Source organism: Triturus cristatus, chromosome 6 (assembly GCF_964204655.1).
Source record: "Triturus cristatus chromosome 6, aTriCri1.1, whole genome shotgun sequence".
In the NCBI taxonomy this organism is placed as follows: domain Eukaryota; kingdom Metazoa; phylum Chordata; class Amphibia; order Caudata; family Salamandridae; genus Triturus; species Triturus cristatus.
This window is the reverse complement of record NC_140589.1, coordinates 977,675,908-977,747,996: the sequence shown is the minus strand read 5'-3', so window position 1 is coordinate 977,747,996 and position 72,089 is coordinate 977,675,908.

The window sequence follows — 72,089 nt, the reverse complement described above, 5'->3', positions numbered from 1 at the left end:
CCATAAGAACTGTACGGATCCACCGATGAGACCAATAGTGAGCAGTATTGGATCTCTCTTGGAGCCCATCAGCAAATATGTTGATCATTTTTTGCGCCCCATTGTTTGCGGGTTGCGTTCTTATGTGAGGGACTCCGCTCACATGATTTCTCTCGTCGAAGGGAAGCCGTTCTGTGTGGAGACACAATGTCTAGTCACCCTGGACATTGAGTCTCTTTACACTAATATCCCACAGCATGATACAGTAAATGTAATTCGTGAGATTTTGGTTGACCGAGACCTAGGTGGAGCCAATGCCGACTTTATTGTCAGCTGTGTCAACCTGATTCTGAAAAACAACATCTTCCTGTTCAAAGACGAGTACTTCAAACAGCTTAAGGGGACCAGCATGGGGGCTACCTGTGCTCCCAGTCTGGCCTGCCTGTATGTTGGCCAATTTGAAATCAAGCATATATACAATGAGATGGCCCCATTTTTCGAAAATGTAGCGGGCTGGTACCGCTACATTGACGATATTTTCTTTATATGGGAAGGCTCTACTGAGGATCTGGAAACATTTCTCGAATGGTTAAATTTGGGAGATCCCAACTTAAGATTCACGTTCCACTTCAGCAGGACTAAAATCGATTTCCTGGACATCACAATCAAAGATGTTAATGGAGTCTTGGGAGTCGAGCTGTTCACTAAACCTATGGCCAAGAACACTCTTCTTCATTTCTCGAGTTTTCACCCCAAATCCCAGAGGGATAGTATCCCTTTTAGCCAGTTTCTCCGTCTTCGGAGGAACTGTTCGGATTTACAAGACTATTACAAACATGCCAATGACCTTAAGCGCAAATTTAGAGATAGAGGATACCCAAAAAAACTCTTGACCCATTCCCTAAAACGTGCTAGGTTCTATGATCGAGATGCCCTGGTGAATAAACCTGCAGTACGTAAAGAATTACCTAGCAAAGTGGTTTTTGTAAGTAAATTCTGTAACATGAGCAACCAAATCAAGAATATTGTCAACAGAAATTGGCATATTTTAAACTATGAGGAGGAGGTCAAATTAGACAAACCATTGTATGCGTTTAAGAAAAACAACAACTTGCGAGACATTTTAGTGCATACTTATCGTGAAGACAGATCCGATAGTCAGCAAACCATTGCAAATGATCGAGCATTTGGCAATTACAGATGTGGTGCTTGCAATATCTGTCCCCAGTGCCTGCAATCCAAAGAGATGAAGTATAATGGATACACAATTAGAGCTAATACTCTTAATAACTGTAGGAGCAGAAATGTGGTCTACTTCCTCCAGTGCCCTTGTGGGCTTGGATATGTGGGAGAGACAGGCAGAGAACTACGGGTTAGGCTACAAGAGCACAGATCAGCAATCAAAACGAGAAAAGTAACTGCGCCCTTGGTGCCACATTTCCTTGAGTATGGACATGGAGAAAACAACTTCATGTGGTTCATCCTGGAAAAAATCAAAATTGATAGGAGAGGTGGCAACATTACTAATAAGCGAAAAGCATGTGAACAATGGTACATGTCCCATTTAAATACTGCACATAAAGGATTGAACTCTAGAGAAGAATGGGAACATTTGCTGGCGGTAAGATAAGGCAATGCTAGCATATTGTATGCGTAGTTTTGTTGTAAGACTCCCGGCTCTGTTTCCCCTATCGGTTAGGCATACAGGAGTAAGATATATTGATGATCTTTCAATTGGTGTTTGCACCATTATCTATATATAGGACACATGGATAATATAGGTGTTAACATTACCACAGAGCTAATACTATAGGTAAAATGGCACACTTTCATGATTAGGATCTTGGGGTACCGACTGCCCTCTGGTGGTAACCTAGAAGTCTTGAATTGATTGATAAGGATGGAGGATTAGCTTATATTTTTCAAAAAAAAATTTTTTTAATTCTCGCCCATCTGTTGGTTCATTGAATGACACCACAGCAGACAACACGTTCGTGTATATGTCTAATTTTTTAAGTCGACTATAGCTTTTGGGGCGAATTTTCCCATTATGAAATGACGGCGACTGCAGGTCTATATTGGTCTCCGTTTCTTTTTGGTTAAACACACCATCTGCATTTTAAACAGGGTACTGACTATCTTTTGATACTTCCAAGATGGCGGTGACATTTACGGAGGTTTAAACAGAGATGGTATCATGCCTTTGATGCCCCGGAAGTGGTGTTTTCACTTCCCTATGGTCTCGTTAAGAGTTACCCCGTATATATAACACCTTGAGTTCGAGTCGAGGTTAGCTGTATCGACACAGAAGGCTGCATTGTACGCACCGCAACAGGCAAAACGGAGGTAGGTTTTGACAAGAGGTAGCCTTAGCTGTAATTACTAGCAAGGGTGGGAGCTTGATTCGTTTGATAAAGGTTTGTTCTAATTCAAACTAAAACGTTTTTTTCTCCGCAGTGCTTTATTGGCACCGAACCCTGGTTCGAATATATTTTATACCTACATTTGATGGTGAAGCAGGGATTCTATAGATGAAAGTTGCCCAAGGTAAACAAGTAACTTTTAACTATTCCCGCGGGTTCTGTTGTTTGTATCTGAGGGTCTTAACGTAGCGAGAGACACACAAGTCTCGACAAAATTGTGGGTGTTAGACATAGTTGTGACAATAACAGAATCGCTTGGTAAAGAACCGTATAAGAATGCCTAAAGCTCCGAATAGTTTAGAAGCATTCTGCTTCTCCAGGTTTACGTACTTGGGAATGTGTAAAAAGAACTCTTCATGAGAATCATGTGAGACCTAAACAGGGTGTTTAATGACTACTTAGGAAATGTACGATTAGGTACTAATATAACATGGCACTCATTTTTGTTTATAGGTGCCTAAACGTTTGCGTGGGAGATACAAGAATAATACCTAAATAGAGAAATACGTGTGTCGTGAAGTCTTTTTAGACTCAATGCGGACATAATTAAGGTATTTTAAAGTGGTATTAGTTTTTCCTTATAGTCTGACTGTTATCTAAAACATAATATTTGAGGTTGTCGTGTTTCTACCTAACTAGGTGCCCATAAACCCACCGTGAATGACTTATCTGGGCCGCGGATAAAGATAAAAAGAATTTGTGGCGGTACCTGTATGAATACAGCTTCGTAAATAAATGAGGTAGTTGGTCCTTTACGAATGTGAATAAATTCTATCTTGTTACGCAATATAAGTAGTAGTGCTGATTCTATAGTCAATTGCACAGATATAGAACTAATAATAGGCTTATGTAAGGATTTTTCTTTTTTTCGTTATCATAGACATCAAAGACCAATAAGAGAGCATGTCTAGAGCAATGTTAAGTTGGGTCTCCACTAACATATGAAATATATCTAAGACATTGCGCGAATTCTTTTTACCTTGTAGCGCTTACATGAGCACTATGTGCTAACAAAAAAGGCCCTGTATAGCACTACGAAGTGGAGTTTCCACTATTAAAATAAACATGTCTGAGATGAGTGTTAATTTGAATGCTGAATGTTGTTCGGCTGTTTGCCTGTTTGATGTATATGCTTTTAATTTTCGGGGATGAGTTGTTGGACAGTCATACATGTGTCTAAGTATTGAGAGAATAAATAGATTTTGTAAGTAACTAAAAATATGTCATGTTATGTTTTTTTCAGATCATTGGTTTTAATGTAACTGATATTGGGACTCTATTTTAATCTTTCCTGATGAAGGTGTTGGCCGAGAATTAATGCCCACCGAAACGCGTCGATGCTCTTAAATGAGGAAACCACACAAAATCTTTGATTACAGCTCTTTGTGACATATTTAATAGAAAGCAATATCAATTGGGGTCGCAATTAATGAGTCTTTGGTTTGGTGATTTTCCTCTGCTAATAGGACTACTTTGTCCTTTTTTACTGTGTCCCGAAACCTCATATTTTATGGTGTTGATTGAATTGTTATTGTTGATGATGTTTTTTATTATGTATTGATGTGTCTAAATTGTTATCGCTTCTTAATTAGCCATATGACAATATACAGTACAGTATTGTATTTATAGATCTCTTCAATGAAATTGTTAATAAATTTTCATGACGTATTTTTTCTCTCAGTTATTGTGATCACATTTGTGCTGTCCATCCTCACCCTTGCAGTGTGAAAGGTATTTTGATTGTGATGTATTGATTGCCATGTATTGATGACAAGGAGGCCCTGTTTTTTGACTAAGGTCTTGGATGGAACGTAATGATATTGCACCCTCCAGAGGAGTGGCGTCTGGAGCTCATACGATATGGCACCTCAGAGACACCGCAGACTTTGCAATAAACACAGTCCACATTATCCCACCAAAGAACAGGTGGAAAGAGAGAGGGCTCAGGTGGTGAGGAAAACTGAGACATGCTGCGTTTTGATCCCCTGTGCCCTCTGGATTGAAAGAGGAATACTCAAATGAAGATATCCCATCACTGACTGACTCACAGCTTGTGTTGGGATCAAGTGGGGGCCTCTCCGTTACCCCACAAACATCCAAAGAAGTGAAATGCAGGCTACCGCAAAGGTTTGATGGGGAACTGTGTGTCTACTCCTAGATGGAACTGGATAGAGGGATTGTTAATGTTGCTATATGTTATGCTTTACTAGGCAGGCCTTCCGAGACTTTGACCATTGCCTCGGCCCCCACCTAAAACAATGTTTAGATTGTTCACTGTCATAGACACTGTTTATACTTAGTTGGTTTGACCCACAAATAAGTGCTGATGGCTGGACGCCCATTGGCGCACTGGCCAGTGACTGGGAGTTTGGATGTGTTATTGAGAGTTACTTGTCTTCTCTAAAAGGGAATGTGCCCTTTTGTAGGGAGGGATATTTTGCACACTAGGGGGGAGGATTGGTCCCGGTTGGGGAGGTAGGAATAATGCTGTATTTGGGGCAGGCCCTACTTACATTGGTATGACTATAACAACTGGCTTACAAGGTGCATCCATCTTGTTAATGACATGGAATGTTCATGGCCTTGCAGGGTACCCTAAACACTATGAAGTCTGCGAATACCTGCGGAGGTGCAAGGTTACAATCTCAGTCCTTCAAGAAACTCATCTGACTAATTAGATGCTTCACTCAATGCGCAAGCGATGGAGCGGCACGCTGGTGGGGACCACATACCCAGGGTGTGCCTGAGGTGCCCTGATCTGGGTAGCATCAGAATAAGAAGTGTGGCTAGGTTAGAGTCTGCACATAACCATAAAAACAAATAAATCATTTAGATTCCTCTGGATGCTCACAAGGATAAAGGAGAAACTGCCACCCAGGTTCCCAAATATTTATGTGGACTAAGAAGTCCCAAAAATCATAAATAACAGTCAGTCTTTACCCTGAGCAAATATCAATAATGTCCAAGAGTTCGAAGAGTATAATGGTCGAAAATCTTCTTTTTTTTCAAATGTTCACTCCATATATCTTGACAGTCAAATCCAACAGTACAGTCATTTCACTTTCGTTAGTACAATGGTTGTTACAGTCACAACCTGGTGATAGACGTAACCGTAGCCAACTTATGTTTTGTCCTCATCCTTCAACTTCCTCAGGGCTACAACAATGACAAAAATATATATAATCCCCATAAATTTTTATGATTTCATAATTTTCAAGGGTTAGTCAAGTTAGGGTATCAGGTAGACCCCTCGGAGGGAAAAGCCCGTTAATAGCAAGTTATTTAAAAAAAAAAGGAAAAAGAGTGGGCGGGAAATGAGGAATAATATGGCAGAAAAACGTGATTACCTTGTGCCACGAGAGTACAATAGGCCAAGTGCAGAAGGATTGAGGAGACCCTCACCGGAGTGGCAAGAGGTGAAACGTGTGAAAGAAAAAGAAAAATATCCTTAGTGCCTGTTGGAGACATCAGAGTCCACCAACATAGTGGTGCCATATATGCCATATATGCCAAAGACTCACCAGTAATATCTAAGAATGACTTTTAGTGATAATTTCAAGAGCAGAATATTCAGTGTTCTAATATCCAAACTAATCATAAAGAATAATTCATAAGTATATAATGTATGGGGCATTAGACTAAATATTTAGAAAGAGCAAAGTGATACGTTAGAGCATACCTATATCCTTTATTAGTCCTCAGTAAAGGGTATGAATTAAATCTGAAAATCAAGAAAAAGGACAGTTTCAACATTTGACCAGTATCTCAGTGAATATATCAATAGTTCTTAACGGTGCTCACTATTCTTGAGTAAATAAAACCAATCAAAAGGAGCAAAAATACCTTTATTGTGCAATTAGTGTTGCATATTCTTAAAAGTGGGAGGATATTTCAGCCAAGAACGTCCATAATCCATACAACCAAGAAATAAATAGTAATTGTGCCGTCAAGTTCAATATTTATGGCATATGTGAGTGATATAAACATTAAGGTGCCGATTCCGATCCTGTAAAACCCGGGTACGAACCGTCGTACGGAGCGTTTTCTCCGTCCGACTCATACCCGGGAAACCCGCCTTACAAAACCGCAAGTACGATTCGTACAGAAATACCATTTCCGTACGATTCATACAAAACACCGACCGGCTAAATTATACCCACAATTCCGATCCGGGATACTGCGTACGTGACGTCCGGACGGACTTAGGCAGCGTTTTACGAACCAGCAAGTACGATTCGTGCCTACGTCACTCCGCACGTAGCATTTTTTACGGGAGCCAAAAACTGCCGGGAAATTGAGGAGGATGAGAGGAAGGAGCACCTGTACGCGACGGACAGCCATGGACCCCATCCTACGTGTCATCCCGGCCCTCATAGCCTACGACCTGGTGCACAGGAACCGACGCAGACACCGCAGAAGGTCAGAACAACACCGAGGGGCAAAGGTGGGGGGCAGGGGCAGGAAACATAACCCCCACCCAAGGCAAAATGTATACATGCCCTGTACATACCGTAACTCCAGGGACTGGTCACTCCGGGGGGGGGGCGTGTCCACCAAGGCCTACGTCCCGCCACAACGGAAGTGGACGTGGATGCGTCCTGTCACCACAACAATTGTGGTATGCACCGTACCCACGCCTTAAGAGCGTGGGTACGGGTCGTACCACGCCTACCCCTACGTCGCCCCAACATTGGGGGTATGGCCCGTACCCAGACCTGGGTACGGGTCATACCACGCCTACCCCTACATCACCCCAACAATGGTGGTACGGCCCATACCCACGTTCTGTAGGCCTGGGTACGGGCCGTACCCCTACGGAACCCCAACAATGGTGGTACGGCCCATACCCAGGCCTGAAGAGCCTGGGTACGGGTCGCACCACGCATACCCCTATGTCACCCCAAGAATGGTGGTATGCCCGTACCCAGGCCTGAAGAGCATGGGTATGGGCGTGTACCACCATTGTTGGGGTGACGTAGGGGTACGCGTGGTACGACCCGTACCCACGCTCTTAAGGCCTGATTACGGGCCGTACCCCTACGTCACCCCAACAATGGTGGTACGGTCCGTACCCACATTCTGTAGGCCTGGGTACGGGCCGTACCCCTACGTCACCCCAAGAATGGTGGTACGGCTCGTACCCAGGCCTTAAGAGCGTGGGTACGGGTCGTACCACGCCTACCCCTACGTCACCCCAACAATGGTGGTACGGTCCGTACCCACGCTCTTAAGGCCTGGGTACGGGTCGTACCCCCAATGTTGGGGTGACGTAGGGGTAGGCGTGGTACGACCCATACCCATGCTCTGAAGGCCTGGGTACGGGCCGTACCCCTACGGCACCCCAACATTTGGGATACGGCCCTTACCCAGGCCTGAAGAGCATGTGGGCAGGTGTGTGGGTATCGTGCTACGATTCACATCAGTGGACAGAGACATAGGGGTGGGTGCCTATCACTCCCAGCAGTGCCCAGACATATGAGGGGTGGGTGCCTATCACTCCCAGCAGTGCCCAGACATATGAGGGGTGGGTGCAGAGGACTCCCAGCAGTGCCCAGACATATGAGGGGGGGTGCCTATCACTCTCAGCCGTGCCCAGACCTATGAGGGGTGGGTGCAGAGGACCCCCAGCAGTGCCCAGACATATGAGGGGTGGGTGCAGAGGACTCCCAGCAGTGCCCAGACATATGAGGGGTGGGTGCAGAGGACTCCCAGCAGTGAAGTTGAAGTTGAAGTTGAAAAGAATTTATATAGCGCTCTATCACCAAACGGTTTCTTGGCGCTTTAGACAGGAGACTAAAACCTGAGAGAGAAGAGGGGAAAAGAGAGATTAGGAGGGGTAAGCTAGGGAGAACAAATGAGTTTTAAGTTTGGCTCGAAAATCTAAGTAAGAAGGGGTGGAACGGATCACAAGAGGAAGTGAGTTCCAAAAGAGAGGGGCAAGGGTAGAAAATCTGGTGCCACCAAATTTCTTCTTAGGGAAACGGGGCACCTCAAGAAGGGACAGAGTGGAAGAACGAAGATCTCTGCAGGGGACATATGCAGTTATTTTAGATCTAACAAACACAGGAGCAGTACCAGTAAGAGACATGAAAGTCAAACAGCCTATCTTGAAAAGTGAGCGTACCCTGATGGGAAGCCAGTGCAGAGTCCGTAAAACAGGAGTAATGTGACTAGATTTAGGAAGCCTGTAGATAAGGTGAGCAGCTTGATTCTGGATGAGCTGTAGGCGGCAACATTCATAAGCGGGAATGCCGACGTAAAGGGCATTGCCGTAATCCAGGCGAGACGAGATAAGTGCTAAAATGATGAGTTTAAGAGCTTCAACTGAAAAATATCGTGAAATTTTATGAATGGTTCTGTGGGCCAAGAAACATGAGGAAACTACGGAGCTAATCTGAGGGCGCATGGAGAGGTCATGACTAACTTTAATGCCCAAAGTTTTCACGGAGACTGAAGGTAAAGGAGGGGAGCCAAAGGGTGGGGGGCCAAAAAGCAGAAGACCAGGGGTTAGAGGTACCCCGAAGAGAACCAACTGGGTCTTATCAGGGTTCAATTTCAATTGATTGGAATTCATCCAGTTGAAAATGAACGTGAGCGTGGAATGCACCTTGAGAATGGAATCAGGGGAGGGAGAGAGATTGAAGATGAGCTGGAGGTCATCGGCGTAATTAAACGCCGTGACCTCCATATCCTGTAAAGCAGCAATAAGGGGGTGAATGTAAAGATTAAACAGAAGGGGAGATAGTGAAGAGCCCTGGGGTACTCCACAGGTGACGGGTTTGAAAGGAGCAAGAAAGCCCTCCAGGCGAACAGCCTGAGTGCGGCCAGTTAAAAAGGTGAAGAGCCAGGCCAGGGCCGAACCCCGCAGGCCGGCGCCTCCGACACGGTCGAGAAGAATGGAATGATCGACTGTGTCGAAGTCGGCAGAGAGATCGAGAAGGACTAGGGCCTGGGGGGAGTTGGTATCGGTGCTGCGCCTGAGCTCATCTACTACAAAGATGACAACGGATTACGTTGAATGAGCCGGCCGGAAGCCGGCCTGATTGGTTGCTAGAAGGTGATGAGTTTCAATGTGGTTGGAGAGTGAAGTGGTGATATGACTCTCCAAAATTTTGCTTAAGAGTGGCAACAATGAGATGGGTCTGAAGTTTGAAGGAACGGCGGGATCGGCACCGGGCTTTTTGAGGATGGGTATAATAGTGGCAGATTTGAAGGAGTCAGGTACAGAACGGAGGGTAATGGAGGTGTTAAGAAGGGTGATAGGGGGGGGCTGGACAACGGAAGAAAATATCTCTTAAGATGTGTGCCGGGCAAAGATCAGCAGGGGAACCCGAAGTGACTTTTCCCAGGAGGGTGTGAAAGGCCTCTTCGGAGATCAAAGGAAATTGATCAATGAAGAAGGCTGGCAAGGGTCGTGGGGGACAAGTAAAGGAGGCAGGGGCCAAGGGATGTTCTGTTTTATGATGGCAATCGTCTCAGTGAAGAAATTATTGAGGGCATTACACAGAGTTTGAGAAGGGATGGGCCTAGAAGCGGCTCTATCAGAGGCAGAAAGTTTGTGCACAATTGTAAAGATCTCCTTAGGTTTATTAATTGCCAGATGAATTTTCTGAGAGAAATATTCCTGCTTGGCGGAGAGAATGGACTTTTTGTACGCCTGCAACAGAGTCAAATAGTGAAGCTTGGAGTCGGGACAGTATTTGCGGCGCCAGTGGCGCTCCGCCTGATGGAGTGCGAGTTTCTGAGATTTAAAGGTATTCGAGAACCATCTATTGGCATGGTGAGGGCGACGAATTCTGACACGTCTGAGTGGAGCAATCTGATTGCAGGCTTCAGAGAGCCAGGTATTGATAAGGGCTACCTGCTTATTTAGAGGGGAATCAGTCAGAGTAGGAGCTGAAGAGGCTAATGAAAGACCTAGAGTGACCATATCTACTTTATTCCAGTTTCGAGCATAGATGTTTTTTGGGCAAGGGGGTAGGTTAACCTCTGCCATAGAAAGTGATCAAAAAATGATCAGACCAGACACAAGGGGATATGTTAGGTATGGAGATGGGAAGATTAACAGTCCAGACTTGGTCAAGAGTGTGACCGTGGATGTGAGTGGGAGCAAGAATGTGAGGGATAAAATTAATACTATGGAGGGTGTCGGAAAAATCTTTAGACATAGTGTCTTCACGTGGGTCCCCTGGCCAAAAATTTAAATCACCCAATAACAGGAGAGAGGAGTTGTTGACGACCAGGGTAGCTAGAAGATCCTGTATGGCTGGGATAAAGTGGGACATGGATTGAGGGGGACGATAGAACAACACAACAGTGAGAGGGATCACAAGATTGGTAGAACGTACCACCAAAAGATCAACCGATGGAATAGAGGGGTAAAGAAGAGGTTGAAATAAGAGGTTAGAACGAACAATCATAGCCACACCACCACCCGACTTACCCTCCGAGCGATCAGTACGGAGGATATAGTAGGAGTCTGGGAGAGAAGTGAGAACGTCAGGTAGGGAATCAGCTGTGTACCAGGTTTCAGTTAGACACAGAATCTCAGGACTGGAAGTGTTAAGAAAGTCAAAAAGCTCCAGTTGGTGCTTGACAGCAGAACGAGTATTGAGAAGGGAAACCGAGGCCGAATGAGGAGGGCAAACCGATGATTTGGAAGAGGAAAAGGGAGAGGTAAGACATGAGAGCATGGCATGGGGCGTAGGTATGGGGATGGAGGGATCCATATAGGCAGGACGTGCAATATCTAATAAATTGATCTTAGCCAGGGTGGATGGACTAATGGGCCACACATCGAGACAGGCCAATAGTTGAATAGATGAATATATAAGGGGACAGGCAGAGTGCAGGGCCCCAGGGCCCGGCCTGGTGCGGACGGGCGCAGACGGGCTTGCCTTTAGCACGCCTTCGGCGCGCTGGCGGCACGCGTCCGCTGCACGACCGGGACAGGCACATCGATGAAATAGGGCCTGAGGGGGTGTGGCCGAGCGATAGTGGGCGTGTCCTCGGCCCAGGGATTCCCCCACAATGGCGGCGATCCCAACTCGAGCCCCGCGGCAGCGCCTAGATCGGCTCCGCGGTCCAGGAGGCAGGCACTGAGTGAGTGCAGAGTAAAAGTTACACAGGTAAGGCAAAAAACCAACTTTTTAAAAAAAACAATGACTAACGCTCCCGGCTTCCGCCTTAGGAGTTAGTTCCAGGCTAATACGCGCTACAAGGAGAGGCGCGATTCAAATACCCGGAGGGGGCGTGGCCTAGCGATAGTGGGCGTGTCCTCGGTCCAGGGATTCCCCCACAATGGCGGCGATCCCAACTCGAGCCCCACGGCAGCGCCTAGATCGGCTGCGCGGTCCAGGAGGCAGGCACTGAGTGAGCGCAGAGTAAAAGTTACACAGGTAAGGCAAAAAAACAACTTTTTAAAAAGACAATGACTAACGCTCCCAGCTTCCGCCTTAGGAGTTAGTTCCAGGCTAATACGCGCTACAAGGAGAGGCGCGATTCAAATACCCGTAGGGGGCGTGGCCTAGCGATAGTGGGCGTGTCCTCGGCCCAGGGATTCCCCCACAATGGCAGCGATCCCAACTCGAGCCCCGCGGCAGCGCCTAGATCGGCTGCGCGGTCCAGGAGGCAGGCACTGCGTGAGCGCAGAGTAAAAGTTACACAGGTAAGGCAAAAAAACAACTTTTTTAAAAAACAATGACTAACGCTCCCGTGCCCAGACATTTGAGGGGTGTGTGCCTATCACTCCCAGCAGTGCCCAGACATATGAGGGGTGGGTGCCTATCACTCCAAGCAGTGCCCAGACATATGAGGGGTGGGTGCAGAGGACCCCCAGCAGTGCCCAGACATATGAGGGGTGGGTGCCTATCACTCTCAGCAGTGCCCAGACATATGATGGGTGGGTGCAGAGGACCCCCAGCAGTGCCCAGACATATGAGGGGTGGGTGCCTATCACTCCCAGCAGTGCCCAGATATATGAGGGGTGGGTGCAGAGGACTCCCAGCAGTGCCCAGACATATGAGGGGTGGGTTCCTATCACTCCCGGCAGTGCCCAGACATATGAGGGGTGGGTGCAGAGGACCCCCAGCAGTGCCCAGACATATGAGGGGTGGGTGCCTATCACTCCAAGCAGTGCCCAGACATATGAGGGGTGGGTGCAGAGGACTCCCAGCAGTGCCCAGACATATGAGGGGTGTGTGCCTATCACTCCCAGCAGTGCCCAGACATATGAGGGGTGTGTGCCTATCACTCCCAGCAGTGCCCAGACATATGAGGGGTTTGTGCCTATTACTCCCAGCAGTGCCCAGACATATGAGGGGTGGGTGCAGAGGACCCCCAGCAGTGCCCAGACATATGAGGGGTGGGTGCAGAGGACTCCCAGCAGTGCCCAGACATATGAGGGGTGTGTGCCTTTCACTCCCAGCAGTGCCCAGACATATGAGGGGTGTGTGCCTATCACTCCCAGCAGTGCCCAGACATATGAGGGGTGGGTGCCTATCACTCCAAGCAGTGCCCAGACATATGAGGGGTGGGTGCAGAGGACCCCCAGCAGTGCCCAGACATATGAAGGGTGGGTGCCTATCACTCTCAGCAGTGCCCAGACATATGATGGGTGGGTGCAGAGGACCCCCAGCAGTGCCCAGACATATGAGGGGTGGGTGCCTATCACTCCCAGCAGTGCCCAGACATATGAGCGGTGGGTGCAGAGGACCCCCAGCAGCGCCCAGACATTTGAGGGGTGTGTGCCTATCACTCCCAGCAGTGCCCAGACATATGAGGGGTGGGTGCCTATCACTCCCAGCAGTGCCCAGATATATAAGGGGTGGGTGCAGAGGACTCCCAGCAGTGCCCAGACATATGAGGGGTGGGTTCCTATCACTCCCGGCAGTGCCCAGACATATGAGGGGTGGGTGCAGAGGACCCCCAGCAGTGCCCAGACATATGAGGGGTGGGTGCCTATCACTCCAAGCAGTGCCCAGACATATGAGGGGTGGGTGCAGAGGACTCCCAGCAGTGCCCAGACATATGAGGGGTGTGTGCCTATCACTCCCAGCAGTGCCCAGACATATGAGGGGTGTGTGCCTATCACTCCCAGCAGTGCCCAGACATATGAGGGGTTTGTGCCTATTACTCCCAGCAGTGCCCAGACATATGAGGGGTGGGTGCAGAGGACCCCCAGCAGTGCCCAGACATATGAGGGGTGGGTGCAGAGGACTCCCAGCAGTGCCCAGACATATGAGGGGTGTGTGCCTTTCACTCCCAGCAGTGCCCAGACATATGAGGGGTGTGTGCCTATCACTCCCAGAAGTGCCCAGACATATGAGGGGTGGGTGCCTATCACTCCAAGCAGTGCCCAGACATATGAGGGGTGGGTGCAGAGGACCCCCAGCAGTGCCCAGACATATGAAGGGTGGGTGCCTATCACTCTCAGCAGTGCCCAGACATATGATGGGTGGGTGCAGAGGACCCCCAGCAGTGCCCAGACATATGAGGGGTGGGTGCCTATCACTCCCAGCAGTGCCCAGACATATGAGCGGTGGGTGCAGAGGACCCCCAGCAGCGCCCAGACATATGAGGGGTGGGTGCAGAGGACTCCCAGCAGTGCCCAGACATATGAGGGGTGGGTTCCTATCACTCCCAGCAGTGCCCAGACATATGAGGGGTGGGTGCAGAGGACCCCCAGCAGTGCCCAGACATATGAGGGGTGGGTGCAGAGGACTCCCAGCAGTGCCCAGACATATGAGGGGTGTGTGCCTATCACTCCCAGCAGTGCCCAGACATATGAGGGGTGTGTGCCTATCACTCCTAGCAGTGCCCAGACATATGAGGGGTTTGTGCCTATCACTCCCAGCAGTGCCCAGACATATGAGGGGTGGGTGCAGAGGACCCCCAGCAGTGCCCAGACATATGAGGGGTGGGTGCAGAGGACTCCCAGCAGTGCCCAGACATATGAGGGGTGGGTGCAGAGGACTCCCAGCAGTGCCCAGACATATGAGGGGTGTGTGCCTATCACTCCCAGCAGTGCCCAGACATATGAGGGGTGTGTGCCTATCACTCCCAGCAGTGCCCAGACATATGAGGGGTGGGTGCCTATCACTCCCAGCAGTGCCCAGACATATGAGGGGTGGGTGCCTATCACTCCCAGCAGTGCCCAGACATATGAGGGGTGTGTGCCTATCACTCCCAGCAGTGCCCAGACATATGAGGGGTGTGTGCCTATCACACCCAGCAGTGCCCAGACATATGAGGGGTGGGTGCCTATCACTCCCAGCAGTGCCCAGACATATGAGGGGTGGGTGCAGAGGACTCCCAGCAGTGCCCAGACAAATGAGGGGTGGGTGCAGAGGCCTCCCAGCAGTGGACAGAGACATAGGGGTGTGTACATTATCCTCCCATTAGCAAAACTCCATGGGTGCATGAAGGCATCCACAATGTGCGACTATGTTGATAGTGCCATGACAACGCATCACTGACAGCAGTGTCCCACTCCCATGAGGATGGATGTCCTTCCCCCACTGCATGACACACCACATGTGGGTGTGATGACAAATTACACATGCATACCCACCCCTGGCGGTGGCAGCACAATACACACACTGAGATCATGCAACAAGACTGTATCCTCATGTTAAACCCCACTCAACTAAGAGAGCCTAAGGGAACACACACGGTCACCCACATTCCAGGACTGATAGGAATGTACAGGTGCTGGGGCTGCCAACAAGTTGTCGCCTCCCATGGAGGGAAAAGGGTGGAGTACCCACAGATACAATGCCCACAATTGTGAGTCAGCTGCCCAAATACCCTGCAGAACAAGTAACACATGTGTGTTAGGCTGGGAGTACACAAATGCATAGTGTGGAAAAGGGACCATGTCCACATTAAGCCATGGCAACATACTCCATACACAAGTACAGTGACTACCAAGAATGGCACAGACGACGCAGGCAGAGACATTGCTGAGCAGGCATGGGCAAAGTTGAAGGGATCCCTTACACAGCAAGGAAATGTAGACACAGGTCAGCACAACAATTGGGAAACACCCTGCAGGGAAGAAGACAGGTGCCACAGAGGAAGGAACACTCCTTGGGACAATGTCACCATACAGTAAGAGCTTACATGACCAAAGATTATTTGCAGAGACCTTGTGATGGCACGCAGATACCAGGGTCTTCCCCATGAGCATCACACTACAACATTTCCCAGACACCTAACACATTATCACCACCCCAACTCAGGGAGCAGCAGCACCAACAGCAATACCAGAAAAGCATTTGTGTGCAAATGAAAAATAAAATGCTTTATTCAGCATAAAAAAAGATTGGATTTGAAATGTACACTATATACAAGGCCCATAGGCCAGTCCATATGCGAATTCCGGGGCGGGACACATTGGGACGCGTCTCCCCTAGCTTGCCTGCACAGTTCAGAGTTCCTTTCCATCCACAGGGGGGGGCATCATGTGAGGGGAAAGGACCAGGCACCGCAGGGACAGGAGGGTCAAGGGTAGGTTTTGTGGGTGCAGGGACGGACGACTCCACCACAGGGGGTCGGGCAGCGCCAAAGGTGGTGGTTAGGATGGCGCTGCACACGGTTGCAAGGTCTCCCAGCGTCTTCCCTGCCCCCGAAGGAACCACAGGCCCCAAGGAGGGGGGGTTCGGAGGGATGGGTTGCAGCGCTACTGGGGGACGGTGTGGACAGGGGGGGGGTACTCAATTCCACTGCCTGGGGACTTCCTCGACCGCTTGCAGGGTGGTGTCACACTGGGGCTGAGGGACAGACTGGCCATGAAGGACTCTTTGTCCGACTGTTGGGCAGGGGAGCTAAGGGAAGTGGTTTTGGAGGAAGTGGGTCGTGAGGACTGCGGACTCCCACTGTGGCTGCGTGGCTGCCGTTTGCCCCCGACCCAGTGGGTGTGCCTACTTCCCCCTGTGTGTGCATGATTGGAGGTGTGCGCTTGGCCTTCCCTGTTGGTGTGCTGCCTGTGTCTGGTGGGGTGCATGCATGGGGATGTCTGGGTGTGCTTGGGACAGGCATGGAAGTGGGAAGTGTGGATGGTGCAGGGGTAGGGGGGGACGGAGCGCTGCAGGAGACCCACTGCTGACGTCAGTGACGAGTCCATGGACCTCAGCAACATGCGTTGATCAGACATCGCTGCTGACATGCCCTCCATGTACGACACCATCTGTGTCAGCAGTCTGGTGTGGCCATGGAGGACATTAAGCAGCAAACCAACCTGAAACTGCCGCAGGATGTCCACAGACTCGGCATTGATGGCAGCAGGGGAGACAGGGGCAGGGGGTGCGGTGCCTGGCATGAAGGAGACATGTTGTCGCCTAGCACGGACAGAAGGGACCCGAGCAAGTGGGAGGGAGGTGATGGGAATAGAGGGGGCGGCGAGAGATGTACTGCTGCTTTCAGCCATGGGAGCAGCCTCTGCCCCCTCTGGGAGCTCAGCCTCGGACCCGTCAGCATCATAGTCGGTGTTGGGACTGGACAGGTCCTCCGCCTGACTCCCCTCGCCCTCCGTGCCACTTGCTGCGCCAGACTCGCCAGCACTGGTGGCACCGGTGCTGGATCCCTCCTCCACGTCCGTGCCGGTGTCTCCCTCGGTGTCCCCCGACGATGATGTGGGCAAGGTGAAGAGACAGGAAATAATCAGACACCTGTATAGATATGACACATGAGTCCAAACTACATAGGTCACAGTGCATAGCATGAAAAGCATCATGAGTAACATCTACAATACTACGCACATATGTAGGCCCTGCACTACACAGTTGGTTGACCCACCATGCCACTTTGAAACAATGGAGAGCATGACACAACAGCAAATAACTTGATATCGAATTATACAGAGAAGCTAGTGTCTGTGGACAGTTGAGCACAGCATCTGGACCACACACATGTGGCCAAAAATGGATGAGCAGGAACCATGTCTTTTAACTTTTGACACATGCTGCAAAGCACAAACATTAAACCCTGCACAACATGACTGGGTCAATACTTGTTGAGTGTCTGTTCCGACTATCATCACACACAGGCCAGACCTGGCAAGGAGACATAAGCTTTGGACATGTAGGCCTTGCCCGCACACACACCCCCTACCCGAGACAATGTGATTGAGACAGAGGAAGGACTTACACCTCTTAATCAGGGATCACAAAAATGGGCTCCATTAAATCCTAATTGCACTCTAACTACCCCTCGTGGGGCTGACCACACATATTATTGACAAACAACCATCATCAGATAGTTGTACACAGACACACAGGCACTGACCAGTGTGAGGATGCACAAGCCACATTGGGTCACCCTGTACAGTGTACACATGTAGCACCATTTACGTAAATACAAATGAGGCCAGGGTACAATGCCACAGAGGCCAACCTATGCTGAAGACACTGAGAATGTCCACAGTGTTGGATGACACACATGATTCCTAGGAAAAGGTGTCTCAGGGGACTGTAGTGGCCACACTGCTCCATGGTCCTGGATAGATCTCACTGCAACAGGAGCAACCGTCCCCGCACTATGCATATCTCCCCCTCATGCACATCATGTCTGAGGTCACAACATCGGTCATGCATGCTGCAAGGTAGTTCATTTTAAGCCTCACACTCCTATGTTGAGACTCTGCATCAGTACCAACAATCATGGACCCCCAAATGACTGAACTGGACAGGGCACAGGCAAGGTCCCAACACATGTCACAGACCACCCCCACACATGATGCTGCAAGCATTGAGCACTTGGATTAACTGCCAGCCTAGATTACCTTGTGCAAGAGTGACTACACACAGACCAGGGAACACATGTCAAGGAGGGGAAGGGAGGAAGAACAGGACCGGTTGACTTTGGGGAACAGGATATGCACTGCACATATAAACCCTGGCAGTGTATCCAGGCGACTGAGCACTTCCAAAAGCTGGTGACACACAACAAACACACATGTACCTACCCCCTTCCTGCTGCTGCTTCTCCTGGAACTGCCTATCCATGTCAGGGAAGACCACCGCCAGGACACGCTTCATTTGGTGGGTCAGGCGCCGGCGCCCGCGGTTCTTGCCTTCTGGTTAGTCCCCCAACAGGACCCGGGCGATCCTCCTGGTCCAGCACCGGATATCCTGCCAGCGTTTCCTCACCTGGGCCAGGCGCCGACTGCGACCCTCCACCGACCTCACAGCCCTGACGGCCCGCTTCCAAATCTCCCCCTTGGCATAGGCGGCTACCTGTGAGGATGACAAAGTGAGACAACATCAATACACCTGCTCCATGTCACAGAGACACACATTAGAACAATTGGGCTTGTTTGAACAGGGCATAGTATGCAGCCAACTCATTGCACCTTTGTCATAGGGACATTATCCTCTGGGGAAGGCCAAATGCAATATGTGGCATTTAAAGTACACAGGTGGCATGAGGGGTGTGACAGAATCAATGATCATGGCTCACACTGTGCATCACAAGCAACACCAGGATTATGGACAGCACCTCAAAGCAGTCACATGCCCCAGGCCACTGACGTAACCTCAGCGGAGTACATAGACACACAGGCACAGGACAATCACCTGCCATTGGCAACTGCAGGTACAAACATCACTTGACTGGGGGGAGTCACAGGTGTGGGGCTAGCTCAGCACATCAGACACACAGCACGGCTCCCTGCTCACATCAGGTGGGTAGGGCATATGCATCCTCCATGCAGCTGGGGTGCAAACTCCACATAGACACTCACCCACATGACAGGGGACTTACACACACACCAATGTCCAGGGGCCGTACACATCATTTGGACACTATCACCACAGGTACACTCAACTCACACACATCTGTGGGTACAGTCACCTGTCATACTGGGGGGACCACAGAATCACATCAGGACTATAGAAACAACATTCCCAAGAGGATTAGCCAGACTGAATGTGGCATGCACCATGCAGTGATTATCACAGTAAGCACAATGCAAGTGAGGAGTGCAGATATGAACCACATCAGGCTCTGCATGGGAGACATAAGGCATTCCCCCCCCTGGTATCCACCATGAACAACATTGCATGTCTGTCACACCTGGACACAATGCCAGAAGTGACAGACACAAAAAATGGGCACAGTCACAGCTAGTGGAGTCAGCACTCACCTGCTCCCCTGGTGTCCCATACAGGCAGGTGTACTGTGGGAGGATGACGTCCAGCAACGCCTCATTCTCCTCTTGGGTGAAAGGCTAGGCCCTCTCCACAGACCTGGCCAGAGGAATCACAAGCAGCAGCAGTGGTGTGGAATAAAAGGTTGTGCAGGCAAGTGCTCTCTCATGGGTCCTGGCTGCCTTATATCTCCCTTGTTTCATTTACAGGAGTACAGAGTGATTGGTCAATCTCATTTGCATCCTACGTTTCCTCCAATCCCTTTAAACCTACCCCAGTGAGGGCCTTTGCATGGTTCAAAATTTGAGCATGATGTCAAGTCAACAACCGCTTTGCAACATAGTATATTGTCTTCAACCGACTTTTGCTGGCCACCTGATGAAAAATTTTGAACTGGAAACTCGGTCTCCATGACAACCAGCATGCATTTAGGCCCTTATACTTGTCCCTCATGTGTCCCCTATGTAATTTCACTATCCACACACAGGTATGGTGCGTTCCACACGTACCCCTAGGGCACCACTACTCCAGTGATACGGTCCGTACATGCGTGTGTAGGGCCCGTATCACTTTGGTAGTGTTGCCGTAGGTGTACGCCATTGTGATACGGGCCGTACACGCGTGTGTAGGGCCCGTATCTCTATGGCGTATGCCTACGCCAACACTACCCTAGTGCTCAGGCCGTACCCGCGTGGGTACGGCCCGTAGCACTATGGTAGTGTTGCCGTAGGCGTACGCCATAGAGATATGGGCCGTACATACACGGGTGCGAGCTGTATCTCTATGGCGTACACCTACGCCAACACTACCCTAGTGCTACGGGCCGTACCCGCGTGTGTAGGGCCCGTAGCATTATGGTAGTGCTGCCGCAGGCGTACGCCATAGAGATACGGGCCGTACATACGCGGGTATGAGCCGTATCTCTATGGCGTACACCTACGCCAACACTACCATGGGGATAGGACCAGTGTGTACACGTACGTGTGTGCGGTCCTTGCACACACGCGTACTCCTACCCAAACCCCATATTGTGATACGACTGTACACATGCCCTCAGAGCGTGTGTACGGTGTATTTCACAGCTTACACTGGTGATAGGAGGCGCACAGGAAAGGAATGGAGGTGTATGACTCGCACAAGGATGGACATGAAGTCATTGTCAGTGCAGTGCATCATGTGTAGGGCCTAGGTGTGCCAGGCAGTGAGCTGGCACATGTCTCCTCATGTTTTAACCCAATAGTTGTGTGATGACCTGTGTACACATGTCATGTGTGATGGGGCACCATGTGGCGCACTTCCCCTTCACACCTTTTACATGTGTGCATGTATTTCAAACTTGTCAAGCACTGCATCACTGCCATGGCACAGTCCCCAACACCCGCAAATGTCCCCTGATGCCAGGTACACAGATGATGACACCTGACATCTCACTAACAGCGTGCCACGATGTGACTATGTCATGTGTTTGTCATATGTTCCCATGATCTTGCTGTTGGTGTTCCGTCAACGGCATCTGCTGTAGCTGCAACCAACATGTGTCTGTGTGTAGATGCCCATGACACACTATTACGCACACCAGGACACATGTGGAATAACACATGACATGTGTCTGTATGAATCTAACAGGGACTTGCGAGCTTAGGACATATCTGCATAGTCTCAATGTCTGTGTGATCATATTTGACATGTACCCCTTCATGGCAAGGTGTGTGGTCTGTCCTTTTTCCATGACATGTGACCTGTGCATCTAGCTTGCCGGCAGCTGTCTGTATGAGATGACATCCTTCAAATGCACATATGTGGATGTATGTCACTCCTGTAATGTGTCTGACTGTTCACTCACACTGGCCCACAGCTACTTTCATGGCATGTCATGTAGACCTTGACAATCCATGTTTGTAGCTGGCTCTTGGTAGGAGTATCACCTGGCTGGCATACATGTGCAGGATGTATTGCACAAACCAGACTCTGTATGTGGCATATGTGTATTAGCTGTTGAACATGTGCTCAGTTCATTGACATTGGTGTAGTAATGTACTCAATCTTCGTTATTCCTTCCAATTTTCTGCAGGGCACCGCCTCTCCCCCGACCAATGCCAGACTTGGCTGCCATGAGGGAACGTGACTGCATACGCCTCTACAGATTCCCCCAACGGTTAATTGTGGACCTGACAAACAGGCTGGCACCACTCCTCCAACCGTGACACAGTTATCCGACTGCGCTGACCCCCAAGATGAAGGTGATGTCAGCCCTACATTTCTTTGCCACCGGTACGTTTCAATTGACCATAGCTGATGTGGGTGGCATGGCTCAGACCATGTTCAGCCGTGTCCTGCATGATGTTTTAGAAGCCATGTTGGAGCACCTTGATGAATTCATCCATTTTCCAACTTGTGAGCAGTTGACAGGTATCAAGGGTGAGTTCTATGCCCTGGGAGGGATGTCCCATGTAATTGGGTCCATTGACGGGACACATGTGGCTTTGGTACCACCACAGGCACAGGAGGTAGCCTTCCGTAACCGTAAACATTACCACTCCATTAATGCCCTTGTGGTGTGTCTTGCTAACAGGGTGATTTCCCATGTCTGTGCACGTTTTCCAGGGTCAGCACACGATGCCTACATCATGAGGCGTAGCAGGGTGCCAGAAATGATGCTGCAGCTGCACAACGAACGAGCATGTCTTGTTGGTGAGTAGACTCTGTTTGTCCAGTATTCAGCGGTATCTTAGTATGTGACGGCATCTCCTGACCCACTTCTTTACATGATGTTTCCATGTAGGGGACTCTGGCTATCCCAACATGCCATGGCTGGTGACGCCTCTCCGCAACCCGAGAACAGCTGCAGATCACTATTACAACAACGCCCATGGGCAGACCAGGTGAGTGATTGAGAGGACGTTTGACCTCCTGAAGAGCCGATTCCAGTGCCTCCACAAGACCGGCGGGTCCCTCCCATATGCACCGGTGAAGGTCTGCAAAATCTTCCTCGTGTGCTGCATGCTGCACAACATGGCAGTGGAGAAAGCTGTGCCACTCATCCTGGATCCCGATGAGCAGGAACATCCACCCGTGGAGGATGACGGCCTTGGTCACGAGGCAAGTGAGGAGGAGGAGGAGGACATCCGGAGTCAGCTCATACGCAACTTCTTCTCATAATGGTGAGTCCCTGGGTCTGAGTGTGCACGCTTTGAGCCTTGTGTGGCATGTGTTGCAATGTGTGTGTCCAGCTGACTGTATACTAAGTGACTTTGAGGTGTGTGCTGATGTGTCACTCGAGTGCTGATGTCATTCCACACATTTTAGCTGACACACTCAATTGACAACTGGCATGGTCAACCTTATTCATGTAGAGTACATGACCATGCATGCGGATGACTATGTTTTTCCTGACTTCTTGTGTGTCTCTCATCCCCAGGTAGTTGCGCATGCTGTCTGCTCGTGGCATCGTTGTGCTCCTGCTATTCCTCATGAGTAATGCAACGTGTGCTGAATCAGCGTTACATGCACGGACATGGTGAAAATTCTCCTTTGGGTAAGGATTGCAGCAAGGCTTTTTGGGTGTGGTAGTTGTTTGTAATGTGTGGGCACGGCTCCTGTGCAGGTTATGTTACTATGGGGCACATGACATGTGGCATGACTCACATGAATTGATAGTCACACTTTGTGTGTACAACTTCCCTCGGAAACATACGGGTGGACATATTGCGGGACATCCCCATATGATGCTCAATGGGGAATTGCAGCCTCTCTGTGTGCATCAGGGGATGTTTGGCTCAACCCCTTCACTTGTGTGCCAGTACAATGGATTTACAGCATCTGTGGTGCAAAGGGGATGTCCGGTGTAGGTCCCACATGTTAATCCAATAGACCTGTGAGTCTGTTCATGTTGCTGCTTTTGTATAGGTGTGAGCCTGAGTAATAAAGGTGTTCCTCAGCCTCCAAGGTGCCTCATCTCTGTCAATGCAGGCCTCTTGCCACTGTGCATGCGGCATCTCTGGCATGGTTGTCAAGGATTGTGCATATGAGTCTATGTGTAGATTAGCAACCTGCATGCTGTTCTTCATGTATTTGATTCTCTATTGTGCATGATGTCCATGGCTGTGTATGTGTTTTGGCATGTTAGTCCCCCCCACAGGCCGTCAACACCTTCTGGGGTGTGTTTCCTGTGCGCAGCACGGCCTTCAGTTTCATGATCCGGTGTCAGTCATTTTTGGTGATTGTGCATTCTTTGTCTCTGGGTGTGCCATTGCAAACCGGTAACTCCTTCCTTGACATACACCTGTTGCAGTAGTCCTTTCTGACATCCTAGTCTTTGTGTGGATATTGTGGCATAATTCCCAGGACATGCCGCCTGCTGTTGCAGCCACTGCAGCAAGGGCACACGTAGTTTCCAGATTTGGCAACACACACACATCAAAGGTGCTCCTCCCTTCCTCCCTCAACACATTCATTTGGCTGTCTTCGGCTTGTCTGTGCCACAGTTGCGGCCATGCGGTGCCAAAGGCTGGACCGTCTGCACATGCAACGTGCACATTGCACGACCCTCAGGTCCTTGCATGACCCACATCACACTACAGTGTGATGTTGCAGCCACCCTCCAAGCAAAGTCCATCCACACATCTCCCGCCTGCTCTCAGGCATGCACTGAGCGCACACACAACACCTTTGCATGATGAGTGTGCAACTCCGACTGCCTACACAGCGCTGCCACGCCTTCCAGGACCTGTCACACCCACCAGGTCATGTCCCTCCTACTCCCCACCGGATCTGTACCCCTGCAAGGCCATGGGAGTGGGACTCAAGGCTTCGGCATGTAGTATGCTTTCATCGTGAGGCACATGGCACAGGTATCATCTTTCAGCGTGTCAATCTACAATATGTCCAGGAACCCCCTATCCACCATCACATGCGCACACGACCTCATCATCAACTCGTATGCCATTGACAGCCAGGCGCTCCTCACCCTCACCAAGGACGCAGACATTTCCAGTTGCAATATTCAAGATTGCATGGGATCCATAGATGAATGGCAGAACAACAGCCACCTGAGGCTGGACTTGTACAGGACTGAGGTCAACATCTGAGGATTGTCCCCTTACAGCTGGCTCAACTGCTTGTGTCCCACCCACAGAAGCCCCGCACAGGCACCCAGTGTCCACGCACACAAGATGTTGTGCATCATGGATTGCTTTCTCTAATTTGCCATGGTAATCACCAGCATCTGTACCTCACACTGCAACACCCTCAGCATTATGCACATGATCCCCAGATAGATCCACTCCAAGGTAAGACGGACCATCCCCCAGGTCCATGACAACATCTGTGTCAAATACTGCCCTGCCCTCTAAGGAGCAGCCACATCCAAAATCCAGGGACACTTGTCCACATCCAGGCTGCATCTGCACACCTCTACGTCAACATCCTGCGCCCCAGCCACATCACCGTCCAGCAGAGATAGCTGCAATGGATCACTGTGTGCTGCAGGATGACCTTCAGACTCCTCACCCACACTCACGAGGCAGGCCACAACCCTGAAAACCAACCTTGTACCACTGTCATCCGAGACCCCGTAGTGCCATCTCCGTGCATCCAACCTTGACCTGGCCACCATTCTTCTGATCCACCGTACTCCTGCATGCAGGACATAGTTCTCCCACCTGGGAACTCATATCTGAGACTCCCTCCCCGGGAACCTCCAAATGAGGCATGACCTCTACGCCTTAATGTTACTCTTCCAAATAGGTGTGTCCTCACAGTTTCCCTAGCACCCCCTCAGCAGCTTGAGGCCATCACAGGTGAGTATTGTGCTCCATGTCTGCATTGAATGATACATTGTGACCCATGTGTGTCCTGTACCAGACTCCAATCCCAGGGTATGGATGTGAGGAGTTAGTTCAACACTCAGGCATAGTTTGACATTTACACACACATATGTTGGTGAATAATGCCAAATGACAGCAACATCTCATGACAAAATAAAGTATTTATTTTTGATGGGGTTAGTCTTTTGGTGGATGAAGTAAGGTGCTCTACCGGGTGCATTGAATCCAAAGTTCACAGGGGGAGATGGCATCCTTGTCAGTTGGAGTCATCAGAGTCCAGACCACAGTGTTGGTCATCATTGGTCAGACTGTGACCAGCAAGTCCATGTGGCAGAGAATGTCATTGGGTGAGGTGGTACTGTTGCGCCAGAGGGCCAGGTGCCAGGCCAGGTGACCTGGGAGGTGTGGATGGTCCGCTGACTCTCACAGTCTTTTCTGTGGACAACCCACCTTCCTGGGGGGACCCTCAGATGCAGGCCTTGATGATGCTTGTGATGCTCCGTCGGACGACTCCTCCTCCTCCTCCCTCCCTGTGGCTGGTGGTGGTCTTCAACAACACCAGAGTCCGTGGGTCTATAGCAGTCTACCTAGGACACAAGCATTACGCGCCAGCTACATACAAACATGCAAAAGTCCTTTCAAAGGGGACCAAGTCCCATCACCCACCGAAGTGGCATGCTTCATCATCTGGGACCTCCCTTAACCGCGCCTGGTGCGGTTAAAGAGCTACAACTCCTTTAATTAATATAAAAAGGAGGAGCTCAAGGATGTTTTGACTGATGTGAATTGGAGGATATCAAACTCAAAAATGGAGAGAAGCTGCCAAAAGTGTAGTGAGACTAAATGCAGTGTGTGAGAAGTGGTTTAAAATTGATTACCGCTAGAAAAATATTTTTATTCGATATCCAGTGGTATCAAGAGTAAAAAAGCAGAAATATTGGAGGAAAACGTGTGCGCAAGTAATTTAAGGACACGTCCTCTAAGTATAGGTCTACATGTTTCAGCCAACAAGCGTCTCAACAAAATGACAATGGCTTTCTTCAGGACCATAACATACCACTACTGCAATGTGAAAAACTGTGAAACGTGAGTATAAAAGGAACGATACAACCTACAAAGGTACCTGCTTATCTGGGGATATGCGGCACTGTAGGGAGATACAATTGTCACCTGTTAAGAGAGAGGGGTAATTTTAACAGGGAAGAGTATTAACAGGGACAGACATACATAATTGGTAAGAGCTGGACAAAAAAGCAAATGTAGGTAGACTCATGCAAACATTTCAGAAGTAAACGTATGCCAAGAAGGGATCTAAAATGCCACCTTACCCGTCAATGATCGGGGAACGTCCTACACTCCTGGTCTCAACTCAGGGCATGAGGCAACGCTCTAAAAGACAAAAGGAGCAGACCAATACTAACACGACATGGTATTGTCTGATCACTAACGTCAGCACAAACAAGATTAGCTACACACACAGCTTGACAGGGTGATAGATTAACTGACTTGAAACAGAATGTTGCAGTGGACCCCTCGCTGGGGATCCTAGCATTCACCCAAGTGTTGGCTGATGCAATGCACGACTTCTGACTAGACTAAAATCAAATAAAATTGACAAGAATATTGGAGCAGCGCCGCAGTAAGCGTGCTCCTCACCAGTATGACCGGAAGTGTTTACTAATACTGGCAATGTAAAGGCATCCAAGGAGCACTAGATTAAGTGACGCTACCCAGTGCCCCTATTCCTGCCTACACAAAACGCCAACCTAAGCGTCAGTGCTGGACCCCATTAACTCCCGTGTCTGATGATTCCAGGAAATGAAAGCCCGGCACAGGCCACACAGGTCTAAAAGAAAGAAGCCTTAGGGGAAGTGTCCGAGATGCGGATACAGCCTCAACACATGTGAACTACAGCCTTTAGCCCAAGGTATGCTTACCTGTCCGTCGCTACCCCGGACCTTCTTCCTGATTGTTCCGAGTGGTAACCGGAACAGTGTAAGCATACCGACCTTGAAGCCTCCTGGAGTCACACCCACATCGCTGAACCAATCCCGCGCGTGAATCTTGTCACATGGCTGGGGAGTTCCAGCAACTAGCGCGATGATAAGCATGCCAAAAAAGCATGTCGGGTAATGTAGTTAAACAACAAGACCCTCCTACGGGCACGGCAGATTCTAAGCGTGTTACACCAACCATCACTCATGGCGAGTTGAAACTCTGACGGCGCTTGAAAAGGATCGTCTTCTCGAAAACATCGTAAAAATGGATCCAGAGCGATCAAGTTAGCAAAAAGTAAAAGTTGTTATTCCTCAATCCCTCACGACGCTGTATTTAATTCCTAGTGTCGAACTCAATAAAACGGACACTGGAGGGACAGCGTCCTGTGCATCCCAGATGTGAAGGAAGGGGGGGAGGAAAGGCAACAAATCTGACGTGGTGCAATGTATTAGGTTGGGAGCAAATATGAGAAAGAGACAGACAGAGGGGCCATAAGGTGTATGGAAGCAAAAATATATTCACCAGAGTGAAACGGATAGATTCTGATGACATGTACTTTTTCAACAACCATCAGCCCTAGATATATGGTTCTCAGATATGTAATGAACAGGTGATGACAAAGACAGTCAGCAAGTTGCTATTTCAGGCACTGCAAAAGAATCACAATAAGGCTATCATGAGTCAAGTAGATACCTAACGGCCTCGAGGTAAACAGGGCACAGCACTATCACAGTGAAGTCCAGGGAATAGTCTCATTCAACCCCACCTGGTCACTGCTCAGTTTAAAAACCCAACGTTGTTCTTTCCTAAACAAAAATTTGGAAATGTCAGTGACATGGGACGGAATAAAAGGTTGTTCAAGTATCGTCCACCTTATGTCTTCAGGCCTGTGCTTTAGATCCAAAAAATGTTTAGTCAAACGTGTCGCCTGTCTCTGGCATCTAATGGTGCTTTTGTGTTCCATTATTCGCATCTTGACCTTCCTGGTGGTCATCCCCACGTATTTCTTGTCGCAGGGGCAAGTGATCAAATAAATTACTCTCTCGCTATTGCAGTTTGTGTGTTTCACCTGTCTCCAAGGTTTGCTAGTTCCAATGTCAATTTCGGTGGTATGTTGCGTGTGTACACAAACCACACAATTACCACAAGCATAATGACCCTGGACCGGTGGCAAATTCCAAAGACTATTAGTCGTAGAGGCCAATGTGTTCCTCGGACGTGTGTGAACCAAAGTGTCACGTAAATTAGCGATTCTCTTGAACGAAAATAATGGAGGAGCTAGATGTACCTGTCCTACATTCAGAATGCGCCAGTGTTTGCGTATGATTTTCTGTAGTTGATTTGACTGAGTACTGAACGTTTGTACGCAGGTCAGTCTGTCCAGAGGGGGCTTCGGTGTCGAGGGCTCAAGTAAAGCCACTCGGTTGTTGTTACTAGCTCGTTTGTATGATCGGCGAATCAAATTAGAGGGATACTGGCGAGCCTTCAAATTGTGAGACAGGACAGCGGCATGCTCCTTGAAACTCTCAGTAGTGGAACAGTTCCGCCTAAGTCTCAAGAATTGCCCAAAAGGTAAACCCGCACGGAGTGACTTAGGGTGGAAACTGTCATAGGACAAAAGGGAATTTCTCGCCATCGGTTTGGTGTATAACTCACTAGCCAAACCGTTGTCAAGAGGAAAGACACGGAGGTCCAAAAACGGCAAGCTGAGTTTGCTAGCTTCCATGGTGAAATTGAGGAAAGTGTTTTGGTCATTAAGCCACAAGTGAAAGGTCTCTAAGGTGGCAAGATCGCACCGCCAAATGACGAAAATCTCGTCAATGTAGCGCTTCCATACGACTATACTGTCGCAAAAGGGATTGTTGGTATTCAGAACAGAGCTTTGTTCGAATAGGTGTACATAGAGATTGGCCAGGCTGGGGGCAAAAACACTGCCCATCGAAGTACCCGATGTTTGGAGGTAGAATTGATTCTCGAACTTGAATTTTTTTTTGGTCATAGCCAGCCTAGCACAATTCATAATGAATGGCACTGGTGAGCTCAATCCAATTGTGTTCACTTCAAGGAGCCCTCTGATGGCTTCAAGGGTCTCTGTCTGGGGAATGCAGGTATATAGTGATTCCACATTAAAACTGACAAGAAAGTCGGTGTCAGTATTAAAGTCCAGACCGGGGAGCAGCTGAAGTACATCTTTAGTGTCCTGCAAGTATGTTGGCATGGTTCTCACTAAAGGCCTCAGGAAGATGTCAACAAAAGTGGACAAAGGTTCAAGGAGTGAGCCCAGCCCAGAAATGATAGGTCTGCCCGGAGGGGGACGCTGTACCTTGTGTATTTTAGGTAGCCTATAGAAGTAGGGGGTGATCGGATGTTCAGTCACCAAATATTCTGCTTCCCGTGCTGAAATCCAGCCCTCCAGTTTAGCCTCAGTGACCAGCTCAAGAATTTCTTTTTTGATACGGGATGTAGGGTCTCTCTCCAGGCGTGGTGGTGGTCTTCGCCTGGTGGCACAGGGAGGGTTGCCCATGTTGTCGGCGATCCGACGGAGTGAACGGCTCATGTCCGTTTGCACCGCCAGGAGCTCAGCCAGTCTTGCCTCCATCCGTCCTTGGTGTTGTTGTTGACTGGCATGTTGCTCGGCCTGCAGGTTCTTCATCTCGTCGAGGGTCCCCTTGATGTCTGTGAGGCTCGACACAACCTGGCTGATGCCCCTGGTATCACGCTGGTATGTGTCCAGGATGTGGCGCATGTGTGCCATACCGGTTCCCTCAGCTGGCTGGTCAGGTTCTCGCCTCTGCCTGCCTCCACTCCCACCACCCCTGCCCACACGAGCCTGGCCTGCGGTTGTGGGCACATCAGGTCTACGGGACCCCTGAGGGATGGCATTAGCGTGGTCGTCTGCCTCCTCCTGGGTACCTGGAGAACCTTGTCCCTCCTGGTCAGACTGGCTGTGTTGTTCAGTGCGAGCAGGGCTCCTGGGTGTCTCCTGGGATGTGGCAGGAATGGGGGTGGGGGTTGGCACAGATGTACCTGATGCAGGTGCTGCAGGGGCTTGGGCACCAGAGGGGCCAGGTTGGTCGGGGTCATCCACGGAGTGGTGAGAGTCATCTCTGCCAGTGGGATCATCTTCATGCTGAGCCTGGGACTGTGATTATTCCCCCCCATTGTTGGGAGGAGGTCGATGACGTTGCCCTGTGTGTGAGAGAGAGACAATGTTAATGCTGTTTCATGCCACATCCATGTTTCATACATATTCAAGTAGTCACAGTTCCTCCAGGTGGTTGGATGTGCCTAGCATTCCTCTCAATGTACACTTGGGGATGGGTATGTTGCGGGGGACAGAATGGTATGTGCTCCTGAGTGTTTGCCAGTAGATTTTTGGCTGGGATGCTTATTTGGCTATGGATTGGTCTTGTTGTGTCACATGTCCATTGTGTGAGTGGGTAAATCCGTTGCCTGCCCCGGGGGTGTGTGCTTGTATGAGGGGGGGGGGGGTGACCAGGCCTGCTGTTGTGGGTAGTGTGATTTGTCATTGGGTCTCCCAGGTGATGTGTCTGTCCCCTCATGGTGCATGCTGGCATGACAGTGTGTGTGAGTTCCTGTGCTGGGTATGTGAGTTAGTGGAGTTGTTGTTTGAGTGTACAGTGGTCACAGGAGGGCCTTGTGCTGCCTACATCAGGGCCAAGTGTCAGCTACCTTGTCATTACTTTGCCAGTCCCTGTGCATTGGGCATGGTGCATGGGTATGTACCTAGGCCATATGGGCTGTGGGCATTGGTGTCTGGTTCTGAGTTGCACAATGTGTTGTGTGAGCCCCACCCTCCCAGCATCCCGGACAGCCAGTCTTGGGTTTGTGGTTGGTGTGGCCTGGGACATGGCATTGCCTTTATTTGTGAATGGGGCATGGAGACGTTAGTGGCATGAGCGTGGTTTTTAGGGTGTGGTTGTGTGCGGTGAGGGATTGAGGGTAGGTGAGTGCATTTGTTGTTGTTGGGGTGTGGATGCCATTCCCCCCATGTTACGTGAGTTGTTTGTGTACTCACCAGGCTCTGCGACTCCTTCGACTCCGTGTACTCCCACCGGCGGAAGCGTGACCATCACCTTCTCCTCCCAGGGATGGTAATGTACGGGTCTGCGGGGCAGCCCGCCTCCAGTGATGTTCCTCTGGGCATATTCCTCGTTCATTTTCCTCTTGACTGCCCTGCGCAGATCGTACCACCTGGCTTGGCATTCATGCCTGGTCCTTCGGATGGGCGCAACAGCATTCACCTTATCAACGATCCTCTGCCACAGGCTGGTTTTTTGGGCTATGCTGGTCTGTCTGACCAATGTTCCAAACAGCTGTGGCTCGACTCTGATGACTTCGTTGACAAGGAGCTCCAGCTCCGCCGTTGTGTACTTTGGATTCTTGTCAGTGGGCATGGTGTGGGGTGTGGGTGTGGATGGTTGTGGGTGTGTGAGTGTGAATGTGACGGTGTGTGTGTGAAGGTGAAGAGGGGGTGTTTGTGAAAGAGGTTGTGTGAAGGTGTGTAAGTAAAGGTGTAGTTAAGGTGTGAGTAAGGTGCAGTTGTTTGTCTGTGGTGTCTGTGAGCAGTGGGTCTGTTGCAATGGCTCATGGGTTGTGTGTGTGGGCCCTTTTTATTGGTCCATTTGTGGGTGTGGCTGTGTTTGAATTTGTGGTGGGTGTGTTATAAGAGGTGGTTGTGATTTGGTCCTCTGTTTGCCTGTTTGGATGTGGCAGGTCAGTCATAGAGATGTATTTTGTCATGTTGACGTGTTTTGTGGTGTTGTGCGAGTCGAATTGACCCCCCCTTGTGCTGTTTTACAGTGTCCTGGTTCTGTACGAGTCTTTTTCGCGTAGGTACGGTCCGTACATACGCGATGCTGGGTGAGGGTGCTGGGGTACAGTGTTGGGGTACGGTGCGTACAGGTGCTGGGCTGTGCTACGGTGTTGGGGTTTGGCACGTACAGGTGCGGGCTGTGCTACGGTGTTGGGGTGCGGCGCGTACAGATGCGGGCTGTGCTATGGTGTTGGGGTACGGTGCGTACAGGTGCGGGGCTGTGCTACGGTGTTGGGGTGTGGCGCGTACAGGTGCGGGCTGTGCTACGGTGTTGGGGTGTGGCACGTACAGGTGCGGGCTGTGCTACGGTGTTGGGGTACGGTGCGTACAGGTGCGGGGCTGGGCTACGGTGTTGGGGTGCAGCGCGTACAGGTACGGGCTGTGCTACAGTGTTGGGGTGCGGCGCGTACAGGTGCGGGCTGTGCTACGGTGTTGGGGTACGGTGCGTACAGCTACGGGGCTGGGCTATGGTGTTGGGGTACGGTGCGTACAGGTGCGGGGCTGTGCTATGGTGTTGGGGTGCGGCGCGTGCAGGTGCGGGCTGTGCTACGGTGTTGGGGTGCGGCGCGTACAGGTGCGGACTGTGCTACGGTGTTGGGGTGCAGCGCATATAGGTGCTGGCTGTGCTACGGTGTTGGGGTACGGTGCGTACAGGTACGTGGCTGGGCTACGGTGTTGGGGTACGGTGCGTACAGGTGCTGGGCTGTGCTACGGTGTTGGGGTGCGGTGCGTACAGGTGCGGGCTGTGCTACGGTGTTGGGGTACGGTGCGTACAGGTACGGGGCTGGGCTATGGTGTTGGGGTACAGTGCGTACAGATACAGGGCTGGGCTATGGTGTTGGGGTATGGTGCGTACAGGTACGGGGCTGGGCTACGGTGTTGGGGTACGGTGCGTACGGGTATGGGGCTGGGAGACAGGCCTTGGGTGCAGCGCGTACCGGTGGGGGGCTGGGGTACGGTCCTGGGGTACGGGGCGTACAGGTTTGGGGCTGGGAGACAGGCCTGGGGTGCGGCCCGTACAGGTGCGGGGCTGTGCTACGGTGTTGGTGTACGGTGCGGAGGGGGGGTACGGTGCTGACATATGGGGGTACGGTGCTGACATGTGCGGGGTGAGGGGGGCTGTACGACTCGTATTCGGGCACAAGTTTACCCATGTACATGTAGGCTACAGCGTTCGCTCTGTACGGGGACTTTTACATGCGGTTGTGTATTCGGACGGGCGGAACGGATCGTACTTGCGCGCTCGGACTTCTGTTTTACGATTTGCACGTAAAAATGTCCGGCTCCCTGTCGGACACTTTTCCCGACGCTATTTGGACGTAAAAATGTACGGCTCCCTCTCGGACCATTTTCCCGACGCAATTCGTATGTATTTTTCACGTACAAATCGTACTTCGCAGTTTGTACGGTACTTGTACGATTCGTACGTAAAAAAATACGGATACGAGTCGGATGGTAAATTTTTTTAACGGATCGGAATCGGCACCTAAGTGGTCAGGACCGTGGGAAAAACACAAATTGACTTGGAATTATAAAGTGCACCATAGCTGTCAGTTTATGATGCCCTCCTTTTAGCATGGGTGGCTAAATGCTTTATTGGGCTATCTGGTAGGGTCTTTACATTTGTAAGTGGGGAGAAAGGAATTGCATAATCACTCAAGTTACGAAGGAGAACAAATCAGCACAGAAGCATCAAAATCACTCAATACTCAAAGACGCTCTCATCTATGAGCATGATACCCTGGATGTCCTGCATCATCATAGTGGAGACCTTGCTATCTCATTTTGGCAACTTAGGGGTAGGGGTGAGTTTATCCACACAATAGGTGCAACATGTTAGAAGACAGTTAATACATAGGCAACACGTAAAGATGGCACCTGCGATTGCTATTAGGACAAGTAATATCTTCCAACCCCATGATGTCAGTAGACCCCAGAACCATCCTGTCAAGTACCATGACCCATTAACTTGGTGAATGTCAGATGCAAGCTTGTGGAGCTTCTGTATAGCAGAATAGACAGTGAGTGCGTGGTCTGGGATGTAGACACAACAACTGCTACCGATGATGCGACAAGCTCCACCCCTATCTGCGAGAATGTCATCCAAAACCATCCAGATTTGAAGAGCAACGAGTCTCGTAGCCTGAAGCTCTACCGTGATGTTGGTCAATATTCCTGCCGTCATATTGATAACACCCTCTACCACCCGGGTGAGTCGTCTAATATTGAGGCTATTGGCCATAGGGCCCCAGAAGGGTAGGATGCCTTTCATTGCGTCAGTAAATTGTTGCAAGGTCGTGTCAATCTGGTCTAGGTCTAAACTGGGGAAAGGAGACAGGAAAGGTAGCACCGCCCGGACGAACCCTCAGAGAGCCACACATAACTACGAGCACCAAAAACAAAATAAACATTAGGCAGCTGGATCAAGGGCGGAATATAGAAGTGGTATTGCATCTACTGTCACCCACCTCTATGTCTCCCGCCCCTTGAACGCAAAAAGGAGCCAGTACATCTACCACTGCCAGGGGTATGGGCTTATCTTAGGTGACATTGCGGGCTTGGAAAGGCTAATAATACTCTGATACATTGAACTGCGAGAACCCACTTCTGTCTATCTCCGTTCTATTTGCCTTTCCAGCTCGATCTGCTGGTCTGAGACAAGAACTCAAGAATACTCGATCAAACCGCCCATTCCCGGGGAACACCAAGTGGGGCCCTATGTTGGGAAAGTTCCGCGTCACTTTCTTCGTCTGGTTGCGCCCACCTCAATCAGGCATCAGAAAAAGGAACAAATTGGGGCACCCACTCCCCTTCCTGGTCAGCGGTGCCTTCGAGGACCAAACGGTCATACTACAGGTGTAGAGGCTACCTCTTCACGTGCGATGCATACACCCAATTCTTCCAGACTTCTAGCTTCATAGCTGTGCGGGTAGCAAGCAACACAAGGAGGGACCTCTTCCACCTCAGCTCCAGGCAGTTCTTTTGTTGACATTTTTTTACCACAAGAAAGTCACTGGGTAGTAACTGAGACCAGGGCCCCCCTGTTACTGATGGCAGCGTAGGCATTAAACTGTTGGTGGACAGAACGGAGATCTTTAGACAACTCATACAAATGATCTATCAACAGAGGTGCTCTATCTCGGAGAAGCGCTTGGGTCTTGGGGCGCCCCAGACGTTGGCAGGGCATTCTAAGACCACCTCATACGGGGACAACCCTGTTCCAGAATACGATGTTGCTCTTGTAGACAACAAAGCCAACGGTAGTGCATCTGGCCATTGCAATCCTCTGCTGTCTTGTATTTTTGCTAACTTCAGTTTGAGAGTACCATTGTACTTCTCAACCAGGCCTGCTGACTAGGGGTGGTTCTCTGCATGAAACCTCAGCTTAATTGCACACTAAATCAATGACTTTTGAGTTGAAGTGACTTCCGTTGTCACTCCAGATCACACATGGCAATCCATAGCGCGGGAAGAACTCTTTTAAAGTGCCTTCACCATCACCATGGCCGTACTCCCCTTAGTGGGTGAAGCCTCAATCCATTTACTGACTGCACATATAACTACTAGTACATATTTCAAGTTGTTTACGCATTTCATTTCGATTAAATCCATCTGGAGGACCTAGAAAGGGAAAGAAGGCGGTTCCAAGGTACCTGCAGGTGTAGGGGTGCCCTTCCCAGGATTGTGCTTCAGACAGATAATACAGTGCTTCACTAGGTGTGTGGCTCCTTTAGAGACATTATCATTCTGCCATACTGGGTTCAGTAGCTTATGTATTCCTTTAGCACTAATATTTTCTGGGCCATGGGCCATAGTAACAACAGGGAGAACATAGGCGTTGGCCAAAAACCATGTTTGTTTTCCCGAAAACTCAGTCCAATACCCATACTCGTCCAGACGCCCTGTTCGCTCCTCCCATACAGCCAGTTCATCTCTAGTCGTTTCCCTCTGTATTTCCCTGACATTTTCCAATGCGTCCTCAAACATTCCATTGTTTGGAACCCATCTAGCGGGACCTGCCACAAACATCTTGTTCATCTTTGATCTAGCTGTCTCCTTAGCTGTCTGATCTGCAAACACATTGCCCCTCCCCACATCGTCTGTCACTGCCTTGTGAGCACTGCATTTTATGATTGCCAGCTTATCAGGAAGTGTCAATGCTGACAACAGTCTAAGTGTCAATGGACCATGCTGTATCCTCAGCCCATGTGAGGTCAAAAGCCCTCTCACTGCCCAGAGGTGCCCAAAATTATGGGCCACCCGAAAGGCGTACTGGCTGTCGGTGTAGACATTGACAGTCAGTCCCTCACTCAACTCGCAAGCCCTAAGGAGGGCAACCAGCTCAGCTTGGGCCGATTGATATGGGATACGAAATGTCTCAACTACAGTGTGTAACGTTGTAATAGCATAAGCTGCAGTAGTACTGCCATCTGGTAATTTTAAACAAGAGCCATCGACATATAGGTCCCCTTGGGGGTCAGATAAGGGAACATCAGTCAGGTCTACCCGTCCTTTCATTTCTTCCTCAGTCCGAAATAAACAATCATGGACATTATTGTCCTTTTCTTCCAAAGGGAGGGGTAGTAACGTGGCTGGGTTCAGAGTAGCACAGCGTTTTATTGTAATGTGCAGAGCAAACAACATTAACTCATATCCAGTGAGATGCACACTAGTCAGGTGCTGCATCTTTGTCTTGTTCAAAAGCGTGTCCACATCATGAGGTACCATTACTGTGAGATTCGTATCAAGGTCGAGCCCTGCCGATTGTCTGATAGAAACTGCTGCCACAGCGGCAGCTCTCAGGCAGCTCTGGAGTGCTCTGGCGACATTATCGAGAATAGCAGAGAAGTAAACACAGGGTCTCTGCTTACCACCAACACCCTGTGTTAGGACAGGAAGTGCGCAACCATTCGCCTTGTGTACATGAAGCACAAAAGGCTTCTGGTAATCAGGAGTACCAAGCACAGGAGCAGAGCAAAGCACAACCTTAAATGTTCAAAAGCTTGCTGGCATGCAAGTGTCCAAGGCAAGGGTTCATGCACATCCGTGGTGGTCAGGTTAAGAAGGGGTTTTGTTAGCAAGGAGTAATTAGGGCTCCATTGCTGACAATACGAAGTTATCCCAATAAATGCACGTACCTCACGTTGGGTCTTAGGAACAGGCATATTAGTAATAGCAGCTATGCGTTCAGGTGTTAGTCTGCGACCCTCCTTCGACAGCAGGTGACCTAAATAGGTGACCTCCTGTCGACAATATTGACATTTTGAAAGTGACACTTTATGTCCATGGTGTGCCAAATGTAACAATAATTTAACTGGGGCCTCCCTCCAGCCATTCTCAGTGTCCTAAGCCACAAGTCGGTCGTCAACGTACTGCAACAGCACATTTCCAGGGGGAAGCTCCAAAGAATCCAATTGAGCTTTCAAAGCTTGACTATAGATATTTGAGCTTTCTGTATAGCCTTGTGGAGCACGGCAGAATCTAAAGCTCCTACCGGCTATTGAGAATCCAAACAGATGTCTACTATCTGTATGGATCGGGATGCTGAAGAAAGCATTTTTTAAATCGATCACGGAAAATAATTTTCCTGATGTGGGAATCATTGTCAAAATCGTGGTAATATCTGGGACCACAGGGTACTGGGGAACCACTATTTTGTTCACCGCTCTAAGGTCAATTACAAAGCGGTAAACATCGGGGTGGGCATCAGGAGAATCCTAGGGTGCCTTTTTAAGGATAGGAAGAATAGGGCTGTTACACATATTTGCCACTGTCTCCTCAACTACACCAGACTTAATCAAATCCTGTATTCTTTGTACTAGGGCCTTTTCTCATGCCTGTGATATCTTGTACTGGGGAATAAGTGGCAATTTAGCATTGTCTTTGATCTGTATAGAGACTTGTGGAATCTGAAGTAACCCCACATCCGTGTCTCCTGTAGCCTATAACGTACGTGGCACATCTTTGAACTTAGCGGGAAGGGGGCATCCTTTGCAATGCATTGTTTGGCACTGGCCACCTACAGTCCAATAGTGATGTAAACACCGTCTGGAGAACAAAAAATTGTCGCATGCAACCTTTTTAACAAATCCAGTCCTAACAAACTTTCCCCAGAATGTGGCGTCAGTAAAAATGGTGAATCAATCGTAAAGGGGCCAATAGTCAAAGCAAGAGGCTTGTAAATGGGGCTAACAGCCGGCACGTCTGAGAAACCCACCGAAACATTGTTTTGGCCAGACAGAGCTGCCCTCGGGCCAGTGAATGGGAAACAGAGCTATTCAGAGCCCCTGTATCAACTAAAAAAAATGTGGTTGTACCCTGTAAATCAGCAGTGACATAAGGGCTGGGCTGATCTATAGGCACCGTAATTGGTCCCTCGCCCTGTCCCTGGCTGTCCTAGCTGTGAGACAACCCTGTCACTTCATCCATGTAAAAGTCATCATGATAGGAGTACTGTCTCCCTCAGGGACCGTCAAAATAGTTCCCTCACAGCCTATTGTGTGATATATCCTCTGACAGCACCCCCTCAGGCTCCACCTCCTTGTCGATGTCCTCGAACCCCTCGACCTCTCAGGCCTCACCTTTCTGCAACAACTCTGGACACTCATTCCACCAATGTCCCTCCTGCTTACAGTACGCACATTGATTAAGCCCAAGGGGCAAGCACCACCCCTGTTAGTCCGGGGTAGCAGCGGGCCCAAGCCTGATCCTCTTCCGCTTCCACTTCACCTCGCAACTTGCAGCATCAACACCCTCGTCTTCTAATCCTTTGACTTTTTCTCTACCCTTTCCTTGTCCTCATTCTCTCTGTGTTTGTAATACTGTGCCATACTCAATATCACTGACGGGGATGATGTTGTCCAAGTGCTTTCCAAAGCCTGCAACCCTGTCCCAATCTCGGGAAGCAAGTTAGTGACAAATCTGTTAACAAACAAACAAACACCACCCTCTTGTGACAGGTCCTGACCACTAAAATCTAAAAACACGCCTTCAAATCTGGTAAAGAATTCCAATACGCTTTCATCCTTCTTCTGACGACACGCAGTCAACTTATCCCAGGACATTCTCTTCGGTGGGATAAGGGAGTGCATGTAAGTTATGATACGCCCAGCAAAGCTAGGAGCTCCCCTTTTGGCTTGTTGTCGGGCTTACGCTCCTTATGCCGTGCCTTGATCTCATCCCATGTGCCACCCAGCTCTAGTGCATGATCCTGTGTATGAACCTGCCTCCATATATTTACAGGTAACAGCCAACTGAAAAATAACTCTATATCAGCTTGCGTCATCACTGTGGAGGAGGCCGCCTCCGTCAATTCTTTATAATATGCAGTAGGGTTTTTTGGGGGGTTCGGCAGCTGGCTCTTTAGGGATAGGACCTCACTCCTCTTCGAAGGAGTATAGATCCACTGTTCTTGAAACTGAGCTTCGACTCATGGTCTAATCACAGTATCTGTGGAATCGCGCAGTTCTGGAATTTCAGGGTGGTAATTGGGATGGACCTCCCTCATGGGATGCTGTGTCCCTATCGTCGGAACCTTCTTGAGCAATCTGCCTCGGTAACCCACTAGTGTTGTTACATTGCTAAAAACCTCCTTGGGAGCCATACCGGTAGCATATATCCTGTCCCTTATGTCATAGATTATTTGCGGTGCAACACCTTGAAAACACTGTTCCCCCAACCCTATCAGTGTGGGCGACATGTGCTTAAGGCCATGCTGCTGTATAAACGGCTTGTAATCTTTCATCACACTCCACACCTCCTCCCCACTATAGATTGGGTTCCGAGCCCACTGAGCTGCTTGATTCGCCTCCATTTGCTTTTCCTCATCACCCATAGCAGAACGCACCAACACTTTCGCCAAAAGGTCCCGCGCTGCTGCCCAATTCGCTTCATGTATACCACGCGCAGGAGTTTCGACATTTAACAGTGCTTGGGGCATCACATTCATGGGGAAAGAGAAGATGCAGAGACAGGTACCATCATGTAGGGAGACAGGGTGGTAGTGGTGAAAGGGGGAGTAGCAGTTGATATGGAACTAATAGACAGGGCGGGGGAGCTAACAGCACCCGCTTCAGTGACTGGTGTGAGTAGAGGAGAAGTGAGTGAGGCCGGGGCTGAGGTTGTAGCACTAGAATCAGGAACACTAGATAGGGCGACACTCAAGGCCGAGGACTGAGACATCGGGACTGTCGGGTATATCCGTTCAGGCGCATAAGGAGAAGGAGGGCGAGAATCCAATAGCTCATTAACAAAATCATCACCTTCCTCTCTAGTGACATACCATTTATCTGTCTCTAACCGAAACTTTCTATCTGCGCATTCTATGCCCTTCTCTATCTTTTCTCTTTCATAGTCTACTGCTTTCTGCGTTATAGTTCGCGTCTGTCTCTTCCGAGCCTCTTTCTCCGCTCTCATATGCCGTTGCTTCGCCTCCTGCCATACCCTTAGAGAATCAAACATCGAATGCCTGCCCTTTTTAGCAAGCAATTTTTCCTACAAGAAATTCAATTTCTGTTCATCGAATGAGCCGGTAAGCGGCCACTGTAACTCAGCATTGTCCCATCGTATATTTATGCCACAATGTGCTAAACATATTAGGGTCAATACCAGGCTTGACGTATACGTCAAAATTTGGAGAACCCTCCTGAGGTGCAGGTTGGCTCTCTTCAATCGAGTGTCAGTAGAACAACACCGACATCCAAAACACCCCAATTTACTTTAACAAAGCATCTTAATATATGACACATGCACTGCCACTAACGGACAAGTATAACACCAGCAACAGTAATTTTATTCAAGAACCAAACCAAACGTTCCAGAGACCACTCTCTACAGCCCGGGGACTGAACAAAGTTCAAGAAGACAGGCACCGTCCCAAGACCTTTTCAAGCATTAGCCAATTTACCAGCTGGTCTAGCAAAATGTTCGCAAACAGTCCCGGACCTTTTCAAGCACGGGCCAAATTTCCAGGCAGTCTGGTAGACTCCCCGAAAACCTGGGTGGCCCTTAAGGGCCACTTCCTTCAATTGGCGCACAAACAGTGACCCCGCAAGGTGATCTGACTCGCCCGTAATCGAGTTGCAGGTTCAGGGGGTGCATTTGGTCGGTTGGGCAGATCAGGGTACCCTACAGAAGACCAAGCTTGGTTCTCGCAGCTGCCCCGTGCGGCTGATCGGGCGTCCCCTCGTCTAGTGGTCACCGGCTGGGGTCCTGAGAAGGCGAAACTTTGGAGTTGACATTTGGTCCGAAGAGTCGGCAGTGGAGAATAACTTGACTCGACCTGTGTGCACCAGGTGAGGGATTTGAGTTTTGAGAAAATGGTGCCATTCTTGGAAGGCACGAGCCTACGGGCTGTGTCTTGATAGAGTCTCTGGACTGTCTTGTCTGCAGTTTTCCAACTGCCTTGCTTAAATGGCATGAGTTGACGGTCCTTGTCTTGGTACGGTCTCCGAGTCGTCTTGTATTGAACTTGGTGGGTTAGCTACCGCCTTCCAGATAGATACATGTTATCTGTAAGTCGAGGTCACGGCGCTGAGTCTCAGCGTCTCCTAATGTGGGAGCAAAACTACATACTCAGATAGGTATGCGAAGGCAGAATGGCCTATCCATTGGTAAGTCGGAAGACAGCCTTGAACAGAAGAGAAAATAATAATGAAATACACAGTTCTGCTGAGGCAGGCAATACTAATGATGAGGCCTAGTTCAGACGCAGCCTAAGCAGCTTAATGGCGATTACAAAATACAAAATGGAGTCACACTTGCTAAATAAAGCTTGCACGTTGCAGGAATAACTCAGTGGGTTGCATAACGTGAATGCAAATTGCTTCTATTTAGCCACACACTGCTAATTTCAAGTAGTATGAAACAAGTGCATTGCGGGAATGGGATTTTCAAACCTAACATGAACGCACAGAATCACCTTTAACAGACTAAATCCAGTAAATGCTCTAAAGGAAAGCAAAGTACAACTCAAGCATTGGGGCATAAAACATAAAACATGCGGACCCTGTGTCAAGGAAATACCCCGCCTGCTTACTGGAACAAGATGCGGGCACAAACAAAAGGCCCAGAAGTAGCTCAATCCAACACCAAAGGTAATGCCAATGGTGGGTTTGGACCGAAGGGGCTCTTCGGAGAGTCACTATCAATAACAACAACTAGATCAGGCAAAGGTAGATAGTGCATAACCCAAACTCGATGTCAACAAATTGGGCATGGCCACCATTTACATTAAATGTCCAACCCTAGCTTAGGGGCTCAGATCAACATTTGTGGGAGCCAGTCTGAAGATTGGCTCATGGAACATAAGAGAGCTAACCAAATCAGCAAGCAAGAGCTTGGCTATAAAAGAGGTGCACAAACACAACATCACTGCCCTCCAGGAAACCTGGGCACTAACCTCCTCTCCCTGGCCAGACTTCACAGCATATGAATCATTAGCAAAGCTCTCACAAGGAGGGAAATGCTTAGGGCAGGGTAGCAATATACACCAAAAATGACAATGCAATCAACAAAAATACTAAAATTCAGAAAGGGGGATTACGTTATAGTGAAAAAAATCCTGTCATGTCGAGAAAGAACAAGGTCTACTTTATCTCTCATCGTAGGCAGCATATACCTCCATCCATCCAGGTGAAGAAGGAACCACTCTGATGTCCCTGCTTCCACTCCTCCATGACCTCAATGCGGAGAACCCGGATGACCAGCAGGTAATTATGGGTGACTTCAACTCCAACCTTATGCAGGATGACCAAAATAATACACTCATAAGATGATATGGGATATCCAACCAATTTAAGGCACAATATCAAAGAACTGACAAGCAAGGCAAAGACCTCGCAGCACAAATCTATCAAATGTGCCTATGCGCCTTAAATGCCACTGGACATCCCAGCAGCCTACACCCACTTCTACCCCTTCAGGACGGCCACTCTACACTACATGTGTGTGTCCCTGGCCCATTTTCAATGCACAGGCAGGCCTGAAGACATCACAGCCCTAGCCAGGGACCATGCCATCCTCAGTTGTGAAGCGCAAATAGGCCGTCCTTCCCACCTAAAAGCCGCACTGATTGGAAAGCAATATATACCAGAGCTCATCAATAGACTAAAGTGGGATACAGAAAACCAAAAACTACATGGAGACTGTGTGGACACTTTTCTGGCGCAAATCCTGACGGTAGGCAATGAGGTCCCTAAATTAAATCTTTGGGAACTTTTGACTACATTTCTTACAGAGCCAGATAACAGTAACACAATTAAGAACAACAACAACATTGCAATGGAGGCTAGACCAGTGCCAAGCGGCCAGGATGACCTCACCGCTCCAAAACAACTGCTAAATAAAATCCTCAAAACCTCCAGAACCAACCAGGCGGAAAACAACTGGAAAAGACAACAGATCACCACGGCAAGAAAAAAATAAAGAAAGGCACTATTCACTCAAAAAAAAGACGAAGCTAGATTGTGGGCAGATTCATTCATGAATATTAGATAAAAAAAGCCAGGGGAAATTCTGGAGGTGGATTAATAAAAATTTGAAACTAATAACTGAAATGAATGCCACCAATATTGCTCCTACTGATTGTGAATTATACGTGATAAGCCTATATAGAGAACAGGGTGATGACAACAAGGACCCTCACAAGGTACATAAAGACAGCGGATCACCCATACAGCTTATGTTAGGAACTTCAAGTACGTTGAGCAGCCCTTTGACTAAAAGATGCACAGCCAAAGTCATCAAAGCAATTAAAGCAATGTGCCCAAGTGGAGCACCGGGCCACAGCGGTATCCTGTCTGCAGTATACAAATGAGCCCCACCAAAATTGGTCCCTGTCATGGCTCCACCTTTCCAGCAATATCTGCTGGGGTCAATCATTCCGGAGTCATGGAGAGGCTCACTCCTGGTTCCTATATATAAAAAAGGCTCTCGCTCACTCCCCGAGAACTATAGGATAAGTGGTCTCCTGGATACAGAAGGCAAGTGCTTTGCCAGCATCTTAAACACAGAGCTTAAAGAGTGGGCAGATGAATCAAACAGGCTTCCAATGGGGATGTCACATTGAGGACAATCTCATCTGCCTGTCCCACCTAAGTGAAGCAACCATGGCAGCAAAGACACAGCTCTGTATGCAGACGTTTTAGACTTTCATACAGCATTTGACAGCGTCTCAGGAACAACTCTGTGGTCAAAATTGAACAACAGGGGAATCCCCCTGAATTTAATAAAAAACATTGTATCTCTCTACTCAGATACGAGGGTCAAAATAAAGGTCAGTACAGGATAGGCCACCACCGCCAAAATAGTGACAGACAAAGGTCTAAAACTAGGATGTATGCTGGCACCACTACTTATATTTGTCCAACCTGCCACAACATCTACAGACGATAAGGGCCTTTCCACCGAAAATGGCAGGCTCCAGAACGCAACTGCTACAATAAGCAGACATAAGTTGGCAGGGTATGCTCAGACGTGAGTCCCTTGCTCACTTTGCCACTGGATTCAAGCAAGCCTGGCTGAAGACGGCTAAAATGCCAGAAACCGGTCCTAGGAAGCTTGTTTCTGGTCCAGGGAAGACATGGCTTGGCAGTTCGGGCTGGACTGTTCCCATGAGGCACAGGGTCAGACTGATTTGCATATGGCCATGTCTGAACTGGGGTGGCAGAGTGGGCTAAAGAACAGTGATGGATTAAACCCAGATCAGTTGACTGGGGGTGAGTGCTTGCAATGTTCAACACTCCGTCCATCATTTCCTTTGGTTTTTGCTTTGTTCGCCATAAGTTGGCAGGGTATGCTCAGACGTGAGTCCCTTGCTCACTTTGCCACTGGATTCAAGCAAGCCTGGCTGAAGACGGCTGAAATGCCAGAAACCGGTCCTAGGAAGCTTGTTTCCGGTCCAGGGAAGACATGGCTTGGCAGTTCGGGCTGGACTGTTCCCATGAGGCACAGGGTCAGACTGATTTGCATATGGCCATGTCTGAACTGGGGTGGCAGAGAGGGCTAAAGAACGGTGATGGATTAAACCCAGATCAGTTGACTGGGGGTGAGTGCTTGCAATGTTCAACACTCCGTCCATCATTTCCTTTGGTTTTTGCTTTGTTCGCCATAAGTTGGCAGGGTATGCTCAGACGTGAGTCCCTTGCTCACTTTGCCACTGGATTCAAGCAAGCCTGGCTGAAGACGGCTGAAATGCCAGAAACCGGTCCTAGGAAGCTTGTTTCCGGTCCAGGGAAGACATGGCTTGGCAGTTCGGGCTGGACTGTTCCCATGAGGCACAGGGTCAGACTGATTTGCATATGGCCATGTCTGAACTGGGGTGGCAGAGAGGGCTAAAGAACGGTGATGGATTAAACCCAGATCAGTTGACTGGGGGTGAGTGCTTGCAATGTTCAACACTCCGTCCATCATTTTCTTTGGTTTTTGCTTTGTTCGCCATAAGTTGGCAGGGTATGCTCAGACGTGAGTCCCTTGCTCACTTTGCCACTGGATTCAAGCAAGCCTGGCTGAAGACGGCTGAAATGCCAGAAACCGGTCCTAGGAATCTTGTTTCCGGTCCAGGGAAGACATGGCTTGGCAGTTCGGACTGGACTGTTCCCATTAGGCACAGGGTCAGACTGATTTGCATATGGCCATGTCTGAACTGGGGTGGCAGAGTGGGCTAAAGAACGGTGATGGATTAAACCCAGATCAGTTGACTGGGGGTGAGTGCTTGCAATGTTCAACACTCCGTCCATCATTTCCTTTGGTTTTTGCTTTGTTCGCCATAAATTGGCAGGGTATGCTCAGACGTGAGTCCCTTGCTCACTTTGCCACTGGATTCAAGCAAGCCTGGCTGAAGACGGCTGAAATGCCAGAAACCGGTCCTAGGAAGCTTGTTTCCGGTCCAGGGAAGACATGGCTTGGCAGGTCGGGCTGGACTGTTCCCATGAGGCACAGGGTCAGACTGATTTGCATATGGCCATGTCTGAACTGGGGTGGCAGAGTGGGCTAAAGAACGGTGATGGATTAAACCCAGATCAGTTGACTGGGGGTGAGTGCTTGCAATGTTCAACACTCCGTCCATCATTTCCTTTGGTTTTTGATAAATACAAATGCCATGATAATCTAATCAAAAATCAAAAAGAGAGGCGCCTGGTCCATCGAGGGAAAACATGTGAAAGTTGTGGAAGCATACAAATATCTAGGAATGTAAGATTGGGGGTATGAGCATATGTTCCACCTTTCCAAAAGGTCTGTTCTGGTCAGTAGGGTAATTCCTTATTATGACACAACACAGTAATCCAATTTGGTTTGAGGAAAAATGATATTTTTTATTTACATTCACCACTTGATTCGATCCATTTCACTCTTTTTTAACTTTTCACACAAGGAGTTTTTTGCAAAGGAGAACAGCCGACACGTGTTTCACCCTATATGGCAAGATACGCCAGGGCTAGAATTCTATTCAAGGGTCATAAGGTCAGATGAATATTCAGTACATTTCCAAATTTCCTTGAAGTAACATGTTAAAAACATCCAATTTAGAAAAGTTCAAGAGCGGTCTCTTGTGAGGTCCCAGGATCGCCACAGAGATCTTCCGCCGCTCAGATCTTCCATACAGATTTATCCTAGAATTACTAGCCTTTAGAAAGCCCTGGCTTAACTTGCCATATAGGGTGAAACACGTGTCGGTTGTTCATCTTTGCAAAAAACTCCTTGTATGAAAAACTATGTAAGTCTTTAATGACCCCCAGATCTAAGACCATTATTAAGGGTAATAGATAGTAAATTAATTCCACCAATAGCACATGGAGCAATCACCTTCAGAGAAAGAAAGGCAAACTAGCTTGATTGGACACAATCAATGTCCTGTAGAAGAGTTTTTCTCCTTTCACACTGTATGACACACGCCCAAGTAAGAGAAAAGTTTTGCCTAATCTCGCAACACTTGGCACTCAAATCCAAATTCTTGTAATACTGCATGAAAGTCAAACGAGCGAAAGAGAACTCGCTAAAAAAGACAAAATGAGAAATTATAAAGAACCCCAAGACTGACTGGAACAAGTACTTTAACTCTGCACGGAATTTCCTTGAGGCACAAGAGATTTGGACTGGTTGCTTTTCAATCCCAACAGCTCAAGGCATGTAACTAAGCTAGCGAAAATCATCTTGAGGGAACAGGACATCAGGGCAATGAAGAATTTGGCCCATGGCAAGTGGTAGTGTGCTTTATATGATCCAGAAGTGCTGTGGATCAACCTCTCCCCGCCTTTTAATTTAACACTGAAACAGGAGCTGCTACGCCTGGGATTGGGTTTAATCCCATTAAGATCATACTGGTATTGCCACAGAACCAGGGAAGAGCACGGCAGATGCTGTAGATTCTGCGGAAAACAAGATGAAGAATTAAACCATATTCTTTGCCATTGTGAAAAGCTGCTCCACCTTAGGATCGTCTGGCTGTGGCCATCTTAAATATTAGAATCTGCAATGCAGCAGTGAAATCATGCCTGAATGGTGAGTCCTCGGAGCTAGCGGCTCGATTTCTGAAGGACATGAGAGCTGTTTAAATACTGCTAGCCGAGAAAAAGGCCAGCACATATTAACAGTTTGACCACTTTCCACGATGAGCCCAACAAATTGTATTGAGTTCATGGAAAAGTGACAATGAAATCATAGCTGCGCAAAAAATTAAAGTTTTGAAATCCCATGAAGGGATACATCTGGAAGACTCAACATTGTAGTGCTATGTCTGGACTCTTGAATAACATTTTAACAACTGCATCACAACAGCCCCTCCCCTTCAAGTCACACCGTAGAGGGGCCCCAGGGGGCACATACACAAAGGAAGGAAAATAAATAACTGCATTTTATCTCCAACCGTGCATTTTATTGTCTATATTCTAGATAAAGGCATTTTTAGAGAGGCATATAGACCAATCCTGCTACTCCTTTAGTCTTAATTCCGGTCCTTGAACAACATCTTAGAAACTGCAGTGGCCTCATCAAGACATACCAGGGAGGCCATCAGGGTCATCCCTGCAGCTCAGCCATGAGCAACAATAGCACTTTATTCACACTTTTGCACTTCCCATTAGAGGGTTTTAGACAAACGCATCTGCGGTAGGCACATTGACCAATGCTTTCTCTTTCCCCTTTTTAACCATATTATTATCATAACCCCTCCCATACTTTAAGGCACAGTTCTTGGTTCAGACTGCCAGGCACTCTGTAAACTCCATTATACTATTGCACCACAGTCATAACCCCACAGCTTAATATACACATCTTGATAAATGTACTTCTGATAGACATAAACTCATGGTTCCTGAACAGCAGCCTAGTAACTGCATTATACCAGAAGCGTCATTAAGCCACATCTGTGGGGCCTCTCAGGACATTCAATCAGCTCAGTAAGGAGTAAAAATCACACTTTAAGCGCACTTTTGCGCTCTCTACATGCAGCTTTTTGATGAATCCATTTGTGAATGACATGTTGACCAATGTTCTTTTCGAATACCTCTTAACCATACAGTTTTTTTATGCGCCGTGATATGTATATATGAATGAACATTTTTTTTTATTGTAATGTTTTTAAGTAATTGCACAATAAAAGAATTCCATTCTATTCTATATTTAATTATAAATATTTCATAACAGATTTTTGACTGACAACATAACGTAAGATTACCTTTTATTAATAGAACCTATAGTTTAATGAATCATATAGGTCGTGTTTAATAATTTTAATATGCATGACAAAATATTCTTTTCTTTACATGGTAATTCATTTTTTCATTTAAACTGCAGAAAAATACACTTTGTAGAATTTTCTATATTTCCATAAATTAAAGTTTTAAATATTAATTAATTTAATAGTAATGTAGCATTTTTCTATATTGTTCTGCCTTTAAAGAAAACATATCAAATTAATTTACGACATTTAACAGAACTTTTTGTAATATCTATTTTAGAGTTAAATATTTTTATTTTATTTTACCAATACTTTATAATGCCAAAATCTTTATCTGCAGAAAAAGCTCCTCCAGCTGAAATTAAAGAAAATGAGTCCTCCGGCCAATGCAGGCATTCCCAGGTCCCAGTCTTGTTCTCCTAACTGGGGAAATAACTTGCAGTCATTGTTTACTCACATGGACATTCCAGCCAGAATTGCTTGTTCTGGACCCTGACCTCCCTGAAGAATTAACATGGATCTCGTAATGAGGGTTTAAAAGGAAAAAAAACACCCCCTTAGTTAAGGTACATCAGAACCTGTTTCACAGGCAGTGAATTATCAAAATATTGTGGTAAAAATATTGTGATATACAAATTTATTTTCAAAAATATTTTTAGCTCATACATATTGTGGGACGGAATAGAGAATATTCTTCTCTGGATCCACATCTCCCACTAAAAACTTAAAAAAACAAGAAGCTTGGGCTCCCATGCTTCTCTAATGTTTAGGTCTCAGGTGGGCCAGACAGCGGCGGAAAGCAGAAATTAAAGGAGGGCAGCGCATGGGCCCCCCTTCTGGGGGCTTATAAAAGCCCAAGGGACTACCACCTCCCCGGGGCTTATATGTTAATAAAGGGTGGCCCACTCAGACCCTCCCAGGCCCCAGGGAGCACCACTTCCATGGGGCGAAATTAAAGGTAATGGGGGCCGCGCAGACAGACCGGGCCCCGGGGACCACAACCTCCTTGGGGCCAAATTAAAATTAAATCTGGGTGGGGGGCCCACGCAGACCCCTCCCTGACCATAGACGGCCCGATGACCACCCCTTTCCCGGCATTGGACCTCCTTCTTCAGAGGACAAGGGGTGCACTGCCCACCTCCTGGAGCCTGTTATGGCCCTGGGGACGGCAACCCATCAGGGCTGGCTTCTGTTACGTCCCGGGTGCCCACCCCCAGGTCATAGCTGTTTGCTGTGGCTTGGACAGAGATTTGACAGCGCCCGCCAAGTCACAGTAAACACTCCAGTTCTAGCGGGTGGGATCTAGCAAAGTGCTCCAGCCCACAAGCAGTGGAGGTTGCATCTCTTTTCCTGCCTGCAGACATGTAGTCAAGGAAAGAGATGAAATGATTGTTCCTGCACAGTGGGGGCTGCCTGTCCAGCAACTTCCTTCATGAAGCAGCAATGCTGGCTCCCGCAGGAGGCTGTGTACGTGGTGCCCTTGAGGCTCATCTTGCGGCTCTCCCTGCGGTCCCGAGGACAATAGCAGAAAGAGGCAAAATAAAGGTCAGAAAGTAGCAGAAAGAGGCAAGAGAAAGGTAAGAAAAGAGCAGACAGAAGCGAGATAAAGGTGAGAAATAAACAGAAAGACGCAGAACAAAGGTTAGCAACAAGTAGAAAGAGGCAAGATAAAGTCCAGCAACCAACAGAAAGAGGCAGAATAAAAGTGAGAAACAAACATAAAGAGAAAAAATAAAGGTCGGCAAAGAGCAAAAAGAGGCAAAATAAAGGTCAGAAAAGAGCAGTAAGAGTCAAAATAATGAGACTCAATGAGCAGAAAGAGACATACTAAAGATGTGAAACAAGCAGAAAGAGGCAGAATCAAGGTGAGAAACGACCATAAAGAGGTAAAATAAAGATCAACAATGAGCAGCAAGAGGTAAAATAAAGGTGAGAAGCAAGCAGAAAGAGGAAAAATAGAGGTGAAAAATTAACAGAAAGAGGCAAAATTGAGGTCAGAAACCAGCCTCAAGAGGCAAAGTAAAGGTGAGAAACGAGCAGAAAGAGGCAAAATAAAGGACAGGAACAAGCAGAAAGCTGCAGAATAAAGGGGCTGGGGTTCCCAGTGCCAAAATCAGCCTGGGGAAGGGCAATGTGGTGCCCCTCAATTGTATATGTCCAGGCTCTGGGGGATGGGGTCCCTGGGCCTAAAAGTGTCCCGAGGAGCCCCCTCCCCTAATTGTTCATACACACTCACACACCCTCTCATAGACTTATGCAGTCACTCACAGACCCATTAAGACACTTATGCACCCACTCACAAACCCATTCAGACACTCAGGCAGCCACTCACAGTCCCACTCAGACACTCATGCAGACAGTCACAAACCCATTGAGTCAGTGACACACCTACTTACAGACCTACTCAGACACTCATGCTTCCAATGAGAGATATATTCAGGCACAGATGCACCCACTCATATACTCATGCAACCACTCACATACCCACTGAGATACTCACACATCCACTCACAGATCCACTTAGACACTCATGTACCCACTCACAGTCCCACTCAGAGTGTCATGCACCCACTCAGAGACCCACTCCCAGAGCCATATGACACTCACACACCCACTCAAACAGCCATTGAGACACTCACACACCAATTGAGATACTTAAGCACTCAGTCACACACTCACTCTCAAAGTTACAGGTTACAGTTTGAAAATAAAAATGTAAAACTTTAGAAATTCACTTAAACTTACTGACACACTCACAGCCACTTACAAACCCATTCAGACACTCAAGCACTCACTCACTGATTAACTGAGACATGTACACCCACTCACAGACTCAGTCAGACACTAATGAACCCACTTGCAGAATCACTCATACTCTCTCACCCACTCACAGACCTACTCAGAGACTCATGTACTGATGCACAGACTCACAGATCGACTGAGAGACACATTCCCACTCACAGACCCACTAAGAGACTCACACACCCACTCACAGACCTACTCAGACATTCATGCACTCCCTCACAGACTGAATGACACACTCATGGAGGCATTTACAAACCCACTCTCATACCCACTTACAGACCGACTCAGACAATCACTCAAACACTCATTTGCTAACTCAGACACTGAAGCACCTTCTCACAGAACCGCTCAGACACTCACACACACCCTCGCACCCCCACGGAGATTCACATGCACTCACTCACACACTCACTCTAAAAGGTTGCAGTTAGGAAATAACATTAAAAAGCAGAAATTCACTGAATAAACAAAGGTTACAGGGATGTTATAGTTAGGAAATAAAATTAAAAAACTTGGACATTTACTGAAACAAAAACAAAGGTTACAGGGACGTTTTAGTAAGGCTCAGATTTCAATTAAACTTATGCCCTCACATATTACTGTTTATGACCTCACATATTACATCAATCCTGACATCACTGATCACACAACTCAATGACATCACTAATGCCAGGGCCCAAAAGCCCTTTTTGAATTTTTTTGCTGCGAAAATGCGCCAAAGCCACTAATCTGTGACAAATATTTGAAAAAAATAAACACGGGCTCCTGCCTTGTTTTGAATACAGCCCCTGGACCAGGTCCTAGTGGCATTTAAAAAAAAGGATGGGGGCACATGGGGTCCCACTCCTTAAGCTCATTGAGCCCAAAGAATCACCACCTCCTGAAGCTAAAGAAAGATTTATGGGGGCTGTGCAGACCTTCCTGAGCCCCAGGGACCACCACCTCCTAGGAGCTAAAAGAAACACCGACAAGTAAGTCACATACAGTAGAATTGATCAGGTCTCATCAGAGCCCCTCCTTTCTCAACCACTCTGCAAGGAGGCTCTGTGCGCTCTACTGGTTTGGGGATGAAGTCCCCTTGGCTGCTGAGGGTCAGTGGGGTCAAGAACCCCAATTGTTGCCACAAGTCCCCCACAACAGGATTGCTCAGATCTTGTTGGAGTCCCTGCCCCCTTTTTGAACCACTCTGCAAAGGGGCCTCTTGGTGCACTACTAGTTGGTGAATGAAATCCCCTTGGCTGCTGAGGGTTCTTAGGGGCGAAGAACCCGTATTGTTGCCACAAGTCCCTCAAAGTGGATTGCTCAGACCTCATCGGAGGCCCGCCCCCTCTTTCAACCACACTGTAAAGTGGCTTCCTGGCACACTACTGGTTGAAGGATGAAGTCTTCTTGGCTGCTGACACTTGTTGGGAGCCAAGAACCCCTATTGTTATCACAAGTAGGTCACCCACAATGGGATTGCTCAGACCTCATCTGATACCCCGCTCCCTTTCTCAACTACTCTGCAAAGGGGCCTCCTGGCGCATTACTGGCTGGGGTATGAAATCTGCTTAGCTGCTGTGGGTTGTTGGGGTCAAGAACCCCTATTGTTGCTACAAGTAAGTCCCTCACATTGGGACTGCTGAGACCTCATCGGAGGCCCTGCCCCCTTCCTCAACCACTCTGCAAAGGGGCCTCCTGGCACACTACTTGTTGGGGGATTAAATACTATTGGCTTCCCCCACAGCGGAATTGCTGAGATCTCATCGGAGCCCAAACCTCTTTTTTCAACCACTCTGCAAAGAGGCCTCCTGTTGCACAACTGGTTGGGGTATGAAGTCCCCTTGGCTTTTGAGGGTGGTTGGGTGCCAAGAACCCCTATTGTTGCAATAAGTAAGTCCCCCACAGCTGAATTTTTCAGACAACATCAAAGGCCCAATCCCCTTTCTCATCCACTGCACAAAAGGGTCTCCTGCACACTACTGGTTGGGAGATGAAGTCCCCTTGGCTGCTTAGGGTCACTGGGGGCCAAGAACCCCTATTGTTGCCTCCAGTAAGTCCCCCACAGAGGTATTTCTCAGACCTCATTGGAAGCCCCACCCCCTTTCTCAAACACTCTGCACAGGAGCATGCCTGGTACACTACTGTTTGGGGGATGAAGTCTCTTTGGCTGCTGAGGGTCACTGGGGGCCAATAACCCCTATTGTTGCCACACGTAAGTGCCCCACAGTGAGATTGGTCAGACCTCATTGGTGGTCCTGCCCCCTTTCTCAACCACTCTGCAAAGTTACCTCCTGGTGCACTACTGGTTGGAAGATGAAGTCAAGGGGTGAGTGTGCCGGTAAACTCTGAACTCTGCATTCTAAGTAGAGTTCAGAGTGGTAGAGTGGAGTTTACAGCCCACCCCATATCAGAGACTCGCATAGCCACTCACACACCAACTCAGACACTCATACACCCACTTACATCCCTACTCATACTCTCTCACCCACCTACAAACCTACTCAGACACTGATACATCCACTGAGACACTCATTTGCTCACTCACACATATAACAAGTTAGTGGTTACAGTTAGGAAATAAAAAAATTAAAACTTACAAATTCACTTAAAAAAACAAAGGTTACAGGCACATTATAGTCAGCAAATAGAATTAAAAAAACTGTAGAAATCCACAAAAGAAACCCAAGGGTTACAGGGATGTCCTAGTTAGGAAATACAATTAAAAAAAAAAGTTTAAAGTTTCAATGAGAGAACCTAACGTCACAGGGATGTTACAGTTAGGAAATATAATAAAAAATCTTAGAAATTCCCTGAAAAAAACAAAGGTTACAGGTATGTTATAGTTAGGATCAGATTTTACTAGTACAAAACTAGTGAAATTCAGCAGTTATAGTTACCATAGCTAACTATGACTTATACCAAAATCGGAGAACTCACCAGGCGCAGTCCACTGGACCACCAGGCAGCACACGGGACGCAAACGCTGTGTGTTCCCCTCGACGCCAGTCTCTATTGCTGGCTGGAGCAGGGGGAACTACAGCTCCCGGCATCCTCTGGGGCTTACCTGTCACACTTCCGGACAGCAGCGCGCCCGGAGGCGCTAGATAAACAGCGGCTCCCTCGGTGGAGCGGAGGGGCACCAAAATCGGAGAACTCACCAGGCGCAGTCCACTGGACCACCAGGCAGCACACGGGACGCAAACGCTGTGTGTTCCCCTCGACGCCAGTCTCTATTGCTGTCTGGAGCAGGGGGAACTACAGCTCCCGGCATCCTCTGGGGCTTACCTGTCACACTTCCGGACAGCAGCGCGCCCGGAGGCGCTAGATAAACAGCGGCTCCCTCGGAGGAGCGGAGGGGCACCAAAATCGGAGAACTAACCAGGCGCAGTCCACTGGACCACCAGGCAGCACACGGGACGCAAACGCTGTGTGTTCCCCTCGACGCCAGTCTCTATTGCTGGCTGGAGCAGGGGAACTACAGCTCCCGGCATCCTCTGGGGCTTACCTGTCACACTTCCGGACAGCAGCGCGCCCGGAGGCGCTAGATAAACAGCGGCTCCCTCCGTGTCGCGGGACGCGTGCGGGCTGAGCCCGGGCAGAGGGCGGGCCGCCTGTGGCCGTCTGGGGCTGGTAGAGGCTAGGCTGGGCCCCCCCTCTGAATTCCGTCATCAGGATATCTGCCCCATACCAGGTATAGCTGCTGATCAATTCATTGCCGCGCCTTGCTTATTGCTATGGATTTGGCCTGTCTGTGCGAACATTGAATGTAATCTGGATAAGGTTTGCAACCGCCGCAATATCCCTTGTCGTTTGTTTGTCTGCGGCTGGGACCCCCTTTGACGTCTGAACTTTGCAGACTAGAGTATTGACACCAACTGGGCCTTCTTAACCGGAGTAGTGTCGGTTAAAGGCTGCAAGACTTTACAGGCTTATACTCTGTGAATTCGGCCTCTTTAATTTGGGTTGTACTTAGGCAGTAGTCAAAGTTGATATTCAATTACGCTCAATTTACTACTATGTCAGGCCCAAAGAAAGACAAGGTGGTCATGGGGGCAGGCTCTATGGATAACTTCCTTGTCAAAAGGGTGAACAAAATCAATTATGATAGAAGGGCTTCTTTGGGCAAAGTTGCTTCTCTAGACTATGACCCACTTCCAGCAAGAGCAGCTACGACGGAGGCATCTCTAGTGGGAGAAAATAGCGATGACTGTATGCTGGGAGACCTAAATGTAAGCAATCCAGCCAGCGTAGTCGTAGCTGTGATCCACCAGGACCCTGATTTTACTACGATTGATCCCTTAACGTTCGATAAAGCATGTTCTGACCCCGAGGAGGAGGCGGATGTATCGGATGGATGTAAAGGAAAGAGACCTGTCAGAACATGTAGAAAGCAGCAAAGTAAGAGGGGGGGTAAGATCATCCACAGGAGAAGAGGGGATACTCACATGCCTGATAGTCACATCTCCCCTAAAACCAAAGCAAACTCAGAGAATACAAAGGAACCCAGTATCACCCTGAGTCCTGAGCAGTTTGGTTTGCTAATTAAAAGTATAGAGGCTGCTTTTGACCGAAAACTTAAGGATTCCATTGACCGCCTTGCAGTCAAATTGGACACCGCGAATGCGGAGATTAAAAGATTAGGAGGGCTCTTGGAACAACAGTTGACGAATCTGGCTAAGGTGAACCCCCCATTCCCTTCAACTAGTTCAGTGATTCCTGATGTTGTAGGGAAAAAAGTCACATTAGCCCCCAACTCACCTCCTTTGATTCCTCAGGTTAATTGTACGGTAAATAACCTTACTGTTTCCCCAGCCATCCGCCCTCTAGCAGTAGACCCGGACGTAGATCAGGTTGGGAGCCATCAGAGATCAGGTCTCCTATCTAACACTAACGCCGTGCAAGGTAGGCGTAACAATTCTATTAATCTGCCCCCGGATTGCGCCCCCTATGTCGTCGTGTTAGCCAATGTTCCGGTGTATACCCCAGGTTCTTCCGAGCCACAAGAGGAAGCGCATGATTCCCTTAAAAATAAAGTGGTGGCTTGGCTGGGTGCTAAATGTGGTCTCCCTACTAAATGTGTTGGAGACATCATTACGACTAGGAGGGTAAACTGGATTGGCCCCTCGAGGAAAGTATGTAGTGGGGATTGTGTGGTCGTGAACTTTAAATACCCACAACATGTGGCCACAGTCCTCCTACGGGCAGCATCTCTTTTGGAGGATAGTAATGGTATCCGAGTGCGCCCGCTAGGGTATTTCTACAACCATGTCAATTTAGCCTCTCTGCCCAGACGTAGACCAAATCCATTTACCCCGGTGGGGCCCAGATTGGCTCATCAAAGCTTATTTCAGGGACGAGATAACCTCTTTACCTTTGGTCCCCCCATATCAACTTATAACAGATTTGATGCGCTCTCAGGTCTCGATCTCTGTGATTGACGGGGCGATGGAGAGGGCACAGTGGACGATGTCACAGTGGACCCAACATCGATGGTCCATGTACCCTCTTCTGATGTGGTTAACAACAGTTTAACAGAGATCACATCGACGGTCCATGTACCTTCTTCTGATGTGGTTAACAACAGTTTAACAGAGATCACTTTTGATAAAGGGGACACGGTCAGACTGTTACCCTGGAATATCGTTGGGTTGCGGTCTAAGAAGGGAGACCCAAATTGGGAAAATTTTGTAAAGTGCCACGATATCATCGCCATGCAAGAGACTTGGGATTTGGAGTGCAATTACTGGTTAGACGGTTTCACATCATATTTTGTACCTGCTTTGCCTTCCCCCGCAGGACGGAACAAAGGTGGTCTTTTGACGTTGGTATCGGTGAATATCAAGGGCAAAATTACCCAGATAGACTGTGCCTCCCATAGTTTCCTCGTATTGGAGTTAATACTTGAGGATGGTTGTAAATTGCTTCTGGTAAACAGTTATAACGCCCCGAACTGTCATCCAGAATTTGCGCATTTTACATGGTTATCAGACTTTTTAAATCTTTATAGAGATAAACAAACCACTTTGTATCGATTTATTTTAATGGGTGATTTTAATGTTCACTTGTGCTCACATTGTGTTCTAGTGGATGAAGATGGGCCAGATAGTGTAACCCCTCCTCACCTAGAACATACACAAAAGGGTTTGGTGCTTGAAAATGTACTGCGGGAAAACGAGCTGTATGAACCAGAATTTTACGATAAAAGTACACGGGTTGCCACTTACACGGGAAGGGCTAGCGATTCGATAATTGATTTTATTTTTGTCTCAAGAAGTTTTCTGAATTATGTGATTTCATAAAATGCAATTGCTATGCCTATGAGTGACCATAATCCCGTAGGGATGGAGCTAGCGAATTGCTCCTTCCTGTCAAAATCAGCTGTATTCCAGCGGACTATATTGCCTGTAAAGGACAAGGATCAGGGGAGAAGAATTAAATGGGAGATGGTTGTACCGGACAACTTTTTCCTAATTCTATCCTCCTCAGTGTCTGAAGAGCTGAATGTGTGTGCTAATTCGTTAACTGGGAGCAAGGAGGTTATATCTTCTTTCGAAGGTATATGCCGGTTTGTGTCTATTAGTCTCACAGCCAAAGGTCAGGGGGGCAAACATAATCCGGCGAAAGGCTGGTTTGACAAAAATTGTAGCAAAGCACATAACCGCCTTAAAAAAGCCCTCAAAATCCGCCCAAGGGACAAGGCGCTAGTAGCGCGACTAAGAAAGGATTTTAATACGGCCACTAAATTGCGTAAAAAAGAAATAAAGAGCAAAGCCTGGAACGATTTATTAGTTAAAGCCACCTTACAAAACAGTGCTGAATTCTGGTCAATTATTAATTCCCCATTACTTTCAGGTAACCAAAACTCAGTGCTGGAATTAAACATACCAGAGGAGGACTGGCTTCGTCATTTTGGAATAATCTATGATAGTAATAGGGTGCTGGATCCTTTCACTATCCCTACTAATGGGATCCCCCTGGAGCCTGTAAGATTTGATACTAGTGAGGTACTCAGAGCTATAGAGGAGACCGCAGGACGCAAGGCCCCGGGCCCTGATGGAGTGCCAGCGGATATGTTCAGGGCAAATCCGCTGTTTTGGGCCAATATTTTAACAAACGTTTTTAATGCCGCTGCTGTAGTGGGATTCCCCCAGACCTGGTCTTTAGCCACAATTGTGCCAATATTTAAAAAAGGGCAGAGAGGAGATCCAAAATGCTACAGACCAATATCGCTGTTGGACTCCTCGGTAAAAATCCTAGGAAAAGCTGTCCTGGCAAGAATTTCCGCGTGGGTAAAGGGGAACAATATCCTGTCCGAGGCACAATTTGGATTCAGGTCAGGGAGGAGTACAGAGGACCAATGCCTCAACCTCCACCTTATACTCTCTAAATACACCAGAGCCAAAGGGGGTAGTTTATTCCTCGGCTTTATGGACTTGTCCACAGCCTTTGATCTGGTTAATAGATCTAAGCTGTGGGCAATGCTCCTGAAGATGGGCCTCGATAGTTCCTTGGTACACTTTCTGGCGGAGCTCCACAAAGATCTGAGGGCCCGCATCAGAATGACCACCGACGGAAGGTGTACCGAGAGTTTTAGATCAACTAGAGGGGTCCGTCAGGGATGTATCCTGGCGCCAATGTTGTTCACGCTTTACGTGAACTCTTTGGAGGACGACTTAACGGCTGCCACAAAGGATATCCCGAGCATGGGGGGTGCTCCAATTCCGGTGCTCCTCTATGCCGACGATGCTGTGCTAATAGCCAGGACCCCAGTTGCCCTGCAAAAATTACTTGACTCCTTTGGTAATTTTATGTCTAGTCTTGACCTGGTGATCAATAAGAATAAATCACATACCATGTCAGTAGGATGTGGTAAGCGCCAAGAAAAAACCTTTTTTTGCGATGGAGAGGTGCTCACAAGCGTGAAAGTCTTTACATATTTGGGAGTTATTTTTGACCAAAGGGGAACTTGGACACCGCAGTTAACATCCAAAGCGAATGCGGTGAGAAGTTCATATGCTGCAATCTTGGGGTTTACTAAAAGACTGGGGGGGAAACCAATGGAGGCTATTTTGGCCGTTTATATAGCTAAGACAGTCGCGATTGCTAGATACGGGGCAGCAGTCTGGGGCTATGTTGATTCTAAATGCATCCAGATAGAGGAAAATATATTTTTCCACTCTCTGCTGGGACTACCCCAGTCAACTGCTACCCATTCTGTACATCTTGAGCTGGGTATGGGCTATATCCAAGATATAATCAATTTAGCTCCTCTCTTGATGTGGATTAAGCTTTGGCTTAATCCGAACCTCGGCCTTAACCATCGGATTATCAAAGATTGTCTTGCACTGGATCACAGGAGGAATATCCAGTGGCTGTTTTATACTGAATCTTTGGCCGCACTTTTGGGACGCCCTGAAATTTTCATCAGCCCAGAATCCCTGTGTAAAGCTGATCTGCTGTGGGTGAAGACCAATTTCTTTAGAATACGTATGGCCGAGCGTGAAGCGGTTGTTTTATGCAAACCCTCTGTGAGGGCTCATGTATTGATAACCCCATCTTGTGAGTTGGCTCCTTATCTATCCGTGGTCACCAATTCTTTTCATAGGTGGCTTCTATCTAAATTTCGGTTTAACCAAATTTATATGGTATTGTGGGACGAGAAAAATTGGTGCAAGCTTGAGGAATCGTCCCCATGCAAATGCGATGGTTTCTCTAACCAGGATAATGCCCATTTTCTGTTCTTTTGTTCTTTTTACCATGAACCTCGTACCAGATATTTAAAATCAATTTTGAAGGAGCTGGGTTTTATTCAGTACAAGCCTGCGTTGTTATATTTACAGATGTTGCTCTCCCCTTTAATCATGTACTGCACTGCTAGCTTTTTGGCCGCATCTGTTAGATGCAGGAGAACAAGATTAAGATTGGAATCACAGATGAGGATAGAAACTTGAATCCATGTTTATTATTGTGTTGAGTGCAATTTGTAATGAATTTTATGTAAATAATGCCTTTTTTTACTTGCTTTTTAAACCTACCAACTGTTTAATACTGTTTTAACTTGTTCTTAAATTATATGAGTTGCAAGATATTTGCTGTAGAATACTTTTATGATTTTAATTAATCGAATAAAGTGGATTTTGACTTGACTTGACTTATACCCCTGCAATGCACTACTTATGACTTTACATATTGCATCACTCAAGACATAGTCAATGTCATCACTAATGACAACATGGATGACATCTCAAATGATATCAGAGATAATATCTCTGATGACATCATCCACAGAACCTCTCACACACCCACTCCCAAACCCACTCACGCACCCACACAACCCACATACCAATTTACATGCCCATAAAAGTTCTTACACAACCTCTCATTCATCCATTTAGCCATGCATACACCCATTCGCTCAAACTGCCACTATTGATTTTTAGTGAAAAATAGCACCAAAAAGATCATTGCAACACCACAGGCATCCATTTATTATTGTTATTATTATACGTTCATAAAAAGCCTGTAAAGCGTATAGCTACCGAAAAATGTTTCCCAACACTGGCCCAAGGTAGGTAACTAGCTAGATGAAGAAAAGAGAATCAAAGCAACCATGTTTTGAGGTTTTGAGAAAGATGGTTAGAGATTGGCAGCTTTGTAGTGAATTGGACAGCGTGTTCCAAAGCTTGGGGCCTAGGTAAGTGAATGAGCAACTACCCATGTAGCCTTTTTTGACTCTGAGGCCCTTACAAATGTGATGGTTGCTCAAATGAAGCAAAAATTTGGACGGTAATGTTCCATCAGCTGTTGTCGGTAGAGAGGACCAATGTTTGACCTGGCTTTATTTATTTATCATAGGGCTTCAAACTGAATGCGTGAGACAAGGGGTAAAGTCAAAAGTTATGCTTGACCCCGATGCAGCGCTGTTTAGATACACAAGGTGGATAGGGCCCGCTCTTTGCTTACCCTCAGACCCAGAACCATTTTGAACAAAAGGTATCTAAGAAGGCAAAGTTCAGGGGGCAAGGCATCCCTGAATTCCGCTAAGGAGGAGTTGTCATCTTGGAGCTGCTGGACACATTCATTGTGAAGATTTCTATGCTTAGACTTTGCCACTTTTTTAAAAGTCAAAAATCTTTACTGGGACGAAGTTGCAGGCTGTAGCTGATGAGAACTCGATGAGGCTAGTAACCCTTCCTGAGAGGAGCCGCTGAACTACATTTTGTCATGATTCTGCGAGCTGCCCGCTCCTCGAGGAAGGAGGTTGGCGGTCTAGCACCTGTGGGACAACACGGAAGGTCGAAATACTCACTTCCGGTTGCTCACGCATGAAAGCCGGGAACTCCGGCGAAGACCCGCTTTGAATTCTCGTCATCGCCACAGAGAGACGCCACTCCGGAGAAGACACCATCCGCCGAAGAAGGGACGCTGCTGCGAAACCCCTACGGCACAGGTACTGTTCTTTGACTACAGGCGATTCTTGGCAAGGAAGACGGCGGGTTCTGCCGTCACAACCCTACACACTTTGCTTGCCACTACACCACGGAAGGTGTGCGGGGAAGATACCCGCGTTTATTATTTGCGCAGGAGCGCTGGTTTTGTTTACTTTATTTTGGCACTTACTCTGACCCCACAGGATTGAGTATGTTTATTATTTGCGCAGGAGCGCTGGTTTTGGTTTCCTTGATTTTGGTTCGTGCTCTGTTCCAACAAGCTGGAGTACGCTATTAGTTGCGCAGGAGCGCTGGTTTCGCTCCTCTGGTTTCTTGGTCCGTGGAGCTGCCCTCAATCCAGCGGCCACTCCCAACCAGAACAGGAAGCGGAGGCCGGGCTCCCTACACCCCGTACCAGGTAAAACAGGGTTACTTAGACGGGGCACGACACGAAGGAGGCAGAAGAAGAAACGGGGCAGGAAATTAACCGTGTTCCCTTCTCTCCTTCACAGCGTGGGGTCCAGTGCCTTCTAGACTCGCGCCTTTCTGGCTTCTACCCCAGGTACCCCCTTATCCTAGACGGTGCCCGAACCTCGACTAGGGTAAGGCGGGGAACGGGGTGGTAGTTCAATTTCGTCCCTGCAGGAATAACCCACCAAGCAGAAGGTAAGCCTTGGGGGGAGACTCTGACAGATTTGCTGCTGCTGAGAAGAGCATAGTTGGAGCTACTGCGAACACAGGCTGAAAGGCAATGCACCTGGCGAGCAGGTATGTCCTGGGTTCCTGTCAGTTGTAGGGTCACTTTTTGGTGGAAAGTTTATAAAGTCCAATTTTCCGTTTTTGGCAGTTTGGGCAACTTTAGTACCACTTCTAAGAGTCCAGGGCTGCTGGGCTGATGGGCACCATTTGGAGGGCAGACCTCACTTCAGGCAGGGTCCAGGTGTGTGTTTAAGGTTTTTGGAGATTGTTGTGCCCCTGTAGATCAGAACAGGAGGCCATCCAACTATACCGTGGGGTCACTTTGGTAGTCCTGGGATCAGACAGCAAGGTAGCCTTCAAGTAGCAAGGCAGTCCTCTAAAGTACAAGGCAGTCCTTCTGGGGCCTCTGCAGATTGAAGAGTGAACTGCAGAGTTGGTCTAAGAGTCCAATATTTATACCTGGTGCTCAACATTTGAAATTACCCCTTTTTCCCAACCAGGCTCCACAATGTTTAGGCTGACAAAAAAATTATGTCAAATTCTTTGTGAGTGTGCTGGTGGCAGTCCCTTTGAAACTTAAGTGGAGCAGGGAACAGCTTCACTTCTCTCATCCCGGCAGGATGGCCCATATGGCCAACACTAGTTCCCCTTTGTCTCACAGCCTGCATGGAATACACAACAGTCGCCTGCCAACAATTCACTGTCATGTGACCCAGGACCCAGGTTGCAGGCACCAAAAGTTTAGGACAAGAAAGTTCCAACTTTCTAAAAGTAGCCTTTTCAGAATTGTGACTTAAAATCCAACTTTACTATTAAAGAGGATTATAAATTACAATTCCTTTAAGACCAATTATGCAATCATGACATTTATACCTGTTCCCAATCAAAAGTTAGCACTTAAATGTAATACGGTAACCCAATCTTATTATATGGGAGGGGTTGGCCTTACAGTTGCGGAAAAAGAAATGGGTTTGTCACTACCAGGACATGTAAAACTTAAAAACACATATCCAACGTTTTAAATACAATGAGCCTTGACATTTGTGCTATAAGAAATTGGGTTAATGGTTGGGGGGTAAAGCCCTTCTTAAGCAGCAGCCACAGTCCTTGTCAGGGTGAGGCACAAGCAAACCCCAAATTAACCCGTGCTTAACCCTCTGGTAGCTTGGCACAGAACAGTCAGCCTTAACTTAGAGACAATTTATAAAGTATTTCAGGAGCACTTCAAACAGTAATGAAGTAAAAACACAACAAAAGAAAAAATCCCATATCAATTTAGAAAAATAGAGTCCATCTTAACAAATATGTCAAGCACAAAATGAAAAAACTCCAATAAGTAGAATTGGAGATATGCAATTTTAAAGATTTCAGTGACAATAAAGCCAAAAAGCACAAAGCACCAACTATGGATATCATCTAGTCACGCTAGACTGGGATCATGCCACTCGTTTAGACTGACCCCAATGGAGCACAGCCCAGCTTCAGGGACATAGGTCAGCCTGCTGAACAAAATCACCATAATTCCCGGTTGCGAAGCATGCGAGGGCCCGCTCCGAGGATGCGTCATATAGCCAAGGTGATGCATTGGTCCTGAGGAGCTATGAAGCTGCGATGTGAGGTACTGCATTGTCATCTAGGATCTCATCAGCGAGGGCTTGCAATGCAAAGTCGGGTGTTGAGGATATGTCCGCAGTTGAAGGGATGCGTAGGTTCCGAAGAGCTGGCAGTCTGCGATGCAAGGGCCTGCGCCTGGGAAGCGTAACACAGCCATGGTTCTAATGGGCCCTGCAAGGTTAATGTGGGGTCCTTGTGCTGAGAGAATGCTTGCAGTGGGGATAATGCATCGATTCTGCTCAGGATTGCGCCACAGCCACTAGCCCTTGGATTCACTCTGGGGTCCTGGGTTCAACAGATGCCAGTCCAGTCCTTCTTACCCAGCCTAGGGTTAACTTTTATGTATTAAAAAGGTAGGTTTGGGCCGAGGAAAAGATTGTTTTTTTGTCAGGTTGAAATGGCAGTTTAGAACTGCACACCAGGCTGCAATTGCAGACCTCAGACATGCTTTAAAGGTCTATTCAAATGTGGCACAATCTGTTCCGCAGGTATACTAGTGGCATTTAATTTACAGGCCCTTGGTACATGTAATACCACTACAAGGGACCTATAAGAAAATAAAAAATGCCAAATGGGTGTAAACCAACTCTACCATGTTTTGAATAGAGAACACAAGCACTTTAGTACTGGTTAGCAGTGGTGAAGTACAGATAGTTCTAAGGCCAGCAAAAACGAAGTCCGTAAAACACTAGGATGGAAGGCAAAAAGTTAGGGGAAAGGCACACCAAGGATGCCAGTTCTAACATGGGTTGTTAAGGGCCTACTTCATGAGTGGCCTACATGGATGTATAAAATAAGGTTTAGGCTTGGCAATCGGTTTAATTTGCCAAGTTGAATTGGCAATGTACATTTTTCATTAGCTGCAATGGCAGGCCTGCAACATGTTTTAACAGGCACTTTAGCACTTCCTAGCAGTGGCAAATTACATAGATTTATAAGGCCACTAAAAATGAATTTCAGCAAACAGGTCGGGATTGGGCAAAAGGTTTGAGGGAACACCTCACCAAAGGCTGTCATGTCTAATACTGGTAATGTCTACAACCTGCTAGGTCATTCTCCAATGATAGATGTGAGTCTACAAGACAAGTAATCAGAGGATAAGAGATGACATGAATAATATTGAGCACTCGCCCAGACCTATTGAACAGGAACTTGGCACAGTAATTTGTTGCCTTGTACAATTAGCATCCTGGGCCTGTTGCGGCATTAATGATCACACTTAAAAAGGCTTTCCTATTGAGCAGAAAGAAGCAAAACACTTGAGCAGCCAATCAAATGTATTTGAATATGTGGTGAAGACATAAGGATATATAGAAAGTATCACAGAATATTAGGGCTGTGTCTTACAAAATATTAATGTCTCCTGGAACAAGTTATCGTGGGTGCTTTCATTTTTTTCAGTAGGGCACAATATGTTCACTATGTTGAATGATGCTCATTTGCTTACACTGTGTACAGATGTTTATATCCTGCTCATCTCTGTAGAGGAAAATTCATTATTTGTTGTTCTGGGATGAGTGGAATCCTGAGTATTTATGTTGTTCATTAGTACCTTCCTCAGAACTGGTAGTAAACCAATTGCTTTTTTAGTTGATATATTTTACAAATTGCACTACAAAATTCAACATATGGCTAATTTTCCAAAACTTTCTTAGGGAAGGAAATTCTTAATACTCCCTAAAATGGGTTCAGGCTTGTTCACCATGTGTGGCTGCTCAGTCAAAAGTAGGGTTAGTAGCACACTTTTTCCAGAGTTGCTTAGAGATCCTAGTCTAACCAAAACCTAATCTGCCCTGAATAATCTGACTACTGTTAATGCCTGTAACATTCTTCTCAAAATTAAATCCCAAAATCATGGGGGTCAAATTAAAGCTGGTAAAATGTTGGCTAATTATCTAAAAGTTAAATTGGAAAAGAAAAATGATGGACCTATTTGAAATGAACATACAAATACTGTATAAAACTCTGACTCTGAAATTGTTAACACCTTTCAATCTTATTATGAATCATTATACATGGAAGATACTTTTCCTTCTGAATATAATACCCAAACAACTTTAACGTCCTTCCTAATCCTCCCTCTAGATCGGACATTATGACTGCCCTTGAAAAGGACATAACTCTCCAGGAGATTTTGGATGCTATTGATTTTTTAAAGAAAGCCAAAGCTCCTGGTCCTGATGGTTTTTCTATTGAACTAATCTCTTCTTTTTCATCTCTTTTTGCTCCTAATTTACTTGAACTCTTTTCTTCTTTTCTGTTAAAATCTAAACCTGAAGGCTCTTTTTTAGATGCTTTGATAGCTATTATTCCTAAACCAGATAAAGATTATTGCCTGTGTAAAAATGATCGTCCCATTTCATTATTTAACTTTGATTGTAAAATGTTTGCTAAAGTTTTTGCTTTCAGACTAGAAGATGTTATTCCCCTCCTTATTAAACCTAATCCATCTGGGTTTATTAAAGGCAGACTTGTCTCGGATAATGCTAGGATGTTCTCTAATATTCTTACATTTGGGAATAATTATCCCTCCCCTCTCGCTGCACTATCTCTTGATGCCGAAAAAGCACTTGATTGCATAAATTGGCAATTTATGTGTAAAACTCTTCATTGGTTTGGTTTTGGTCCTACATTGATCTCTTTTATCAAACTACTATATTCAGAGCCCTGTGCTTGTATTTTTGTAAATGGTTGTTTTTCCCCCTATTTTAACCTACATAGAGGCACTAGACAGGGTTGTCCCCTTTTACCCTTACTATTTCTTCTTTGTTTAGAACCCTTTCTTAAGCGTATTTGTTGTAATCCTTCTATATCAGGCTTGCAACTTAACTCCCTCAAAACTAAACTCTATTCTTAATGCGGACAATGTTTTGATTTATATATCTAAACCTCTAACCTCCTTAAATCGCTTTTTGCAGGAGATGGATTTATACTCTAGTATACCTGGTTATAGATTAAACTACTACAAAACTGAGATTTTACCATTAAATTCCTCATCCTATCAGTTTATGTTTTATAATACTAGCTCTCTGTTTTGTCCTTCCAAGATCAAATACTTAGGTGTCTGGTTTTCATCCCCTATTTCTCACACTCAGGAATAACTAAATCACATCTTGCTCCCCTTAAAATAACTCTCAACGCAGCAGCCAGAATGGTCACCGGAATCAAGAAATTTGGTCACATTTCGCCTGCACTCAGAGAGCTCAAGTGGCTCCCAGTTGTAATGCGGGTGAACTTCAGAACAGCCTGCCTAACTCACAAAGCCTTGCACATCGGGAAACCTGAATATCTAGCTGCCAAACTCAAAAAAAACGGTCAGACCAGGAACCTCAGAAGCTCCAACACCCTACTACTCATCTCGCTGAAATCACAAAAACAAAGAACTGCGGCCAGGTACTTCGCCGGGAACGCACCCAAAATCTCTAACTCTTTCCCCCCCACATCAAAACTATTCCCTCCTTTGCAGAATTCAAAAGTCAGCTCAAAGTCCTGTTCCTTGGCCGTTCCCTAGTAAACCGATAGGAGCAGTCGGAGCGCTGAAGCTGAGACCTCACATCGCTTCGACACTGCGCTAGCAAGGCTACGATCTAGAACTCTCCGTCATTGACCTATACTATTATTTTATTATGTGATTTTCTCCATTATTGCATTATGTTATTTTCTGCATTGTAACTGATGTAAAGTGCTCCGATACCCTCGGGTCAGGTCAGCGCTATATAAAACGTCTTAAATAAAAAAATAAAATAAACACTCTTACTCACCATTTTAATGCTAAAAACTTAAAATCCAATACTTATTTTCTATCTGGTCTCCTCTTTATTTATCCTGGTGGGGTAGATTGGACACTATCAAAATGATGATTGTCTCGCATGTCCTTTTTCTACTTTCTATGCTACCTTTCAAAATCCCCAATTTATCAATTATTACTTTGCCCAAATGAATTCTTTTTGAGCCAAATTTCTCCAGAATAATATAAATGCTCGTATTTCCTTAGCTAAATTAATTAGACCTAAAAATGAAGGTGGTGTACATCTCCCTAATTTTAAATGGTATCATACTGCTTTTTTATTTTGGCAAATTTATGCTCTGGCTAGAAATTATCAAGATTACCCTATACCTAGCTGGATCACCTTTCAAAGTTCTGTATATTTATTTCTAAAAACCTGATTGTAAAATATTCTCAACATTTGATGTATTTACTGGGCTCAGATTTTTGTCAATATTTTCTTGCCTCTTCTAGTAGGTATAATACATTTATTAAGTTCCGTCATGTCATTTTATTTTAAACATTGCAAGGAAACAGGTATCCTATATGTTCATCATTTAATTTCCCAAAACTCAGTCCTACCTTTTACCACTCTACAAGAATGCTATCATTTACCCAATTTTTGCTTAGCCAAATATTCTCAACTATCATATGGACTTCAGTCTATTCTACTAGCCAATAACTTTCCCCCTGACTCCACTCTGTTTGTTCCCTTGACACTGCTATATAATATTGCTTGTGACTCTAATCCAAAAGCTTACCTCATATATCAGCTTTTATCTGCGCCTGTTTCTGACAGACTTAAATCCTCTATTGAACTGACATGGGATCAAGACATTCCTATGTTGCTCTCTATTCAACAGTGGGATAAATTATGGCATAAACTTTTCACTACCTCCAAAGCTGCCAATAGTACTCAATCTTTATTTTTTTAGTATAATAGAGCTGTTTTCACACCTACTTTTATTTATAAAATTAACTCTTCTACTTCCTCTTTATGTTGATCCTTTCTTTCCTCCAATGGTACATTACTTCATTTAAATATACTATTGTCCTAAGGTTTTTAATTTTTGGACATCTATTTGGTCTAAATGTTCAACCATATTTCAACGTAATATTTCACTATCAATTCAAAATGTTTTTCTTAGAACTATGGCTGATTATTTTCATGACCATTCTCCGAAACTGATGTTATTTGATCATTTTATTGTACTTGCTTTTAAGCATATACTTACTTGTTAGAAAGATGATTCGAAAATATGTTTGGCAACATGGTGTGATGAGCATAGACTATCTAATGTTTCTTCTTCATCGTTATCTCAGAAAATTAAATCTGATTCACTCTGGTAACCTTTCATTACTTTTTTGTCTTCGCACTCATCTTTATCCTAATTTCTATACATCTCCCTTTTACCTTTCCTTCCTTTTCTTTCTTTCAATCTTCTTTTCTTCTATTTCATTCCTCTTTCTTCCTTTTCTCTCTTTTTTGTATAAAACATAAAATTGATTACAGTTAAACATTTATTCTGCTCATCTTTTTACATTTCACTATTAAATTACATTTCATAGATTTTTACCTTGATATTATTGTTTTATCCATTAACCTCTCAGCTATGTATTTTGATACATTGTTTTTCTTCTTTTTGATGATTGTAATCTATATTTTTCTTTTCGACTCTGATAAAAAAATATTCAGCTACAAAAACAAAAAGAGATCCTTGTCCAGCCTTGAGTAGATAGAGCCATAAAATGTGCTTGAGGATGATTTAGGAGGCTTGCTTTACCCAAGTAGCTCAGGTATATCAATAGTCCAGCACTGACACTGGGTGAAAGGAGGAGTGACCCCATGTCTCTTCCCAGGCAATTCTAGTTTTAAATAAAAAATCTCTAAGCTGATTGTCACTTTCAAGTGGTTGGGTTTCAAACCTAGCTTTTTCCTGAGCAGACTATTTCCAATTTTCATCAAAATTGCTTTCCTAAATGTGAAGCACACAGACCTCACTCTCTAGACCACATACCATGCTTTCTTTTTTCTGTACTTTCCTTGCACTCACTTTTGTGAATGCTTCCTTTTTCTTTCCCCAAGAAACGAAAGTGTGGGGGGATGCACCTCCCACTGAGCTTTCTGTCAGAAGCCTATAGTTGGTCGCCCAAAGTACGAAGCCCATCATGTTAAAATGTCTAGCCAAGGGAATCACCCAGAAATATTCCCAGAAATATCATTAATATTCATATTACTTCTAACAGATACTGTCCCAGGTAAGGCGCTTGTAATAGGTGAGGCTGAAAAACATCTCAATTCGAAATGATAAGAAAATAGAATCTCTTAAAAAGGTATTAAAAATAAGTACTAATAATTAACAGTTTTACACAGAAGGAAGTTTATATTACATATTCAAAACTGTCACTAAGAAGATTACACAATATCTATGAGTTTATTATAAAAATTAAAATACACGGTGAGCGAAATTTTAAAACGTTGCCGCCTCCTATGTTCTGAAGTTTGGTTTAAATGATTGCACACTTCATAAAGTTCAGAAAATGTGGGTAGTTTATGAAACGTATAAACTAAATCTGCTTGCTATATATATATATATTTTTTTTTTTTGTTTCTAAACGCTTTATCTATATTTGGCATAAAACGTTTCCGAAAATAAGTTTATAAGTGTCAATTCACTTGCTGAAGTTCAGACATTCTGCTTTTCCTCGTTGAAAATATATGCTTTTTTAATTCAGTAGCTAAGAAGTCCTATGTTCTACATGAGTATTGCATGCAGTGTGCTGGCCATAACAGCAAAAACACCTTTTGAAGCAATGGGAACGTGTGAACATCTTTTCGTCGTTTTCACTTTAACACGTTTCATTTTCTTTGCGTGCTTTTACAATCACATTTAAACACCAGCAGAACCAAATTCAAACAATACTCGCATTGCTCGTATGGATGTAAGTAGGATGAAAGTGTGAGTCATTATCATAGAAACACATGAGAACCAGGCAAAGAGACAAACCTTATTCCACAGCCGTTATTAAAACTGAGATTGCAGTCCATCAAAAATCAGTAAATATAATGAATGCCTCATATGTATTTACAACTGTTGAATATTCTATTGAATAATGTTTTATAGATTTAGGTTACACCCATATTTTATATGCATGTTGAATTTAGTTATCTTTGCATTTAACTGCATTTCCCCCAAGCTGGTTTCGATTTAGTACTAAGACATTTGATTAAAGTACCTGAAACTTAATCGCCTACTTTTCGCAAACACCTATAATCATTTTTAATTATTTTCACAACAATTTTTACACCACAAATTCTTTGTTTTATAAAGTTACATCCATTGATTTAAGTATGAATTTGAGGGAATGGAGAAATAATGTCATGCAGTATATAGCCGCCTTTATTTTATGAGGGAAGCAGAAACTACTGACATGTCCAGTCTCACAAATTCATTCCCATCATGTACCTAGCTTGGCACCCACATCTTTATTTTATTGTATTTTATCACCACGTGGAGCTCTACTGACTTGGTCACGCCAAATAGAATACTTTTAGTGGCGAAGGACTGTTATATTCATTATTAGTGCAAACCTCATGGGACAAAGAGATTATTGCCCTTTGTGGAAACACCTGGTTATATAAAAGCAGTCTGAGGAAGCCAGATTACCAATACTTAACTCACTGGAAAGCAAAGTTACCAAACCATTTATGTAAGTAATACTTTAACAAACAAAGATATAATAACAAGTATTTTACATATTAGATTATGCAACCAGACTTCGAAAAGTAAGAAAAACTCTAACCAGGGTCTACTAATTCTTAGAAAAAAGACCTGGAAATGAGATCAACTAAAAATGTAAAAATGGCCCCTCGTGGCGCGCCGGGGAGGACCACCTGCCACCCCGAAG